We start from the raw sequence: 71,686 nt of genomic DNA, 5'->3' as shown, positions 1-71,686 counted from the left end.
AAATCAATTTAACGGCTACCAAAATCCCATTACGCTAATATTAATATACGACATTGTAGTTGTACCCTTGGACCTCACATCATCCCCTCTTTTCATAATAATAGAAGACCATCAGGGTTTTCTTGTAGATGGGCCGAGATTTAGAGGAACGTCAAGAGGAGGCATTAGTGGATTTATAAATGGTCTCAATTGTTTTTAATCCCTTTGTATGAAGCGTTTCAACCGTTGCACATACACAATTTCTAGAGGATCAGCTTGCTAGACATCATGCTGAACTTCATAAACTTGCGGTCCAACTTGCTGTAACACTTGATATAGTCCCTTCCACTGAGTAAGGAGCCCCTTAGATAAACCACGTATCATAAGATGGGGAAAATGGACTAACACCAAGTCATCCACTTTGTACATCGCAGGTGGTTAATGATGGGAGTTATAATGTGGCCTAAGTGTTCGGAAAACTCTGCTCAGACAAGTGGAAGAATGCTCATCAAAAACTGATCCCACGACCTAGCATTAGCAACTTGTGGCAATTGTGAAAGTAAACTCAGCTCCGTTGGTAATATTGGATCATGATCATATAGAAGTTTAGATGGTGAAACACTTATAGAACTCTATACCTCTGTGACATATGCATACCAAAGAGACGGCAAATATAGTGCACATGAATTTGGAGCTGAACTCCAAGCCTGTTATGCTATGAAACGAGGGTTCAATACAATCCCATGAGCACCAGCTCCCCATATCTAGCACCTGCATGCAAAATGGTGTCAAACAGAGTCTGGCACAATTTTGGCATACTGGTGGCCTAACGCGAGGAAAAAGGTACCCCACTGACTAGAGTAGTGTGGACCTTGGGTTTAAACCCAAGCCGGACGTAGAACAAAGAGCGACACAGCCCAGTGGGAGCCAAACTAATGTCTCAAGTGGTCGGACATGCATTTTAACCACATTTCAACCATTTCCCTACTATATATTTGGAACCCCCCACAGCTCCCTCCCCCCCCTTTTGAGGAACACATGTTTTAGGCTTTCACCCCAAGCCTCCCTTAGTACCAAAAGTTAGTCTCTGGGACAAGTTTGAAATTTACTAAATATAGAATGTCCCTAGATTGCGAATTTGGACATGAGATGCTTTCCATAAATAGCATTTAGGATCGAAATGAGACTAACACAAAGGGCATGATAATGAGAGTGTTTGGCAAACATGGTAAGCTATCATCTGGCGATATTGAGGGACTAGTCTCAATATGCGAGGGTTTTTGCCAAGTCAGTGCAAAACAGAGCAAAAGAGAACTAAGAGCCAGGCTGAGAATGCTCAGCTAGAAACATAGGAGTTCCTACCTTATATTCATTTGACTAAGTACAGATGCTAAGCCCAGTAAATTAACACTTGGACAAAAGGGGCTATTGAAGAGAACCAACAGTACTGATCTTCTACTGTCATGGCAGTAAGGAAAGAGTGCCCATAAGGATTGGCCAACAAGTATTTTTTGATACCCGAAGTCATATTCGCGATAGCAAATAACCATCCCAATTTGACTACTGAAAGATCACGTACTTCGCGATCATTCCTTTGAATGTTCGAACGAGCCATTCCACCAAACCATCTGACTGTGGATGATAAGCACTCGTGAAAGTGTGGTGTATCCCAACCGAGACATCAAAACATGAAATGCCTCAGCTATAAATGCGGGACCATTATCCGAAAGTATCCGCTTTGGACAAGAATGCTAAAACACCATTCGATTGAGGAGAAAGTATCCAACAGTAGTTGCAGAGGCGCTAGCAAGAGCACCAACTTCGACCTAACGAGTCAAATAGTCAAAAGGAATAATAATATATTCATTGCCAGCAATCGATCATGGAAAAGGTCCTATAAGATCAAACACCACCAACTCAAACGGACGGGAAATTACAATTAACTCTAACCCTCCTTCTGCGGCACGAGGGGGAGTATTGTGAGCTTGGCACCAAATGCAGCTATGCACATACTGGATAACATCACGTTGCATCTTCAGCCAATAAAAAGACCTATAGTTTCTCAATTACACAACAATGTCCCATATGTCTGCCTAAAATAAGAGAATTGTGGTAGGTATAGAGAAATTGTGGAATAAAAATGGAAGGCACCACCAGCCATAAAGGATCATTAAGATCCATCCCCACAAAATAAAGAAGGCCGTCTTCAAGGCAATATTGAGAATGTAAATGCCAAAATGGCAAGTCATCAATAAGGGATGCAAGATTCTCAAACCCATCTCAAAGCCTTCGAATCTATAGCTCAATCTTTTAAGCCTCACGAACCTCCTCAAGAGAAGGTAGATCTTGCTCTACATCTTGTAGACATTGAATATCAAGTACAATAACCACCGATGGCACAGAATCCTCATCTAGAAAATTCACAGACGCTGGAACAAAAGACTTGTAAAAAACATGAGAAGAGAGTGGAGAAGGAAGAGGAGTTTAATAAAGGGCATCAACATCAGCTATAGAACTCCCAAGGTGATGAACAACATCAAAATCATATATCTAAAGCTTCAAAGCCCACTGAGTAATACGACCAACTAAGTTCTTTCACTTCAATAATGAAATAATAACAGCATAATCACCTTCAAGTAATGTTCGAGAACCATGTAGATATGCATGCAGTTTCTTAAAACCCCAAACTACTGCTAACACTCCTTTTCTATTGTGGAAGTGTGCCTAGTCAACACCATCCCATTGCATATATAAACTGTACGTTACAACTAGCAGAAGTGAACTACTGCATCAACACACCTTCAAGACTAATATCAGAAGCATCCATGCGCAAAATAAAAGGTTGAGTGTAGTTAGGATATGCTAAAACTGGAGGAGTCATCAACAGTTCTTTGAGATCCACAAACACTCGCTCACAATCTGGAGACTAGATGAAAGATGACGTTGATGACTTCAGCAATGCTCGCAACGGTGCAATGCGATCAGAAAGATGATCCACAAAATAATCGAGATACTGCACTTTGCCCAAGAAGTGTTGCACATCATTCACACACTTCAGAGTACGGAACTTTAGAACAGCTACAAGTTTGTCAGGATCAACTTGCAAACCCTCACAAGAAATACAGTACCCAAGATAAATCACGTCCTTGGACCTAAACACACACTTTGACTGCTTCAGCTTTAAACTAACGTCTTATAACCAATCCAACACTTTACAAAACATCACGAATGTGCTCTTCTCACTTCCCCTTTGAGTGAATCAAGACGTCATCAATGAAGTCAATAGTCACTTCTAGCATATTGTCCATCATCTGCTAGAAAGTTGTTTAAGCATTGTTTAAATTGAATGGCATTACCAAGAACTCGTACAAACCAAATGGTGTAAGAAAAATAGTCTTAGAAATATCTTTTAAGGCCATCGGTACTTGTTAGTACCTAGAAGCAAAATCTAGCTTAGTGAACCAACGACTTCGCCCCAGACGATCCAAGAGATCAACAGTGTGAGGAAGAGGGTACACATCTGGAATTGTCACTTCGTTTAACAAATAATAGTTGATGCAGAAATGAATACTCCCATCAAGTTTTGTCATAAAATGAGGTTCATATGCTCAAGAACTCCGCGACTTTTGAATAACACCCTTTTCTAACATCTCCTTGACGTTTGCACGTAAAGTCTTGATCTCTTTGGGTGATCGACAATGAACAGGAACCTTGATTGGACGCGCATCCCCAGTTGGAATAGGATGACATATGGCAATCTTGGCCCGAGATGATATGTCAAATTCAAAGAGATTAGAATACTCTTTCATGAGCTGGTCAACTATTGCAACATAAAGATTGTCGAAGGGATCAGAAAAGGGAAGAGCAGAACAAGACAGAAACATAGAAGGAAAGAGTGGGGGACAAAAGTAATAGAAGTAGCCATAGAAGCAAAGAGATAAAGAGGTACTAAAGTGAGAGGAATAGATGAAATATAAGGAAGTATAAGACAAGGGGGAGAAGCTTTAAAGTCACACTTGGCATGATTGCACTGCAACCAATTTATACCAAGGATGAGGTCAAAAGCTTAACTCGACACCACCCGCAATGATTAACTAGGTTCACCTCATCCTGTGCACATGCATGTGTATAGTTGTTGCCATAAAGAATGAAAATTGGCTCCACTACATGACACAAGTATAAACAGCAATGTGTGGTAACATGTCGAGCAATAGAAGATAAACTCGAACTTGTATCAACCAACACAGAGAGAATAATAGGAGACCATTTATTATGTAAATGAGCTTGGAAAATAAACACTGGATGAATAAGTGATGAGTGAACCCCTTGATAATACTCCCGAAAGAAAAATGGAGTAGTTATGGACTTATTCACACAAGGTCCCTCTGTTACTCACATGACTCCTTGTTTCCCGGATGCATCTCGGTGTCCAGACCTTCCACTGCAACAACACCAATAGGACAACGTTGACACCAAGGTATCCACCCAGGAAATGGTGGCTGCCAATCTGGAAAATGTTGACAATGCCGATAAGTGTGACCAACTTCATCACATGCTCAGCAACGAACATCACGGCCACGACCACAGCCTCGCCCTGGTCTTTGAACTCGAGCAACAACAACATCAACTTCCATTGGAACAGGACCATCACCCATAGAAAGTGGAGCTAAAGGACGGGCAACAAGAAGTGGAAAAGGCGATGTCTCATAATGTTGTGCCAAGCAAAAAGTATCGTTAAGGGTTGCAAGAGCAAGTGCATGCACAACTCTGATAAGATCTTAACAAAGTGCTAGCCACAACATTCCTAGCTTGATCTGCTCCAACATATTTGGTTCTGCATGAAGCAAAAAACTTTGGAAACAAACACCAAATTGCATCACCGACTCAGATGGCCTTTGGTGAAGACGATGCAATTGTTAGAAGGCATCATCACAATCGTTGGCATGTTCGAATATGCATTTGAAAACGTCTGGAAGAACATTCTAATCCCCACGAGTGACTGTGCTCAAACTATTGTACCATTGCAATGCTATCCTATGGAGACATGTGGAATCTCACGTAAACATTGAGCATCATCCCAAAAATGATATGTGGCAATCACCATGAAGTGATTGAACCAATGGTACACATTATCCCTAGGATTCCCACGAAAGAACTCCGGCTAAACGCGAAGATTGGCACTAAGAGTAAGAGGAGTTGTACCATGTGCTGTGAATGCCACCATCAACTAAGTTTGGTTATTCAATTGCAAGCACATAACATCAAGCAATTGTACCAACTGCTACTCTAAAGTCAAAGGAGGAGATTGTTGATCTACCATAAAGATGAACGGAAAGAGCAAAAGAAGAGAAATGACAAAAAACTAGAAGGAAATGGAGATCTAGACAATGCAAAAAACTAGATTTAAACCAAAATCTTGAAAGGAAAGAACAAAAGAAAGGAAATGGAAAAAATTAAATCTAAACGATGCAAAAGCTAGATTTAAACCAAAATCCTAAATCTAGGCACTCTTTAAGGACAATTAAAAATGCCTCTCAACTCCACCAATATGCCAATCTGACGGGTACTAAAATCCCACTATATTAATATTAGTATATAACATCGTAACTATACACCTAGACCTCACACTAAGAATAATTATTACTCATTTTTATTAGCAAGACATTATTTAATTATGCTTTTTACTTAGAATATATAAAACAATAAGTTTACATTAATATATTACTACCTAGATCTAGTCAAGATAATAATTACTAACAAAATATTTTGTAAATATGTATGCTATAGAAATTGTAATTCCATAGTATTATGTACTAATAAACTATCTTTGCAGTTAGGAAAAAGAATTTAAAATATTACTGCTTAATCAAATATTGCATACATTATCTTAGTTTTTCTGATAATGAGTTAGATTGTAAATAGCTAAAGTTACATATAAAAATATAATATGTACTCCTATTGTTGAAATTGTTTAATTGTTTTATATTAACACTTGAAGCTTTGATCATGATCCTACACATTCATAAAACTAAGTCAACCCACATTTGATATACCATCATTTGGTGTTGGGTTTCATATGTTATAGTGATATTTAAATAGGCCATCCTAGCTTATAAAATAAGATTATTCTAGAATACAGTTTTCTTATTATATTTATAAATACTGTTAAATTAAACTATAAAATTTAATTGTGACTTAAAATATTCAAAGATTATAATAATTTATAAAACAGAATAATTTTAGGTAAAGTTGATTATTTTATTAGTAAAGCATTAAAAATTCACTTAAAAATAAATATTCACTCTCTTAACCTGTTAATAGAATTCAAATCTCTAGCAGTTTTGAATTTTGATCTAGTGATGCCACCAAAGACATACATAATTTATCACCTCATGGGTACAATTTGTCATTGGTTAGATTAGCAGGAGCACTATATATTGCCATCTAGATAATTTAAAATCTTTTGATACCACACTTCTATCACCATAGCAAAAGATAAAACCTATTGTCGAAGTTTAGCCACCACTCAACACCCAGTGTCTCAATCTCTACACCCATGAATTCACCTGGTAAAGAAAGTAAAAAAACTTACCATTTTGATGACCATGCGAATCTACCACAATGAGAAGCATGTAAGTTGCTCCTCTAATATAAGTGGCTGAGAAACTACATACCAAGTAATTCTTCAATGTGATGCTCAACATAATCCTCCCAATGGAAAGATCACAAAGAATGTCACTATCCAAGCATAAATCTCACTCCTTCACTTTTGCATTCTCTAGAGCTTGTGCCACCACCTAAAGAACATAAAAGAACTCTCAAAACTTCCATTGAAAGGAGAATAACTTACTGCGTTGATTGCTTGTTTGTGGTTTAGACATGTTGCTAGAAGCATCACACCTCCATATTGTCGAAGCAACTTTGCTTTGAATCCAAAGAAACAAAACAAAACAAAATAAAAATGAAGAAGAGAGAAAAAAAGCACTTGCAATCTCAGTGACTCTCCCTAATGACCTGATAAAAAGTTTGAGAAAATGCAATCTCACTACAAGAAAATCAACTTACAATAGCAGCTCTAGTGGTATCATAGCTCATCTCAATTCCCAAAACAGGCAACAAACCAGCAATTGCAGTGAGAAAAGAAGGGTGTTGTGTAGGAATTTGCACATTTGGGATGAATATGAGGTGCCATTGCTAGGGATTGGCAAGAGCATGTGCCATAGCTCACAAAACCCTAAATCAAGGGAAAGAGATTCAAATATAAACTTGAATCACAATTTGAAGGCACCAATAGTTAGGCATGTTGTCATGGCAAACACTCTCTACTAAACCTTAGAATTTACCCTCTCAATTTCAGAGTCTCAATTGCAAAAAATTGAATGTTAATGCCAGTTAATACTTTGTATGTGAGATGTTGCCCAGCAAATGCTAGATGAGTACAAAAATCAATCCTTCTGATATCTTTATATACACATATAATACTATACAACATAGACCATATATTTAGAATACTAATATATTCCCAAAGTGAGAAAAGAATTAATAAGTAAATATTAGTGATAAAGATAATATATGCAAAGTACTACTTAGGAATATGAATATATTTATAATATTAAAATTTTAAGAAACTTAATACCCAACCCAGAGTAAAGTAAAATAAAAATTGTTAAGAATAATTTTTATATAGTTATTAGATTATAAATATATTTAGTACACTCCCAATAAAAAGTAAATAAAGAATTACTAAATAATAATTTTCTTAATTAGATGTTACATGTAAAGTATGTTTTTACTTGGGATATAAACAAAATTAGAATCCTAAAATGGTTAAAAAAAACTAATATATTACAACCCAGACTCAAACAAAAGTGAAGAAGAATTATTAAGATTAATTATTAATGATTTAGGGAAGTATTATTTAATTATTATGTGTTTACCTGGAATATGAATAAATATATAACTAAGATGAAAAGCAAGCATTTAAAGTGTCAAATCAGCCTTAGAGGAGGAAGGAATATTCTGTTCCAGCTATTTTTCAAAGGGATACCATTTTATGCACTGAAATGGGATCTGAACCGTTGGCATAGAGAACAAGCGGTCAGGATGCACCGGCAGAAGTAGGAAAAGGATAAAGAGGAAAAAGCTAAGTCGGTCATTAGGGTTCAAAGAGCACAGCTAGTAGTTGCCCAAATCACTACTGTCTTCACCAAGTTGGAAGGTTTCAGCATGATGGGCACGATCAACATGAGCCAGTTTGACATCAGCCTGAAGAAGTAGGAGGTGAAATTCCAAAAGGGATTGGTGGACTACCAATGGTTCAACACTCGACAGTTTGAAGGTAATTTTCTACTTCTCAAGGATGCGCCACCAACAAAGGAGCACCTGTTCTACACATGGATGGTCCTTGCCATGGACGCCTACTGGAAATCCATCTAGCTAATGGGCTATGAGTTTCGACTCACAGCCAAACTCTTCAGCCAGGAGTTTAAGCTTCCGGAAGCAGACTTGTGGATGGAAAAGCCACCTAGGAAGATCACCAACTCCTCAAGATCAGCATGGAGGAGCACATGTGCAGGAGACTCAAGGCAAAGGGCTTGCAGTTGGCTGAGTTCAACGACAAAGTTTAGAGGGTCCTGACTTAAGCAATGCCGGGATAAGCTGAAGAGTGTGCACATTCCAATCATATGGGCATATCTCACAGCGGAAAAGGGGATTGGGGTGAACTAAGGAGAAATCCTCATATCATCTTTCTTCAGGATTGTCAAAACACTCCAGTGCGCAATCAAGATGGGCAAATCAGTGGGTACCATACTCTATCTGTACTTGCAGCAGCTCTGACCCCAGTTCGATCTCGACAGAGGAGTGCCGCAGAAGGATTGGAGGGCGAGCGAGAAGATGCGACGACTAATGAACAATGCCTCCAACAAATCCGACTGCATTCAGTTGATCACTGGAGAGACTGCCAAAGAGCTTCTCTCAGATGCCGAGGAGGATGAAGACGATGAAGAGGAGGAAACCGACAGTGAACAGTCACCAGGGGAGACGTTTGGAGCAGGTCACCACACCGTGCCAACCGAGAAGTAAGACCAAGGAGGTACGGAAGGGTACGGAAGCCACCTACAAAGGAGCCCAAGTCGTGAGTTAGACCAAGATGTACCAACCAACTTCACCCATACGCACCTCCAAGACTACAAGAGACAATGGAATTGATGGGGATCACCCACGTCAGTAAACCCACCAAGAAGACGCCATGCCCAAGACTCATCCACAGCCTACAAGTACCAATACCGTGCGGTGGGAGCCCCAGAAGGGCAAGGGTAAGGCGGCGCCCCAGACTGACATGGAGTACCACAGCAGTAACAGGAACAACAAAAGCAACAGCAACAGCCGCCAACACAGCAGCTGCAGCATCAAAGGGAGGGAGCAGCCTACTTTCCGTGGAAACAGCAGCAGCGACCGCCACTTTTGGGACGATCATGGTCACCAACCGGCCACAACAGCTGAGGGATCCAAGTCCCATGGTCGTCAGGGCCTATGCCACAGCTGAACAACAACTACCACCACCAACAGGGAGTGCAGGAGTGGGACCATCTACCATCCACCCACCCAACAACGCTCCAACACCGGTATGGGTCGGATGCCACTCAGCGCTCTGCCCGAGAGCAGAACCTTGACCATGGAGATCAACCGTACTACGGTACGGCACGGAGATTCCAAGCGGAAGTAGACTCGGGAGCAGTCACCACCAGCCGAGGGCCGAGGAGACAACGGTGACACCCGGGAGCTCCGACACTCGATGGGAAGCACGCTGAGTCATCCAGGAAGTGGTGCAATGTGGTGCTCTGCGAAGTGGCGAACTACCTCAACTCCATAGCCCAAGAGTAGGAGATGGAGCCAAAGCTTGAACATTGACTCAAGTTGATCAAGGAGCAGCAGCAGAAGATAGAGCACCGGATGAAGTCCCACGAAGCCAACACAACACAGGTGGTGCAGCAGTTGAACACCCTCATGACCCAGAACGACGAGTACCATCTCAAGGTGTTGGAGGGGATAGAAGCTCCACCGGAACCTGCAGCATACTGTTGTTGAAACACCGCCCAAAGTCCAGACTGAGCTGAACCGACTGAGAGAGGAGATCCAACAGTACCAGAACTACATCTGCAGCATTCAGAGTCAGCACCCACCTCTCCCAGCCAACTTCGCTCCATAGGATCGTTCTGTCCTTGGAAGCACTCAAGTTCTATCAGGTTCAAGTTTCTGCTCTAACAATAAGAACTAAGAAAATTTATCACTTGAGAAAATGAGCATCATATAAAAAATAAAAATTACAAATGGTAACAAGTCAGCACAGCAATCCAATAAACAAACAATTCAGACACTAGTGCAGTTTAAGTCTGGAAGTGTGTCATAAAGTAGGAAATTGCCCAAGTCAGAAGAATGGAATATTCACCTTGCCACATAGAATGTGCTAAGTACCAAAGGTTAGAATGGAGCTCCAACCACTAAATCTCCAACACAAAGAGGTCAGCAGTTCAAAACTCAATGACACCCAAGGATGAGCAGTAAAGGAGACTATAGGATCTAAACACACAACTTCAGCATACTATTGTGTGTTCAGCATACTGTCCAAAAGTGGTTGCCAACAGTTACATCAGTTGCCAAGTGTTGATATCTGTAAATAGACTTAATTCCAGAAGACCAAGAGGGCCAATATAGAAGGCAATTACACTAGAGTAGTATAAATAGAGCAATCGTAAAGTTGAGAAGTTATCCTGATCTTACTACTCAACATCATAGAAATCTTTATACTTGATTCTTTATCAAATTGTTTGTGAGATTTGTTGCCAACTCTCTATATTCCTAGGATCGACTTAGAGTATACATTTTTACTCACTTTATTTTTACCTTCCATTATTCTAGTTCTTAGACTTCTATTGGATCTTGATTGATTATGTGCCTTATGCCATCTTTACCCTCTTCTCACTTGTTGATGGCCAAATCTTACATGCAAGTGCTACCTAGAGTAGATTATCCAATTAACTCAGCTTATCACTCTTCATTGTTAGAGTTTGTCTCTGATTGGTGATCCAAGGCAACTCTGTTTTCCATCATTTTTTCACCATCATCTTTCTTATTCCTATACACCTCATTTTCAAGTTTACTAGAGGATGACAAATGAGATGATGAGGATGATGATGTGCAAAACGCACTTGAAACAAAAGGGATGGACAAACAAAATGATAAGGACAACTTGATAAAGGTTTTTAGTTAAAACTTTGATAAGAGACAATAAAATTTTTTTTTTCTAGGATGTGAAGGAGCTGACAAAAAACATATGAGAAAAAGTGGAAATATCAGACTTTACATTATTGGTTGGAGTTTCAAACAGATAATCTCAACTTTGAAATAATTTACCAAGTTTATCTTACATTTGTGATTTTTTGCAACAATGAAGCTACTCATTAATAATATTGATCTATAGTGCATGAATACCAATTGAATGATAAATGACATGGTTGTGAACTTCTTTATTGTGTAAAATATTTAATGTTTTTTTCCTTAACACATTTTTCTAGAACCTAAAGCTAAAACAAGGTTAATATGTCTTCAATAGCTTCTTCTATTCATATTTGTATCAAAAGGTAAGAGTTTTAAATTTTTAAATTTTTTCTTTATTAGTCAAAAGTATGAAAAAATAAGGAAATGGAGAATCAACCAAATATTTTTGAGAAAATGTATCTATTATTGCCCATATTTAAAGTATAAGTATTATTATTTTTAATTCTTTGGTTTTAAACTTAATATACACCAATTTTTAAATCCCACTAGAGTTTGGTTATCATTTCTCTCAAAGCAGACCAAACTTCAATCTTTCACCTAAATTCTATGTATGACATTGGACATAATAGTAGTAAAGCCTTCAAGATTATAAAAGAGTACCTGGAGCATGAGTGAAAGTATTACAATAGTGAAAATCCCATGATTAAAATTAGCATAAAAAATTGAAGGTATGTTTTATGTTGGTCTTTAGTTTATCAATTGACCTTATTCAATTTTCCAGGTTTTGTAATAGACTAATGCTATGGATTGTAGAGTTTACATGATGCACTTCATGGAGACATTTATAAAGAAATCTCCTAAAAATCTTACAATAAAGTTTGTAGATAAAATGGTATCTTACAGATGAAAATACAGGCAACAAAAAAAAAGTATAGTTTTATATTAAAGTAGTTACTCATCTTCAAACAAACTAAAGATTAACTACTATTTACTGATGACAAAATAAGGAAGGAAATTGTGCTTAAAAAATTCTTCTGAAGGCGTAAAAAACAAAATGTCAAGGGAAATGATAAGGAGGAGCAAGAAGTTGATGCTGCACATAAGCAGGAAGAGAATGATGAAAACTTGTAGTTGAAAAAGGAGGATGAAGATACAAGTGAAAAAGCAAATGACTTGATAGTTTTTAAGCCAAATGAAAACCTAAAAACTAATTGCTAAATGTAGGAAAACATAGAATGCAAAAGAGTAAATATAACTTAAATAAGTCAAGACATTTTAAGGCTCTATCCTTGTTTGGATTTTTCCATTTGGAAGGCATTTCTACAAAGTATGAAATCTTACAACAAGATTCATAGTAAGTTTTTTAAAGAAAAGTTTAGAAAAACTGACACGTGTAGAACTTTCATGCTATATAGAAGTGTTAGGATAGACCCTTAAAATATCCTGATTCATTTGATTTACATTTGTTTTTTTGCATTTTACATTTTCCTGCATTTAGCATTTAATCTTTAGCTTTTCATTTGGCTTAAAGACTACCTAGTCATTTACTTTTTCACCCATAGCTTCATCTTCCATTTTTAATTGCAAGTTTTATTTTTCTCCTCATGCTTATGTGTAGTAGCAACTTCTTGCTCCTCCTTGTCATTCCTTTTGACATTTTGTTTTTTACATCTTTGGAAGAATTTTTTTAACACAATGTCCTTCTTTATTATGTTGTTTTCCTTGACAGCTTTTTGCAAATAGTGGTTAGTTGGCTACTGGATGCTAATTTACACCTCTGACTCGACCACAGTAGCTTTGAGATATCCGGGCAGCTCGTCTCTATAGCACTCCAGCAGCCGATAATTGAACAAGGTCAACTGATAAACTAAAGACCAACATAAAACATACCTTCAGTTTTTTTATGCTAATTTTGATTATGGGATTTTCACCATTATAATACCTCCACTCATGCTCTAGGTACTCCCTAATAATCTTGAAGGCTTTGCTACTATCGTGTCCAATGTAATACATAGAATCTAGGTGAAAGATTGAAGTTTGGTTTAATTTTTTGGGTCTCTTTGGCATTGATATGGCTATATTTCATGTTTAGAAGGTTCAACTTCTAGTTCTTTAGTCTGCATGGTAGCATTTCATTGTGCACCTGATTTTCTAAAGTTTGTATATTAAAAATTTGCATAAAAATTTGAATGAGTTTTGAGGAATAAAAATTCTGTACTAAGAGGACTCTTGTTTACTCTTTCTCCTATATCCATTTCCAGATTTTAGCATTGTCAAGTGTAAAAAACAGTATTAGAAAAAAAGAAAATACAAAAAATTTATGATTTCATAGTTGTGAATTCAGATTCTATGCTGATTCAGAACTGTATTGTCAAAAAATTGCTTGTTACAAAATCCCTTTAGGGGGTGTGCAAGGACATTTTCGAGCTTGCACATGTATGGTTTGTTGTCTCCATCCTCAAAACATTGCCATTCATTTACATTGTTGAATTCGTCAATGTCTTCCTTAGCCAAGGTTGCTCTGTGCATTACTGAAAAATTGCCAAAGATGAGCAATTAAGTTTTAAACCAAAGACTAAATGAAAAAGAAGACCAAAGAAAAACCAAAAACCAAAAACCCTTTCAGTACTGTACATTTTTTAGAAAAATGTTTAGGGTTTAAGGTTTAGGGTTTTAGAGCAATGATGAGGGGCACTTGAGGTTCATCTTGATTGACAGCTCTATACATCTTTAAGTAAATGCCTAAATGAGCAGCCCATTAATAAAAAAAAGCTTAAAAAAGAACCAATGACTAAAAAACTTCATTAGACATCTTTTTTCACCATTGTGTCTTAAGATAAAAGTAGCCTTCCTATCTATACAATTGAGGATCTTACTCATCTAAGTTAGTGGCCAATCTCTAGCTCCCTTCCAACATTACCACCCCACCTTCCAACAAGCTTTATGAAATGCCCTCACCCTAAATCAAACTTATCTCCTTGTTTTAACTAAATTACATTCTTTTGAACATTTTCCTTGTTCGAAACAGACTTTAGACATTAATGTTGTAAAGGGATATTTTAACCTCAAAAGTTATACACAAGGTTATTTTTACTTATGACTATGTCAAAAACATTAAGTTTGTTTTGTGAAGACTTTTCAACATTGTTATTGTTCATAGTAATTGGCCATTTTCTACACCACCCAAAGGGATTTCCCAACTTAAAAGACACCAAAAACACAATTATACAGAAGTAGCTATATCTTTTTTGTTCTTAGTATTTGTTTTAACAAATAACCATTAAGCATGTCGAGGAAATTATGTTCTTTTGAATATTTTCCTTGTTCAAAACAGTCTTTAGATATTATCTACAGAACAAAAGGATATTTTAACTTCAAAAATTACACATGAAAGAGGTTATTCTTACCTATGACTATGTTAAGAATATCAAGTTTGTTTTGTAAAGGTTTTTCAACATCGTTTAATAAGCTAATGGTAAATAGTAAATGGTATTTAGGTATCTATAGTACATGTCTTTGGTCATACCAACAACTAAAACATCCTACTATTTCAACAAATTTTTAAGTTTTCCAAGTTTTCCTAGCCTTGCAAACCTCTTAGTGCTAGTAGGAGACTCATTATCTCCCAAAATTCCTCGTGTCATTGTTGACCACTGCAAGTGACTAGGCTTGTCATTGTCAGAGTCACTTAGAATCTATTCCAAAACTTGCTTCAATTGTTGCATATGCTTTTTCATAATCTAATTATTTTCATCCATGAAATCTATGGCATGCAACAGGTTATCTACAATGTTAGTTATACTAAGCAGTGTTAATGTTGATAAGAAGTCTTTAATAAGATTGAATGGCAAGTGATGCTTGACCACCTCAAAGTACAGGAGCATTCTCAAAACATCTGTAAAGCCAAAAACATTAAAACAAAGCCATTCTGAATACCATTAAAGTCTTTGTTTTCCCTTTCTCATAGTAACAATTTAATAATAACTTTATGTATTGTACAAGCCACAACCAAAAGTACTCCACTAATGTCATCTATATTGTTAAGATTTGATACTCCAAGAATAATTTCTTTGACCTTTTCTTTCTAGCATTTTATGATTGCATCACACAACATGCTTGAAATAACCATTTTCCTTAACATTTAATACCCTGGCTGAATGGTCTTGAAAGAATAATCTATATAACCCCTATAATTTTGGGGTGCAAACCCTAGGGTTTAGGGCAATTTCAAAGGTTGTATAAACACTAAACTATTTTTTCTAGGGGTTTTATTTTATTCCAATAGTTTTTAAAATAAGATTAATCATTCAAAACCTTAACCTTTAAACTATAAATCCTAAGGTTCCAGCCCTAGGTTTTAGGCCATTCACTCAAGGTATATAATTTCAAAATATCCCTAAATAAGTATATGTATACTGATGAAATATGAACTAGGTATAGTGAGTATTGAATATGGTGTTGTGAGTGGGTTGGTTGGCAGAAAATTAGTTTAAATTACTTAGATTGATCATGATAGTGATTGGAATGATGTGATATAGAAAACATTTAAAAACCATGGGATTAAAACTAAGAAATGTATGAGTTCTTAGGAGTTGGCACCACCTCAAGATGAAAATTTAATATATGACAAATACCTAAAGTTATTGCTAGTGTGTTGTGGGGGTAAAATTACTTGCATATGGTGCACAGAGAAATACATTAAGAAAGATTTTATTCTAGATGATAACTTTCATTTAAATCTATAAATCTAATTACTTCATTGCCTCAACACTCTCATAAATCAACTGTGGATGGAAGAAAACTATTGCAAATGCTCTAACAAAAGTTAAATGATACTTTATTTTATTAAAATACCTATTCAATAAAAGGATGTATCTTTTTGATACCAACATCCTAGAAAAAAAAAGTGAAAGAAAATAGAAAGAAAAAAAATGAAGAAAAAAACAAGAAAGTGAAAAGAGAAAAGTTTTACCATATGTAACGATAATAATGGAAAACATTATATCTGTTTAGTAAAGTAGTCTTAATTGTAAAAGATACTGCAGTCATTGGAAGTCACAAAGTTTTCACCATATATAACAATAATAATGAAAAACGTATTTATAAGGATTTGGTAGTTGAGTGAAATAGTTTTGACAATAAAAAATACTGTAGTCAATAGAAGTCACAATATAGTGATAAATTGATGGCTTTAATAAGTTCATGATAGTGCTCAAAACTAGAGAGGAAAGCCAACCTCAGTTTAGGGTTTAGCATTTAGGGTTTATTTTCATGAACAATGGTTGGTTCTTTATGGGTTAGAACTCACCCTCCACAAGCTTAAGAGCCACTACTTCTTCATAGAAACATATTTGGAAATGATCACAGGAATAAAATAAAGAACTTTTGGCCCAATTACGAGAAATGTTATCATAAGAAAGAAATGTGATCCAAGGTAGAGATATTTCAGCTATAATTTTCACCCTAAACCCTAAGACACCTCTCAAAAAATGTCAACAAAACTACTAGGAGCTCATTAGTGAAAGGAGATGACAAGGAAAAAGACAAGATCAAAAGACAAAGACAAAAGAAAAGTTGAAGGAAGAAAGAATTGTGTTGAACACTTTGAGTACAAAGTCCTAGAAACCCTACTTTTATAGGGTCCTTAGAACCTAATTTGGTCAACCCTTTTGCTAATCCAGGAAAGTAATTTAGGCATGCACATGCATGGTAGATCTTGGGTTCAAATCTCATCACTACAGGTCCAGGGTTCAAATCCCGTAAGGAGCAAATACAGTGAAAAATACCTTCAGTAAATACAGAGAGAGATGGCAAATATATGACATCATTCCCCCTCCTATTGCCAAGCACTAAGTGGCAACTGAAGTGGTGTAAGACCAAGTTTGAGAGGATAGCGACGATAAAAATCCGCAACTAAATCAGGAGCATGAGCAACAAAAGTAGCAGGTTCCCACATATGATTGCTAGGTGAATATTCAAGCCAATCGACAAGATAATAAAGCTTGTGATACCTGTACTTAGAATCAAGTATAGTAGCAACCTCAAACTTTGGTTCACCAGCAATAACTGTAGGAGGAGGAGGAGCTAGAGGAATATGAGCAGGATCCAAAGGAGCATGATAAGGTTCCAAAAGAGAAACGTGGAATACTGGATACAAACCCATGGATGTTGGAAGATCAAGCCGATAAGTTACCTCAAAAATGCGAGATAGAACTGGAAAAGGGCCCAAACATTGGTAGTCCAACTTGTTGCAAGGGCGAGTAGTCTTCCAATGACGCTGAAGAAGCCAAACCTTAGATCCAACAGAAAATGAAGGACTAGGTTAACATGAGTGATTAGCAACATGGTGATGAGCAGCTTGGGCATGAGCAAGGTGGTGATGAACATCCTCGTGAAGAGAATCCAAAGCAACAGCACGAGCAGCAATCGAAGCATTAGAAAATACCAGGAGTTATAGGTACAAATATGACCAATGGGGATGAAGGCCATAATTCACAAAAAATGAATGTGTTGAGGAGTGCTGAGAATTATTGTAGGCAAACTTAGCAGAGGGAAGAAGATCAACCTAATCATCCTGTTGATGGCAAATAAAGCATCGAAGGTATTGCTCTAGAGTTTGAATTGTATGCTCCCATTGCCCATTAGTCTGAGGATGGTGGGAAGTCGACAGCTAGCTCTTGACATGAAGGAAAGAAAGGAATTGTTGCCAAAAGCTAGAAACAAATTGAGGACCACGATCGCTGATGACATCATCTGTGGCAAGAAATGGGCCATCTTGGAAAAAAGCACCATGTCAAAACCTCGAGAAACTGGTTTAGGGTTTAGGGTTTAGGATTTAGGCATGTTTACAGTCAAAGACACTCTGCGGTGCTACAATCCAGTGAAATCATTGAATATGTATGTACATTCCCCATGTCCCAATAGGACTAATACAAAAACTGGGCATGCCACCCTCTCAATGAGCTACTCTATGTGATCCTCGTATGTCGCAATAGGACCTAGTCCTGGAGTAGAAGTGGACGTGGTCGTCTCGATCAAATCATGTCGATGTCCAAGTCTCCCCCACGAGCTGAACGTAGAACAAAGTCCGGGGGGCACCATTGCCAACAAATCTTGCCACTTACCATTCTGCCAAAGCATGGGAGCCACTTGGACCACCACTCCTCTAGTTGCCTCGGTTTCACCCGCTCCTTCAAGATGGTGTAATGAAGCCGCACCGCTGCAAGAGTGAGCCTCCACCACGATGCCACCACCACTGATATCTTTGCTTGTTGCCCATCAAAACGGCAATGGTTCCGTGCCTCCTAGAGTGCTTGCACTCTAGTCGCCCTCTAGATGGACCATCACTCATGGCCCATCGCCTCCCAAACTGACATCCTAACTTCAGCCCTTATCGCATCCCATCAGACTCGCATGTTCCATCCATGTCGTCCATAACAGCGAATACGCCTCCAAGCTGGACCAATGGCTGGACCTCTATCTCCCTCAAACCAATGGAGGATATCCCCGCTCTGAGCCTCGAACTTTGGAATGTCTCCTAGTTCCTGCATCGCCTTGAAGATCTGTCGCCATACCTCTCTCACCACGTCACATCTCCAAGCTATGTGTCGCGTTGTCTCTAGCTCACCACACTCATTGCATCATCGGCATGCTTCCTCCTAGAATCGTTGTCCTACTGGCAGCCGTTATTTGCCACCAACCAAGAAGTGGCCTTGACTTTCTCCTATATTGGTAGTTTCCAGAATGCTAGTGTGTTGTCCACCACCTGATTTGCTTCGACTCCTTGCTCAATCCATTTCTTCTAGAGCTTGGGGATCTCCCCTTGGGCCTCCTTCCTGCTGGTCAAGAGACCATCCCGTGCTTCCTTGACTTCAAATGAGAAGAAGCTCTTCGCTCCTCGTTTCCATGCTACTGGGTCCCAATCCAGATCCTCAATGAGTTGCTATCGCCACCATCTGAGAATGCCATCCCCCTCTAGTGTGGCCATTGATTGAACTACCACCACCTGCCTCAGAGCCTATCATACCACTTGAATCCTACCCTTGACTTCATCGTCCGTCACCATTGGCATGGCTTGTTCGTCTCCTATTGGTAGCAGCATATCACCTTAACCCGACGTTTTATTCGGGAGACACAACAAACCACACCTCCACATCGCCATCCTCCCAAGCTGGTGTAGGTGTCGTAAACACCCGTGTCTAGGCCCCCAATCTGACTCGTTCCCTACCTGGCTCCATGTCCCGTTGCAGAGCCACAAAGTCTCCAGGTTTGAGACAGCGCCTAGGCCAGAGCTTCCCCTTCTTCGCCTCACTCATCGCTCTGATGATGCAAAGAAGATTGAGGTGGACTTTCCTCCACCGTCCTAGGTTAAAGACCTGTATTCGCCTTGTAGTCTTCCTCCTATCCTTGTCCAGAACTCCCATTAGTTGCTTGAGAGTTCGAAAGCCTTCACTATGCAGCTTTCACTAGATTGTGTAGTGGTCTTCCCTACCCAACGTCCTGTCATCCACTTTGAAGAGGTCGTTGAAGAATAGGGGCTGGTTCAGCCAGTCCTCTGCTTGCCCCGGCATTTCCCTACTGACTAGAAACTCGCTCCATAACCTAAGGAACCCTTGAACCAGTGTGCCGCCCTTGACTACTTGCTTCGGCCCTTCAGCAAAAAGCCAACGTGGATCCTCCTCCTATGGTCTTGTAGTGTTGTGCCTAGGCCGGATTGCCAACAAGCTCTGCTTGAACATGAGTCTCTGAGGTTGGTTGCCTGGTTGAAGGCTGATGAGGAGGATTTTATACCGTAGCACCTTTGCCATGTCACTTGGATCGATAACTCCAAGTCCTCCCAAGACTCGCGGACGTGCTGTAGATTGCCACACGACCTTGGCCATACTCCTCCTTGTGACCAATGCGCCCTGCCACAAATATTGATGAACCATCATGCATACCTTTCTAAGAGTGTGTTCTGGGACAGGCCAGATTGAGAGGTGGTACCAAATGCTGGGCAGAATGATGCTCCTGGCTACTACCACTCTCGCTGGCAAACCGAGTTTCTAGGGAGCCCACTTCTAGATTGACGTTCGTACTCATCGGAGCAAGGTGTCATCCTGAAGTGTTGCACTGAACCGAGTACCAACCTGAATCCCCAAGTACTTGGTGTCTTCTCCTGGTTTGAGCCACTGGAAGCTGATGTCCTACCCCCAAGATTCAATGCCTGGCTGCCCCCAATTTATGCCCACTAATTTGTTCCAGTTAATTGTTGTGCCAGCCGTGAGGTTGAAAGTCTTCAACGCCTTCTTAGCTACATCCAAGTTCTCCTTAGTCACAAGTAGGAACAGGGTAGTGTCATCTACAAATGCTCCATCCAGGAGTTCCCGAGTCACCCTTGTGGTTCCCAAAAGTTGTTGTCTCGCCGCCGGTAGGGTGAGTCCTTTAATGCGCCTGCCTTCCGCTAGAAATGTGCCTAAGGCCTCAGCCACAATCAGAAATAGATAGGGTGCTAGTGGACACCCTTGGTGTACCAAGCGTCCTAGCTGAAAACTTGATCCCGTCTCGCTGTTGATTGTGATTCTGCTTACGGCTCCTCGGTGCAGTAATGAGATCCTAGCGACCAACTCTCTCGGGATGCCGATCGTATGCATACACTCCTCCAGAAACCTCCAGTCCACCCGATTGTAGGCCTTCTCGAAGTCCAATAGCCATGCTGTAGTTTGTTGGTCAAAGATCTCTGCCCATCTCTAAGCTAGAAGGTATGTCCAGATATTTTCTGCAATTTGCCGCCTTGGAATGAACCCTGTTTGCTGCTCTCAAATGATCAACGACATGATAGCTTGGAGCTTGAGGGTCATTGCTTTGGCATAGACCTTGTAGGACGTGTTGAGCATGATGATCAGCCTCTAGTTCCTCAACTCCTGCAAGTCCCCCCTCTTTGGGATAGGCACAATTTGGCCCTCGAGGATCTTGCGAGGCAAGGTCCCATCACGTTGAGCATCCCACCATGCTTGTAGCAATAGCAGGCCTATGGTCTCCCAATGCTCCTCAAAGAAAATGGGCAAGAGGCTGTCGATACTTGGCTGCTTGTCGTTGTTGAGCTTCCTGAGCACTTCCCGAAGCTCCACCAGTGTGAAGTCTGTCCTTAGTGAGTCATACCACTTGTGGGGGACACACCAGGGAAGGGATGCAAGAACTTCCACTGCTGCATTTTCTCTTTTTGGAGTCCACTCCTGGGCTGTGTATAGCGCTTGGTAGAACTCCTGGGCAAGCCGTGGCATTCCCAGTTGGTCCTTGACAACCCTCCCATCACTATGTTTTAGTCCTAGGATGGGAGGAGAGTCAGTCACTGGCCTAATTCCCTTAAAGAACACCTTGTTGAGAAGGCCTATCCATCTTCCATGGCCTGGAAACCCTTGGCCCATGCTACATGCTCCAGGTCAAGTAGCTCAACTTCCCATTCATCCAATACTACTTGCCACTTGTGCTCATTTTGCGTGTTCAGCAACATCCTATGTGCCGCTGCCACCTTTTGCCTGGCCAGTCTCAGGTCCTTCATCGCCACTTCTTTGAGATCCTTCTGGCGCACCCGGAGCTGCTGTGAGCAAGACAGGAGCACTGGGATCAGCCCCATCTTGTTCTGTGCAAGAGCGTCGCATATAAGCCCGATCGCCACCGAGTCTCGTATCATTGCTTTAGTGATTGATTGCTGGACTGCTATCCCTTTGTCCCTTTGGAGCTTGATCACGCATCGGAGGGGGTCATGATCTGAGAAGGAGGCAAAACTGAGCCATGTTTTAAGGCTTCCCCATATGCGAGATGAGGTGTAAATCCGGTCCAGTCTCGACTAGGAGGACACTGTCTGCCGCCTTGTAAAAGGGTGAGCGTGAGGTGCGAATCCCGCAGCATGTTGGAGGTCTATGAGCCCCAGTACATCCATGAGCTGACTCCACTGCTCCTACTCGAGTGGCTGAATTGTTTCCTGCATTCCCCTGTGATCACAGATGTCCTCGACCATGTTGAAGTCTCCCAGGACCAACCATTCATCTGCTTGCCCCTGGGCAGACTACAACACGCTTAGCCAGAATTTTGCACGTCTCCCTTTCTTCGTTGGTGCATAGACATTGATTATCCCCACCCGTCCAAGGTGGAGGTGAAGGACAAGCAACTGAGCCTTTCCCAAAACCAGGACAAGGTGGTTTCTTACCTGAGTAGACCATTTGGTTGAGACCACCACTACTGTGCCTCCTCCTAATCTAGCCATTGCTTATGTAGTTGGGTTCCACCAAAGCCATCCCCTCATGCCAAAGGTGTAGTATGGGGCCTCGGTTATTTTGTGCTCTTGTAGACACAAGATGTCAATACCTCCTTCTAAGCTGATCTCATGGATGTGGGACTTGAGCTGCGCTCTTTTGTTAAGTCGACTGCTGGTCCAGCTGAGTCCTCGACAGTTCCAAGTGACGATCGTGAGTGTTGTCATGGAGCCACATACTTCCAAGAGAGTGAGGTGTTGCAAGGTCTTGCCCTCCATTCTGTGAAGATGGTCCACACCGCAATCATCTTCCCCCTATGCTTTGTCCAAGAGAAGCCTCAAACATTGTATTTCACAAAGCCCGTCCACTCAGTGATGGCACTCTCCATCATACTTGCATTCGAACGGGTATGATTAATAAAAAACACCTTCGTGTATAATATGGTGTTTAAAACAGCATTTAAACACCAAGAATATTTTTAAAAAACCCTAAAGAATATGCTTTCTTTTACTTAGGATTAGGGTTCATGTAAAATCAGGGTTCGCGGGATCCGAAAGCGCTAAGGTAAGTCCGGGATGGGGGGAGGAAAGCAGCCATGCTGGAGCTAGGCTCATGTTCTGAAATTAAGGCCGACATCTGAGACAAGCCACGGCGTGAGTCCATGGAAGTGTAAGTATTGCTCGAATACTTACACTAGTGCAGCTGAACAAGTTTGCGCTCATCTTGGAGGTGTGAAAGGAAGGAATGTAGAGATTTGTACAGGACAGGTGCCATTAGAGGTGGTGAACAAGGCTTGGGCATCTTTTAATCGTGTGGAGCTCAAAAAGAGCTCCATGATTGCAACAAGTCCCCAAGAGAGACTTGCCTTAGCTCACGAGACTGAGGTCGGTGAGGTGAGCGGTGGTGCCAACTGCGGGGCAAGTGGTGGGGCTACTGGAGGGCTGGGCGAGGCGAGCAGTGGTGGCGTTCCACTTTCCGGGAGCAGCAATCTTAAACGAAGTGCTGCACCGGCACTGGATGGTGACATTCAAAAGATGATGAAGTCTGCAAAGGTTCAATGTCTAGATGATGCCGTGGCTGAGTTCTTCTATGTTGAAAATATCCCTTTCAACACCATTCAGAGGCCAAATCTGAGGAAGTTGCTTCAAGCTGCTATCGACTTCGGCCCTGGAGCTCTTGCACAGATGATGGGATATGAGAAGTTGCAGAGTACACAGCTGAAGAAGCTTTATGATAGTGTCAATGCTCAACTTGATCCAATCCATGAGGGGTGGAGAAGATATAGAGTTAGCATCGTCACTGATGGCCGGTCTGACAACCGTAGCCGATCCTTGATCAACTTCATGGCCTCCAACGTCCAAGGTTTGGTTTTCTGGAAGTCTGTAGATTCCAAGGGCAGGACAAAGACGGGAGAGTGGATTTGGGTCAAGCTGAAAAAAGTGATTCAAGAAGTTGGCGAAGAAAACGTTGTTCAGGTGATCATTGACAATGCATCAAACTATGTGCAGATGGGAGAACTCATGACGGCTGAGTATCCTCACATTCTCCACAGCCGGTGTGTGTGCCACGTCTTGGACCTTCTCTTCGAAGACATCGGGAGCTTGTCGTGGGTAAAACCACTGGTGAAAGGCTGCAACGAGGTGGTAACTTTTATCACCAAAAAACCTCGTGTTCTAGCTTTGTTTCGGAAGCTGAGCAATTGGGATCTCATCAAGCTGACAAGCACAAGGTTCGCTTACATGTTTTTAGTGATGTCTCAGCTCCTAAATCTGACGACCTTGGAGGCATTGAAGGAGATGGTTGTGAGCTCCGAGTGGCGGTGATTGGACGTCACGAAGACTGCCAAAGCCTAGCACATTTGAACTCAGATCTTAGAAGAGACTTCGAACTCTTTCTGGACTAGATGCCAGCACTTGTTGGTGCTGCTTGAACCGCTCCTCAAGGTCTTGAAGCTTGCGGACTGGGAGGGGGCAACTTCCGGTCTCATTTTTGAGGCTATGGACCGGATGAATGAGAAGCTTTCAGAGGCTGTTGAGACTGGGATTTTAGTTGAGGAAGAGGTCGAGGAGATCAACAGGTTCATGATGGAGGATCATGGCGAGGGAGGTCGGAAAGCAGCTCGTTGGTTCCAGATGCATTCGATCTTGCATGGAGCTACTTTTGTTCTGAACCTAGCTTTTCTTCATCTCCCTCTCGACCAGGAGGCTCAGGAAGATTTTGTGGAGTACCTAGAGTTGTATTACAAAGGAGATCGAGGACTTCAACACAAGCTATTGCACAAGTTTCAGAGTTTCCATCAACAACTTGGCCGTTTGTTCTCTTCGGAGGCAGCAAAGCAAGTGTGTATAAACTGTTTGTTTGTCAACTTTTGAGACTGATTCTCTTGTATAGATGGAGAACCGGAAACACCTGGTGAGTTGGTGGAGCAACTTTGGTGCAGGCATACCAGAACTTCAAAGGCTTGCTTTACAGATCTTGAGTCAGCCAGTTTGTGCTTCACCATGCAAGTGAAACTAGAGCTCATGGAGCATGATCCAGACGAAGAGGAGGTCTCAATTGCTCTCCAAAAACTCAGAGAAGCTGGTTTTTGTGCACACAAATATGCGTGTCGTACAGAAGATTGAGTCCGGGAGTTTGAGGCTTATCGAGCATGATCTTGATAACCTTGAGCTTGAGCCTCAGTGGCAAAGGATCCTTGCACTTCAGGAGGTTGTTGAAGAACTTCTTCAACAACCTGATGACGATGTTGCTAGTGGTGATGATGTTCTAGATTCGGAGGATGAAGATTAGATTAAACCTATATTATATTATGTTAAACTTTATTTAGTAACAGTTAATAATTTTTTAATTATATTAAAACTGAAAACCATTATACCCGTTCAAAAAAAAGCTAAACGGCTATTAAATGTTCGATACCCGTTCAAATCCGATTGTGTTCGAATGTTCAAATGCAAGTATGCTTCCCATGCATGTCTTGTAGTCACCAATGGTGACGCCCTCTGGGAAGGATGTGTTCCTGTGGCACATCAGCCAGTCTCCCACCTCTGTGGGACTTAATTCCAACTGCGGTGCTTTGTGATGAGCTCAGTGAGGCGCTCCTGGAGGATTTTGGATGGCACAGAGGGGACCTTCACATAAACGAGTGGGTTGTTCAGCTGGCGGAGAGCCTCCTTAGTCTACCAATTGCGATCCAGGATTACCGCTCCAAGATTTTTATCCGCGGGCTTGATGATGATGGATGTGTCTGTCGTGAGAGAGTGGAGAGCACACTTCTTCCAGCCATGAGTGAAGGAGCAAGGCTTGTGTGCTCCTTTGAGCTTGTGGAGTAGGTTGCCTCATATGTGCGCAAGGTGTCATTCCATAGGCTTTGCTGCTGGAGGCGGCTCGAAGCTTGGGTTCGGTTCTTGAAACTTTGGCAGGGCTGAGTCGTCGTCCTTGAAGAGGTGACAGAGTCAAACGGCTCGGCAGAGAGCATTAGAGCTTTCCACAATCTGTAGGGCTCTAAGCAGTGCTGGGTTCAGGATGTACCTTAAGCCAAGGGAGAGGAGACGGATCTTGGCAGCCGAGAGAGCCCTAGTTGAGAGGTTGTGTATGGCTCCGGTCTCCACTCGATTCTCAAACTTCGAGACTGGCTGTTGTCCCGCAATGTCAAGGATGGCCTTAGACAGACTGGTCAATGGTGACTAGTAGTCTTGAGGTCCTGCTCCTGTGGCTGGCAAGGGTCGGGCTTTGCCCAGGGCAAGGTGAAGGGCTGCGTGTGTGAGTTCCCTTGCTGCCTCTGGTCGGTGAAAGTCCTCGTGGTCGCTGGGGACCTGAGACGACCTGTGCCGTTGTGGTGGAGCATGGGCGCTACTGCGGGGAGCTGTTGCGCCGGAATGGCAAGGGCCATCATGTCCAGCGTTCTTTTCGTGGGAACCACTTTGAGTTGGAGATGTCTAGCATGGAGTCCCCCTTGAAGAAGAAGTCAAGGCAGCAAAATGGGTGGGAGGAGTCCCAGTAGCCTCGCTCCGCTGCTGTCTGTTTCCCTGATTGCTGCGAGCTGGTGTTGCAGACTAGGATTCAGCTTCATCAAAGTGAGCGGCAAAGGAGATGTGGTGTCTCTTGTTTGGGTCCTGTGCATGCTTACCCGGTGTGCCATCACATTACTCTCGCGTTTTCTTCTTCTCCTCTCACTTCCTCTTCTTTTTTCCTGCATTTGACAGCGTTGCATGTCGCTGGCTTTGGAAGGCCTTGGTGACTACGTTGTTCACGACCTCTGTGATGGTCTGCTCCTTGGGGAGGGTGTCTACAGAGGCGTTTGCCATATTGATGGCTTCCTCTAGACATTGCGTCGCCGTTGCCTGCATGTGGTGCTCAATTCCCTTGATGGCCATGAAGAATAATGTCTTAGTGTCAAACTTGAGAGCGCATCATTGTTTGTGTGCAAGCAGGTGGTGGTACACAGAGTCATGCTCCGTGGCGCCACAGTAGCTGAGTGTTGAAGTCACAAGATCCTTGAGTCGATTGCGAAAGAGATCCTTGAGGCCCAAGGAGACTAGCTTCTGGAGTGTCTCAATCTTGTCTTGGCAAGCCTTAATGAGAATGTCATGCAGCTCCGTGAGATAGTGCTCATGCACCTCAACAATTCTGCTCTTGAGGCCATCCTGAGCATGACGAGATACCTTGAGCTTTAGTGGGCATGCACAGAGCGACTGTGGGTGTTTCTTCTGCTCTTTCAGGTCCTTAAGCTCCTGGAGAGCTGATCTTGACAACACTAGAGTGTTGTACTCCTGCAAAAATTCTTGTAGGGAGCTTGCTAGGATGCTGTTGAAGGCTCCATCGATGTTCTTGAAGCCTCCAAGCATGTAGCCATCTTCTACTCCAATGGCCAGTGGCAGAGGTGGCGCAACTGGTGGCTCAGACGTACATCCTAGGGCTGGCTTTCCTGAGCGTTGCTTTGGCTAGAGAGGGATGGCCTCAGCATCTGTGCATGTCCTTTGTGCTACTAAGCAGTCTTGCAGTGGCGGAGCAACCAGAGGGTCCACTAGAGCAAGGGGAGGATGTCACTGCTCCTGTGACACTACACACTGAGAAGCATGCATCTATGTCGTATGTGTCGAGGGTGTCTGTTGTGCTGGTGAGGCCCATGGTGCCGGGGGTGGCAGTCCAGCCTCTGGGGAGCGAGGTGTGGATGGCCGTTCTAGCATCGAAGCGTGAGGAGATGCTCGTCGAGTCTGTGGCAAAGGTGTCAAGCGTGGAGGTGTAGACACCGGCTGCTCCTGTCGGTGGGACATGGTGGGCTAGACAAGCCATGAGGCAGAGCCATGCATCATAGGTGAGGAGGCTGTTGTAGTGAGCCAGGTCTTGGAAATCCTCTCTCCGATGGGGGTCACTGCTCTGCTCCCATGGTGGGTGGTGATGGTATGGGATTCAGCACCATAGGTGGTGGGAAAATCCGTCTCATCGCTGTAGCATCCAGCTTTGCGGTTGAAGGGCCAGGGTTGGCAAAGAGGACCCCATGCGGGTAGGCTTCATGGTCCCTTAGGAGGGACTCAAACACATCTTGGAATTGAGATCTGACGTAGCGATATGGAAAGTTATTGACATAGAAAGAGCAGGTCTCTCTGATGGCATGGGGCTCGAAGTGCATGTGGCAAGTTTGGCATGAGGAACTGGCATGTTGGCTGGACGTAGAGGTATTGCCAGCAGCATGTTCCACATGCTCCACGTCCTCAGTGCCCTCTGCCTGGGAAACCTCTTGCTCTGACATCAGGTTGCCATAGTTGGCCACAGGTGATGTTGTAGTGTTTGCCACATAGTGCTCTTGTTCAGTAGACTATGGAATATGTCACGTACTTTGCTGCAGCCTGCTCATGTCAGGGCTGCAAGCCATAGAGTCCGAGGAATTCTATGGTGTGGCCGTGTCAAAGGAGGTGGGGGGAAGTTGCTGCAATGCCGAATGCAACACCTCGTTGTAGAAGAAGTTGGCAACACTGAAGAGAGTGTCATCTTGCTCCAAGTTCTCCATGTGCATCTCGATGTGAGCCGTGATGACATGCATTGTGCGGAGCCACAACGCATGTCTAGTGTCTAGAACTTGCTTAAGGTACGGTGAGAGTGGTTGGTGCGACACATGTTCGTCGTAGATGGCCTCAGCAAAAAGCTGAGAATGCTCACGTGTCGAGGTTGTTTGTGACATGGTTCTGAACTCAAATACTAAGCAAGACATGCTTGCCGTGGGCATTGGAGCTGGTGGAGCTGGAGCAAGAACTGCTTCTACTGCAGTCATGGCGTGGCTAGAGCTCCCTGGTGCTACTGGCCTTGATGGCATGAGCAGTGAGGGGTCCATGTTGTCATGACTGTCTAGTATAGGCACTAGAACAGTAGGTGGCAAAGGTGGCAATGACCGGGCGTCACTTGTCACAGCTGCAATGCTAGGGACAACCACGGTGCTAAGGACGCTGCGTAGTGCTACGCAGCACTGGGCGGTACTGGGCAGTACAGGGTAGTATCGTGTGTCACTAGGTGGTGCTTGGCACGTGTGGGGCAGCCCTAGGCAATGTGCAGCAGTGTGTGGTGGCTTATGATGCTGCTTGGCGCTGCTAGGCAGGGCCAAGCCACGACGTGTTGGGCAGCGAGTCGTGGGTGGGTGTGGCAACTGCGGGCAGCTGGCCATGATGCGGCTGGTTGGCCGGCTGGAGCAGCCCGGCATTGGTAGGCTGCTGGCTGCTGTTGTAGCTAGCACTGCTGTGTTGACGGCTGCTGCTGTTGGTAGGGCCGAGCTGCTGTGGCAGCTTGGGGTTAGCCCCAGACAAGAAAATGAAAAAGCCCTTCCTCGATAGAAGAGGAGAGGGCAAGCCAAACCCTAAACCGTAGTCTAGCAAGCTCAAAACACAGTTGTCATGCTCACATGCTTTCTCCCATTGCTCCTTCCTCGATACTCACAAAAGACAAAAAATCTAAGTGTAGGGACTGAGAATTTTTTGCACTCAATGTTTGAGTGTTGTGGGCCACTAGATCAAGAGGATCTGACGGTGGAGGATAGGCAAGAGGGGAAAGAAAATACAAGTGTGAGTGGGCAGCATTTTTGTTCTCCAAGTTGCAGATTGGGTGGATTTTTGGCAATGTTGTGGCAATGTCTAAGCAGCTTAGGTGCTTTGAGTGGCAGAGAGTATTCCCATGGCATTTTTGGTGATAGTTTAGTGGTGCCAAGGCAACACACCAAAGGGGGGTAAAAAGCTTTTGTGAGGGATTTGCCATGCCAAACCCAAATTAGGGGAGTTGGGCTACATTAGACGCCAGAAAGACTGCTAAGTGGAGATTTCAAGCTAGCTCCTAAACTCTTAGTGGCAGTGAGCAGCTTTGGGTGGGGATTTTTGTGGCACTCTGGCGGCGGGACACAACACACACAGGCTAATACAAATGCCTAGCCTAGAGACTTGCTATGCCAGACCCATGCAAGGGGAGTGAGGGGCATTGTGGCTCATTTCTCCTGTTCCAAAGCCAATGTATGGAGTTGTCTTGGCCTGCCATTGGCAAAGAGGTTCGACTTTAGTAGATTCTTGTTTAAATTTACTAGATTCTTTTGGAGACAAAAGAAACAGTGTAAGAACTTAAGCTTACTTGGTGGATGTGCTTTTGCAACCAAGCAAAGCTGGTGAGGCTTGCTTGGATGCTTTTAAACCACATATAGTTTAGGACTTAGGCGCATTTAGGATTTCACGCGTTTGGGGTCAAAGACACCCCATGGTGCTACAATTCAGCGAGATTGTTAAATGTGTATGTAAATTCCCCATATCCCAATGGGACTAATAAAAAAATTGGGCGTGTTGCCCTCTTAATGAGCTACTCTACGTGATCCTCTAGTGTCGTAGCTGGACCTAGTCCTGGAGTAGAAGTGGACATGGTCATCTCAATCAAATCATGTTGATGTCCAAATCTCCCTGATGAGCTGAATGTAGAACAGAGTCTAGGAGGCACCATTGCTAGCAAATCTCACCACCTACCATTTTGCTGAAGCATGGGAGCCACCTAGACCTCCAATCCTCAAGTTGTCTTGGTTTCGCCCACTCTTTTAGGGTGGTGTAATGAAGACACACCACTACAAGAGTCAGTCTCCACCATGATGCCATCATTGTTGATATCCTCGCTTGTTGCCCATTGAAGTGACAATGGTTCTATGGCTCCCAAAGTGCTTGCACTCCAGTCGCCCTCCAAATGGACCATCGCTCATGGCCCATCGCCTCCCAGATTGACATCTTGACTTCAGCCCCTATTGCATCCCACCAGACTCGCATGTTCCATCTGTGTTGTCCGTGACAACAGATGTGCCTCCACGTTGGACCAATGGCTGGACCTCTAGCTCCCTCAAACTAGTGGCGTACTTTAACTTCACTGAAGATGAAAACTTGGAATTGAGTGATCGCGATGGAAGCTTGGTGTGGTCCACGGGAACGATTGGCTTTGGAGCACAGATCCTCGCACTGGAATTCCAGAATGTCTCCTAATTCTTGCGTCGCCTTGAAGATCTATCGCCATACCTCTCTTGCCATGTCACATTCCCAAAGTGCATATCACGCTATCTCTAGCTCGCCACACTCTTTGCATCGTCGGCATGCTTCCTCCCAGAATAGCTATTCTATTGGCAGCCCGTTATTTGCCACCAACCAAGAGGTGGCCTTGACTTTCTCTTGTACTGATAGTTTCCAGAACACAAACATGTTGTCCACCACCTAATTTGCTTCAACTCCTTGCTCGATCCATTTCTTCCAAAGCTTGGGGATCTCCCCTCAGGCCTCCTCCCTGCTGGTCAAGAGACCATCCCATGCTTCCATGACTTCAAACGAGAAGAAGCTCTTTGCTCCTCATTTCCGTGCTGTTGGGTCTCAATCCAAATCCTCAATAAGTTGCTATTGCCACCATTTGAGAATGCCATCCCACTCTAGTGTGCCCACCAATTGAACCACCACCAACTGCCTCAAAGCATGTTATACTACTCGAATCCTACCCTTGACTTCGTCATTCGTAACCATTGGCATGGCCTATTCATCTCCTACTAGTAGCAGCATGTCACCTCTCATAACCCAAAAAGGACGTCTGAGATTTTGTTCGAGAGACACAACAAACCACACCTCCACATTGCCATCCTCCCAAGCTGGTGTTAGGGCTGTAAACGCTCGTATCCAAGCCCCCAAGCTAACTCATTCCCTTCCTTGCTCCATGTCCTGTTGCAAAGCCACAAAGTCTCCAGGTTTGAGACAATGCCTAGGCTAGAGCTGCCCTTTCTTCGCCTCACTCACCGCTCTGATGATGCGAAGAAGATCAAGGTGGACTTTCCTCCACCGTCCTAGGTTAAAGACCTGCATTCGCCTCGTAGTCTTCCTCCGATCCTTGTCCAGAACTCCCATTAGTTGCTTGAGAGTTTAAAAGCCTTCGCCATGCAGCTTTCTCCAAATAGTGTAGTGGTACACTTTGAAGAGGTCATTGAAGAATAGAGGCTGGTTCAGCTAGTCCTCTGCTCGCCCCGGCATTACCCTATTGACTAGAAATGCGCTCTATAGCTTGAGAAACCCTTGAACCAGTGTGCCACCCTTAACTGCTTGCTTCGGCCCTTCAACAAAAAACTAATGTGGATCCTCCTCCCACACTCTTGGAGTGTTGTGCCTAGGCCAGATTGCCAACAAGCTCTGCCTGAACATGAGTCTCTAGGGTTGGTTACCTGGTTGGAGGCCCATAAGGAGGATTTTGTACTATAGCACCTTTGCCATGTTGCTCAGATCGATAACTCCAAGTCCTCTTAGAACTTGTGGATGTGCTGTTGATTGCTATGCAACCTTGGCCATGATCCTACCCATGACAAGCATGCCCCTCTACAGATACTTACAAACCATTGTGTATACCTTTCTGAGAGTGTGTTTGAGGACAGGCCAAATTGAGAGGTGGTACCAAATGCTAGGCAGGATGATGCTCCTAGCTACAACCACTCTCACTGGCAAACCACTCTCACTTTTCAAACAGTCTGCTGTAGTTGGCTGCTGTAATGCCAAGCATCTTCAAATACTTTTCACAGAAGTTGTAGACATCCATTGCCCTCTCCCATTTGTCAAAGCTTGTTATGAATCCAAGGGGCCCATTTGCAATTTTGGCCACACCAGACATGATATAACTATCCAGTTCTATCTGCAAGACACTGATGCTCGTCCCTGCAACACAGACCACTGTACCAAGCCTCCCGTCAAGCAGCACCTCCATAATTGTAGACTTAATGAGTTTTACCACAGCCACTGACCCCCATAAGCAGAATGCATCCAGATACCCCCGATTGTTTCACCCTCTCCACAAGTTTCCAAGCATCAAAAGTCTGATGAGATAATAGGAGGAAATCATACCTGAGGAAGAGGGTCTTTGAATCATGACATAATACATTGAGTCATTTGTGAGAGGTTCTTGGGTGAAAGGAAACCAGAAGAACTCTGGAGCGGCAGACCCAAATCGCAGCTCTTGCAAGCTAGAAAACTGGGATCCTTGTTGCACAAGACCTAGAGACAGAAGATGCTGCTGCAATGAAACATAGTCATTCACATCGTCCGGAAGAACACCAACTTGTCCTTGAGCTATCCTCGCCCACCTTGACCTCCACCTCTCATTCTGAAAGGTTGTTTAGAGTATGAACTAAGTTCACTCACATGCTTGAGGTCCCTGGTTCGAACCCTGGCTTAATCAGACTAGGTGAAATGTGTATATATTCATAGAAAAACAGGAGAACATTTCAAGCTGTTCTTCTACCACTCAAAGTCCATGGCAGCTTCCAATTCCAAGTGACACCGGAAGGTCTGACATTCCTGAAAGTCCTCATTACCAGCCACGTGCCAAGAAATTGTTGCTGCTTTTTTGCTGACCTGTGCTTGATCCTCTCCCATCAAGACGCGAGTGAAACCAAGAGATACGACCAAAAGCTGACAGCGGCTCTGATGTCGTTCAGCTGAGTCCTGCGGTGATATAAGACGTCAATTCTTTCTCTGTAGATTGTCCATAGAGTCAAGATCTGAATGACGTCCCAGAGTTCTGTGTTCAGGTTGGTGTTTGCAGCCACGAGCGGAAGACGTTGTTGCTGCCAAGTTTGATGATGAAGACGGAAGACAAAAGCATCTGCGGGCGGAAAGCTATGCTTGGTGCCATACTTGATTACTTCCCACGTAATATCAGCTGCACCCGGAACTACCAGAGGCTCAATCTCAAGAATGGGTGTGCAAGTCGATCTGGAGGTTGTAACCTAACAAAGTCCTAATCAGACTAGGTTTGATGTGGAAATCCTTTTTGTTGGTGTAGAGGCAAAATATTTGATGCAGCTTTAGAGGCAATTTTGTAGATGCATATTATTTGTGGCAAGCTTGAGACGAATTTGTAGCAAATTCATGAGTTTTAGCCTTACAATTTGCATTGCAGCATCTGCTGGGAGATTATCCGAAACAGCAACCGCAGCAGCTCTTCTGAGCCATTCGCGTACCCCTGCGAGCAAGAAGAACATTCCAGCCTCTTCCTCTGTCTTGGTCAAGTCAATTTCTTCGTCATCGGCGGCAGAAACAGTAGCAAATGCGCTTCAAGCTGAGGTTTCTTAGCCTCAGGCCCAGCTGTATCTCTGGATCAGCAATCTCCACGACCGGCTGGATCTCAGTATCAGCCATCTCCAAAGCAGCAGAATCAGCAGAGAAAGCAAAAGAAGCAGAATCAAAATTCAAAAATTGATTATAATGGGCATAATCCCTCGCGGCCAAGGTTGTGTTGGGCTTAACTCCCTTAACCTGACATGTTTATTCATCCAGCTGAGTGGCCAGTCTGCATTTAGTTTAAATGTTGGGTTTATGATTTTTTATTTGACACGTGTCATTCATCCAATTGCCGCAATTCGTCCGAAGTATGCAAGCGAGTGAAACGTGAAGAGCTTTGGAATGATGAAGAAGAAACGAGTATGCTGGCCTGGCTGTGTAATGGCTTTTAAATGGAATAATGTTCACTTCAGCCTGACTCTAGTTCTTAATCCTTAACTGAATCTCGCTATGAATATGCTGGCTAATCTGCCTCTGGAGATGGAAAGCAAGTGATGAAACAACAGCCTTCTTGGATCTCAGCTTCTGGAGCAAGTCCTGGATATTCTGGTATATTTTTAGAATGTTACACTTTGATACCATAAGATCGGTCTATGATCTTGCAGTTCAAAGGTGAATATTAAGGTACTCATACTCTTTTAACAGCTTCTTGTTATGTAGCTCTCAAACCTTCAACAAACAACTCCAGGTTTGCAGAAGACGAACCCCCTTGCACAACAACCCTCTTGGCATCCCTGGCCAAGCTCACCCACATTTCGTCGTATCTCCTTCCCTTCCTCCCCATTCATCAGAACTCTGACAGCCTCCTCGATCACTGCCTTGTCAATAACTCCGTCTTGTCTCCTTCGCAGGCTCAATGCGAGCTTTTTCTCCACCAGAAACGCACAGTTCAGATTCTGCTCTGCACACTCTCCAGTGTCAAGTTCCACCCACAGTGAGTGATGAATCCACCCACAGCAGGATGCCTCAAAACATGATCAAATTCATGATCACTAACAACATTTACTCAAGGCTCACGAATGTCACAAACTCGCTTCTGATCAACATTGCCTCACGGTTTCTGAGTTCAAGGTTGGTGATCAAATTTGGTTATTTCAGCATAACATTCAGACTACTTGTCTATTTGGTAAAATTGACTATCAATGCCTTGGTCCCTTTTGCATCTCTGATTGGCATATCAGTTGTATCTTCCTTCAACCATGCATTTTCATCCTGTCTTCCACGTTTCTCTGCTTGAACCATACATCGCTAACAACATCCCAGGTTGAGTCATCCCACTAGCTCCCGAAGTCCAGATTGATGGTCACTCTACGAAGTTGTTGGGATCCTAGATTCCAAGATCCTTCAACATTGACTGTACTACTTTGTTGACTGGGTTGGCTAATCGTCAAGTGATTGGACATGGGAACCTCAGAAAATTTAACAAATGTTTCAGGTAAACTATCTGACTTCCACATGCGGTACCCACTCAAACCAGGACCAATGATTTGTGGAACTTGTGGGGGATAATGTCACGGAACCAGTATATACGGGCACATTCTGTCTAACACTCTGGTACATTCTTTAAAAAAATTTCTCTATAAGATTCCTTGAATATTCCAGCATACTCTAGAAGCTTTTCAAGCAAGACTCCAAGAAGCTTCCTCAGCCACAATACATCATTACAAAAAGAAAAATGTATAAGAGGCTAAGTGGCACCTTTTGGCTCCTCTCCAATGGCCACACTCACCTCTGTTCTTGTTGGTAGAGGCACTATTACTGGGGCTTGGGAGTGGATCTAGAGCCCACAGCTCCAAATCTGCTGTTGGCTCCTGTTCCCAGTCTAGTCAACACATGTATGTACCACGTGTTGTAGCACCTTCTTCTCTTGCCCCATGCAGCTTGGTCACCTCCCATTTGCCGAGAGCAAACATTAGCATGATTATTTGCTAACACATGGTTAAAGAAATAACCCCTTTATAGTTCCATCAGATGGCTGCGATTGGCTGGATCCGACGGCCCAGAAAGTTCGGCACTCCCTCCTTATTATGATAGATATTCCACATGCTTTGCATTTTTGTATCGTGAAGTCTCAAACCAAGATCATTTGGCAAATATTCTTTACGGATATGAGACCACATCTTGGTCCAACTTCTAACCCAAGATTAATCAAAATGCCAAAAGCAGTAGCACCTCATTCTAACAACAACAATTAGCAAAGCAATGAAAGGAAAATATTTTAATCTGAATTCATAAAACTGTTAATATTGGTTGTTTGGAAATACTCTAGTAAAGTAAGAAAATCTTATAGAACTATCATATATATAGAGATTAAAACATGGTCATGGTATTGCCATTAAAATAAAACCTACAAAATAATTGTTTTAAATTAACTTTTCTGTATTTAAAACTATTTAAAATTAAAGTTATACTGTATTATATGATTTTATTTATTTCAATAAATTTATTAAATTGACAATTTCACCCATTCTTAAAATTTAAAATAACATTTATGAACAAACACAATATTGTTTTCTATTCAATGATTTATCATTAGAAAATATTTAATAAATATTTTTTAAGGTCTAAAAAAGCCTTCTGTTATTTAATCTCCTAAAGTACAAAATTTTTAATTATTAAAAACTGAAAAACATATAATGAATTTCTAGCATAATCATACAATCTATAAAATAATTGTTGTATATCAGAATTTAATGTGAATTTTCTGTTGCTTCATGTCTAAGCTTTCACTTAATTATAACATCAATTATCCACCATAGTACATAAGCATTTATCCATATCTTAGTCTAATTAAAATATTTGGTATATTTCTAGTTTCCCTTATACTTTAGTCAATAGGATTGGATATATATATATATGAATATAATATTAAATGAGAAAGTATAGGATTCCTTAATCTAAAACACATGATAATTTTTACTACATTTTTTTAAAAAAAATCTATGAGCATATGCCAAAATAACAAAAGCAAGAGGAAGATGATAAGGTGGCTAGGTGGCATGAGGTAGGGGATTTTCTATAATCAAACAATTGTGGTTAGGATTTGAGTAAATTGTCAAGTTGTGGAGGATGACAGTATAGTGTTAGTGTCCAGGAATTTATGAGGTAGGCTAGGCATTATTCCTGTGTTTCAAATTGTTTACTAACATTTAGTAATGATTTTTTAGAGTGTGATAGGAAAGTTCATGACCTCTTTTTGTGTGTTTCTAAGTGTGAAATTGAGTTGATCCTACACAAGCACTTTGTTCTTGTAGTTCTTGCAGATGACTCTAGTAGCCCCAAAAGCTCTATGGGTTTCTGAGCAAAGAGTTTCAATAATATGGAAAAAAGGAATAATTTGAGAGAAAGAGTTTATGAACAAGAAATCTACCCTTTTTTCAAATCGGTTAAAGGACTTCGGAAAATTGGCATAGCTCATATTAAGATTCACAATTTATTTGAATAGAGAGATAATTTTTTCTTCCTTTCTAATAAAAGGCTATGGAGCTTTGTAAATGGTGACGATAGAGACGAAGATCCAGAGAGCTAGAGACAGTGGTGGCAGCGTCTTCGACACCAATGGAGCGGAGTCTTACGTCTATGGCCAGCGTATTGGCCTGTGCCGGGGCCTCTCGATGCTCCGAGAGATCCACTCGTGCATCGCCAACCGTGTCCCGCTCGAGCGAGATGCCTTCGTCTCCAACAAGCTCGTAGAATCCTATGGCAAGTTTGGCAGCGTCGGGGAGGCGCGCCGCGTCTTTGACGCCATCGCCGACAAGAACGTCTTTTCCTGGGCTCTCATGCTCTCCGCGTACGCGCGGGCTGGGCAACTTGAGAGTGCCAAGGAGATCTTCGATGGGATGCCCGAGAGGAACCAGGTCTCTTGGACTGCCATGCTCGCTGCATACACGAAGAACGGGCATTTGGACGAGGCTAAGCGGCACTTTGATCGGATGCCCGAGTGGAACCTTGTGTCGTGGACTGCGATGCTATCAGCATTTGCCCATACCGGGAATTTGGAAGGAGCCAAAGAGCTCTTCGATTCCATGCGTGAGAAGAATATGGTCACCTGGACTGCTATTCTTTCGGCTTATGCGGATGCTAGACACTTGAAAGAGGCGGAGAGTATCTTCCAATCCATGCCGGAGTGGGATCTAATCTCCTGCACTACGATGCTTTCTGCGCATGCCCAGAACGGGCAAGTTGACGAAGCTAAGGGACTGTTTGATCGGATCCCAGAGCTAGATCTCGTCTCCTGGACTGCGATGCTATCGGCTTACGCCGACAATGCCAAGATCAAAGAAGCCTACGAAGTGTTTGAAACGATGCAGGAGAGGAGCATTGTTTCCTGGAACGCTATGCTTGCAGCGTATGCCCAAAACGGGCATCTGGAGGAAGCAAGGGTTTTGTTTGATAGAATGCGGAGCCACGATCTCGTGTCCTGCACCGCTATGCTATCTGCCTACGGAGAGTTTGGGCATTTGGAGGAGGCCAAGAACATCTACGACGAGATGCCGGAGCACAACATGGTCACCTGGGGAGCGATGCTCGCAGCATATGCCCAGAACGGGCATCTGCGAGACGCGAAGAAGATGTTTGATGCGAGCCCGGAACAGGATATGATCTGCTGGAACACGATGGTGGCGTCGTTCGCACACACGGGGCACCACGCCGAAGCCATGGAAATGTTCCTGCGGATGAAGCTCAGCGAATCCCCCGATGCCGTCTCGTTTGTCTGCGTGCTCCTGGCTTGTATCCACTCGGGGAAGCTCTACGAAGGCTGGGCCAAGTTCTGCTCGATGGTCACGGACTTCGCCCTCAAGCCAACGCCGCAGCACTACTGCTGCGTCGTGGAGATGCTCGGGAGAGCTGGGCATTTGCGGCATGCCGAGGATTTGCTTGCGGGGATGCCGTATTTGCCGAGGGCGTCGGCGTGGAGGAGCTTGCTCGGGGCTTGCCGGACTGGAAGAGATGTGGAGGGTGGCAGCCGGGCAACCGGGCAAGTGATCCATTTGGATCCAAGGAGTGCTTCCTCGTACGTAGTTCTCTCGAGCATCGTGGCCGAAATATAACCATTGCTCCAAAACAAAGATCAAACTATTTCTTCGACCATTGCTCCAAAACAAAGATCAAACTTTTTCTTCGAGCATCGTGGCCGAAATATAGCCATTGCTCCAAAAGATAGATCAAACGCTTTCTAAGATTTCTCGAGATATAACCATTGCTCCAAAACAAAAATGAAACTTTTTCTTCGAGCATCGTGGCCGAAATAAAACCATAAGAAATATGACCATTTGCTCCTTAGTTGAGTGGACTGTAAATATAAAGATCAAAACTTTCAAAGTAAAGCTAAGAGCTTTCGTCAACCTTTATTGCTATTCATCGACGAAGAAACGCTTGTCACTTATTCCGGAGGAAAAAAGCGAAGATCTGGAGGCGTCTAGAGGGTGTTTTGGAGCGCCTTGATCTTGATGATCTGGTTAGCAGGGCTCAATCCCTTGGGACAAGCGTTCTCACAGTTGCGAATGGTGTGGCAGCGCCCAACTTTGTAGTCTCCGGCGATGGCTTCCAGCCTCTCCCGCGTGTACTCATCTCGGCTATCGGCAATCCATCTGAGAAAGAGATCCCAAGTTCTGTAAGAACACGAACACACAAAAGCTCTACGACAAAAACACACCCAACACATCTAGAACACGCAAAGATCAAAGGACAAAAGAGCCATCCATACCTGTGAGCGTGAAGCAATGCCGCAGGACCCAAGAACTTCTCGGGATTCCACCAGTAGCTCGGGCAGGAAGAGGTACAGCACGCGCACAGGATACACTCATACATCCCATCCAGCTTCAGCCTCTCCTTCTTGCTCTGCAAGTGCTCCTTCTGGCCAGCCTCTAGCATAGTCTTGGTCTTGAGCCACGGCTCCACGCTCTTGTACTGCTGGTAGAAGTTCGTGAGGTCCACCACCAGGTCCTTGATCACGTACATGTGTGGCAGCGGAAGCACCGACGTCTGGGCAGCGTCCTTCTCGATCTTGGTCAGGCAGGCCAGCGCATTCTTCCCATTGATGTTCATCGCGCAGGAGCCGCAAATCCCCTCCCGGCACGATCGCCGGAAGGTGAGACCCTGATCCACCTCGTTCTTGATCTTGATGAGAGCATCCAGCACCATGGGACCGCAATCGTTGAGGTCGATCTTGTAGACCTGCTGCTGGGGATTGCTGCTGCCATCGGGATTCCAGCGGTAGATCGAAAACTCCTTGATGTTGGAGGATTTCTCCTGGCCGAGGGTGGAGTCCGAGGCGGTGGCGCTCGCCCTGATACTTACAGCGCTGGCAGCGGGCCTGCCGAGGCGCTTGGCGATCGCTCCAGCTGCCGTGAACATCGCTGCCTCGATATCGCGAAGATCTACCAGGAAGAGAGAAAATGGGACACTCAACCCTGACCTAAAGCTCGGCTAGTTTTATCTGGCCGTCGGATTTACTTTGATCCAGCGGTCTAGGTGAGTTAGGGTTCTTGAATTCGCGCTTCTTTCTTTTGGCGCTCCCACGCATTTTGGGGGCAATGGGGATCAAGGTACTGCGTCCTATCTCGTTTGGCTAGCGCTATAGCTTTGGATGCGCAGGGATTGACGAAGCTCTTGGCGGACAACGCGCCGGGCGCCATGAAGGAGCAGAAGTTTGAGAGCTACTTTGGGCGGAAAATCGCTGTGGATGCGAGTATGAGTATATATCAGTTCTTGGTGAGTTCTAGATATCTTTGCGTTGCGTCTCACACAAGAAGCCGTGCATTCTAGATTGTTGTGGGACGAACTGGCACTGAAATGCTCACGAATGAGGCTGGAGAAATTACAAGGTTTGTTTGAAAGGAAGAACAAATTCCTTTTTTTTCTTTCCTTGATACTTAGTTCTTTCGCTGACTCCAACGCAGTCATTTGCAGGGAATGTTTACTCGGACAGTTCGCTTGCTGGAGTCCGGGATGAAGCCTGTGTAAGAACATCGAGTTTGTGGCGATTTGTCTTACTGTATTGTTGTTTGTTTCTTACGAGTGGTCATTCACGTCAGGTATGTCTTTGATGGAAAACCTCCGGAGCTGAAGAAAGCTGAGCTTGTGAAAAGGTAGCTCTACTCTCATCTCGATAGCCAGTACAGTTTTTCTTCAAACTTTTGTTTATTTAATCAGAGGTGCGAGGCGTGAAGAGGCCACTGAAGGGCTTACGGAGGCGATCGAGGTGGCGTTACTGATATACTCGTGTAGTGTTTTTCTTTCTGATTATAGTCCTTGTCCTGCAGAAAGGTGAAGTTGCGGACATAGAGAAGTATAGCAAGAGAACAGTAAAGGTACGCCTCACTTCCATTTGATTCTTTCATTCGATCAACATGGTTCCTGTGAAGGTCACAAAGCAACACAATGAAGACTGTCAAAAGTTGCTACGGCTCATGGGAATTCCGGTCATCGAGGTACTCTTTTTTCTTTGGTGGATCTTTGCATCAGCAAAGATTTTCACTGCTTGTACTTTGTAACAGGCTCCCTGCGAGGCAGAAGCTGAATGTGCGGCCTTGTGCAAAGCAGACAAGGTAGTTCGATCTCTCTATCTCTCCAGTTTCGATCTTTCTCGTCTTTGAATCTACTGCGGTTTTGTTCCGCAGGTTTATGCCGTGGCTTCTGAAGACATGGATTCCCTTACCTTTGGAAGTCCGAGATTCTTACGGCACCTCATGGAGCCAGCTTCTCGTAAAATACCAGTTATGGAGTTCCAGATATCTACGGTGCGTGCGTTTAAGCTTTTTTTTGTTCTCACAATGAGTGTTGATTCTTGGCTATCTAGGCTCTTCAAGAGCTAAACCTTTCCATGGATCAGTTTATTGATCTTTGCATTCTTTGCGGGTGTGACTACTGCGACACGATTCGCGGTAAGTTTCCTTGCTTATCGTTAAAACAGTGGTTACCTGGTTTGTACCTTGTTAGGAATTGGGCCACAGACAGCTTTGAAACTTATTAGACAGCACAGTACTTTAGAAGCAGTATTGGAGAACTTGAACAAGGACAGGTGCGTTTTTCCATACGATATCTCTCGCTTTGACTTGCAATATCAAACCAGATACCAAATTCCAGAATCTTGGCCTTACCAAGAAGCCCGCCGGCTCTTTAAAGAGCCCATCGTGCTGCCAGATGAAGAGCTTCCGGAGCTCAAATGGAATGCACCCGATGAGGAGGTAAATAAATCCAAGTTTTCATTTATCTTCTTGCTAATCTCCTGCTGCAGGGATTGAAAAAGTTTCTGGTAGAAGAGAATGGATTCAATATCGATCGCGTGACAAAGGTAAAGCTGCGGCACCTCTTTGGGTATAGAAAACTAAAAGCGCAGGCTCCGTTCCCCAGGCAATCGAGAGGATCAAGAGCGCCAAGAATAAGTCCTCCCAGGGAAGGTCTGTCGTAGCTGTTTTAATTGTGCTTCGGATTTCTCAGGAGTTTTGGAGTGGAAATCTGTGCAGGATGGAGTCATTTTTCAAGCCCGTTGCGTCGTCCTCGCCAGCAGCCGCTGCTACAAAGAGAAAGGTGAGTGGAGTGATTGTGGCGTGGCGTGCGCAAGTTAAAAGCTCCGTATTGTAACTCATGAAACCTCATCTATAGGAAACACCCGAGACGACGAAAGGGAGCTCTGGGAAGAAATCAAAAGCCACGACCAAGGGCAGGAAGAAATGATCACTTATAGCTCCATTCCATGGAAGAAATGACCACTCAGTTCCAGCACTAGAACAGCGAGGCAAGAACAAAGTTTCCATCGCTAGAACAGAGGGAGGCGAGAAAAGGAAATGACCAATTAATGATCCATTGCTAGAAATTGATACAATCCCATCCAATTAACAAGGAATCATCCAAGAACTCTGCTTTCCATCAAAGCAAAGTTTCCATCACTAGAGCTGCGAGGCAAAAACAAATTTTGCATTGCTAGAACAGGGAGGCAAGAGAAGGAAATGACCACTGACTGATCCATTGCTAGAAACTGATTCAATCCAATCGAATTGACAATGAATTCCAATCCTCTGTTTTTAGGGTTCTTCCAAGAAAGTCCTTTTGCCTTTTAGGGTTCTTGAGTTATTGGCGTAATGAATTTTATCCACAAGAAATCATCCAATCCAAAATCCAGTAACAATCGATCGAGCGATCGATCGAGCGAATCGATCAGTCCCAATCCCCGTCTAGATCGTCGCACTGGAAGCCGGGGCGGCTGGGCTCCTTGCCGGTACTCGCCGGGCACGACGATTGCGCGGGCGGTTCCAAGCAATTGTACTGGATGCAAAACACCGAGCTCGCGGGCAAGAGCTGGGGCATCACCTCCATCGCCTGGATTGCCGAGAGGAAATTGTGCTGGAGGTAGAGGTTCTCCACGTCGCCGGCGGCCAATCCCTGGATGAGCTCCCGTGGGACTCCACCCGAGAGCTTGTTGTTGTTGAGGAGCAAGCTCTTGACGGTGGCCAGGAATGGCGATAGCGATCCAGTGAGCGCATTGTGGCTGAGATCCAGGCGCGTTATCCTCACGGGGCCCTGGGGATCCACGCTCCCGCCCAGGAGATTGCGCTGGAGGAGGAGCTCCGCGAGGTCGGGCAGCGTGAGCAGCGAGCTCGGGATGCCGCCCGAGAGGCGATTGGAGCTGAGGTCCAGGAAGGCGATCTGGCCCAGCAGCGCCGTGGAGGCGATGGATCCCTCGAGCGCGTTCCAGGAGAGATCGAGGTGGGCGAGAGTGGCGGCGGGCAGCGCCGAGGGTAGGGTTCCAGAGATCCGGTTGCGGTCGGCGCTCAATCGCTGGAGCGGCGCGGCGATGGCGCCCGGGAGGGAGCCCGAGAGATCGTTGGAGGAGAGGATGAGCGTGGCCAGCGATGGCAGCGCGAAGATGGAGGCCGGGATGGATCCGGTGAGCTTGTTGTTGCTGAGATCCAGCCCCTGGAGCGATGCCAGGCTCTTGAAGCTCTCTGGGATGGATCCGGAGAGGCCGTTCTTGGAGATCCCTAGGAATTCCAGGCGAGAGAGGGCGCCAATCTGGGGTGGGATGGAACCACGGACGCTGCCCGGGACGAGCGTGAGGATCCGGAGGTATGGGAGGCTGCCCAGCGCCGGGCTGAGGTGGCCGGAGAGACCTGGAGAGCCCGCGAAGCCACTGCCCATGCTGAGCATCACGACGTGCTGAGTGGAATCGCCAGCGTGATCCCCGGAAGAACACACGACCCCGCGAAACGAGGAGCAAGGATCTAGCGTGAAATCCCAGGTCGCGAAGAATGTGGAGCCCGGGAGATCGTCCAGGGCGTTTCGGATCACGCGCAGCGCCGCGTACTCGGTGGTGTCGATCTGGGCGCTCGCGATTGGGAGAAGCTCCGGGAGGAGGAGAAATTGGAGGAAGAGAAGAGCTAGTGGAAGAACTTTGGTAACCCACATTGCTTGATCTATCGCGAGAGGAGATAAGCTGCGAGAAAGATCTTCTTCGGATTCAATCCTTTCTCCTTGGATTTCGATCGAGCTGAGAGATTTCTTTCTCCTTCCTTCTCGGATTGCTATCCTCCTTGCTCCGCTATGAGAAATTCGCGAGAATTCTTCCTTCTTTCTCTTGGAACTCTCGGTGGAGATTGGAGATTCGTGCGCGGCTTACAGTGCTCTGGTCATAGTCGATCGATCTGGAAAGAAAACAACAAGGAGCGCTCCACCTCAATCCAGGACGAGTCGAATTGTAGCGTAGCAAGGATGGGACAAAACCTAGAGGTGGCGAGCAATGATCCACTGCCAAATTCCTCTCCTCCTGCGCGACGATTCCCTCTCACTCTCACATTCTCGCAAGCTTCCATGCTTTGCTCCTCTTTCCCGTGACCCAATTGGAGCTCTAGAACTCTCTATGCGAAGAGGGAGAAGGAGAGCTTTCATTGCGAGGCAGGAGAGAAAAGGAAGCTCTCTTTTTGCAAAGGGGGAGAGCTCTCCATCTCTCCAGCGCTACAAATCGACACGATAGTAGAAGCTTGGCTTGCAATGCAAGTCCCCACCCCTCTGGCATTTCAGCTCTTCCAGGCTTTCCCTTACAAACAACGACCAGGTTTTAAAAGCCAAAGCGTGCGCTTCACAGATCAATCCTTGTTCTTTCTCGCTTTAAGTGTTGGAAAAAAACAAAAGGAAAACATGAAAAAGAAAAATGTATCAAAATCAGTGTGAGAAAAATTCTCGTTTCATTCCTTCTTAAATGAGGTGATGTTTGCGTCCTATCCGCCACCACCACCACCACCACCACCACCACCGCGCCACCACTCCACCACCACCTTTCTCGTTCTCTAACTATAATTTTCTCAGTCCGTATATCGCACCGTCTTTACATTCATCGCCATCAATACTCCAAAACTGTACAAATACTGTACGCTTACCGATGAAATATCAGGTCGCTCTCAAAAGGTCTTCCAAAACCATAGCTTGATCACAGCTTGCAAGGCACGGAGTTTTTGGACAAGGACAAAAGAACCACAACATGGTATTAATATATATATGTTGCAAACATATAAAGTGAAGATCACAAAGTTCTTCCCTGGCTTCCTTTGTCTCCGGTTGGGCACTGTTAAAGACTAAGTCTTAGTCTATACTTTTTCATACAATCAATGTACTTTTGCCGAAAACAATGATATATATAATTTTTATTTTTATTTTTCTTAAGGTAAAATTTCAGGAAATAAGTTGGTGTGGCTACTCAGCAGGGGCATTTTGAGTTGCTGTTGCTGTATGGCGTCTTGTAGCATTATAAGCAGCCTCTGCCTGGCTGGTTGCTCTGTCTGGATCCCATCTGCTGGCATGTGATGTGATCCACCTATAAGCTGGATGAGATTTACTTTCTTTTTCATTTCAGTTTTAATCTAAAAAGTAAGTTTAATACTAAAAAATTGAACTACTTATTAGACTATTTATATCCATAAAGTTATGTTCGGAATTTTCAATTTTTTAATCATTAGTAATGTGAAGTCAGGTATTATAAACCTTCAGATTCTGTACCAGTTTTACTAATAAACTCTCTGCCAAAATCTCAAGGCAATTAGACTATAACAATTAGCATTTTAATAGCACTTTCTATCTAAACTTGTTTCTTTCATGTTTAATTTTACTTGAAAATTTCTTAAAAAATATATTTTAACCATATAAATTCTAATACAAGCTCATCTGTATTTTATATGTAATTTGCTATACTAAAAACTACTATATTAAATACCTATGAGCTAAGATCCTGCTGTAATACTAAAAATACATTTATTTAAGCCAAAAGGTTCCTTGTTAGAGAAATTAACATAATCTATTATAACAATCCACCACAAATAATAATCTATCATCCATATTTTCCACTCGAATTGTCCTCATAGCTAGATCTATAACTAGAAATAAATCAATTGTATATAACTAAAATCATTTAGAATATACATTATAAAATTATAAAGTATTTTATAAATTTCTTTAAAAATGATAAATTAAACTAATCAATATTTTATATATAGACTAAAGAAGTTAAAACTTATCCAAAAATCTTTCTTAAAATATTATAACTTCAATGTTAAAGACATAGATGAATAGTTTTAAAAATAATGTATTAAAAATTTTATCAATAAAAAATGTAGTGTTAATAAAGAAAACATTATAAATTAAAAATAAATCCTTTGAAAATATAATAAAATGATATTGTAATAGTTGAATAAAATGGTTATATTCATTTCATTAAGTTTAGATTTTAAAACAACCTAGTGAAAGGAATAAAATAACTTTAAAAATTCAATTCTCACTTTAGCAATAAAATCACATAATTAAATCCATTTAAATTTTAAATAAAAACTATTAACAAAAATTAATAAATTAATATAAAGTGAAATACAGCTTTATGTGTATGGAAGCTCAGAGGAATTAGGTTTCTAAGCTATGATCCATAATGCACATTGGATATAAATTGGTATACCCATGCCAAACATTCTAGGTGATATCATTCATAGATACATATATGAAAGTTGGGTTTAAATCTTAACTTTCTAGTGTTTGGGTTTGAGTCCTAACCTACTAGGGCATAGTGATGGCTTGGAATATAAAGACATTTATTTTTCAATGATCATGGATTCTTAGTAAAGAGGCTAGCTTGGGCATATTATCAAACAAGGATGCCCTAGAATCGTGATGCATGGTTAAAGTGTTTAGTGTGAAAGTTTGGCATATCTAACTTGAACACTCTAATACAAGTGGCACCAAAGATGTGGTGAATGAGATAGGAGCACTTAATCTCAATTATTATAGACCCTTGGCCAAAAGGGCTAGTTTAGGGGCACTGCCAAGTGTGAAGGATGCCCCTGGGGTTATAATTAACAACTTAAAGGTTGGATAAATCTAATATCTATAAGTAGACATGTTAATAAATCAATGTGAGATAACTAAGTGATCTATAACTAAACAAAGATAAGCTTATTATTAGGTTAAAGAATGAGTTTTTTAGTTCAAAATGTTGATTTGAACTATTGATAATTGTGTGACTTGGTCAAGGTGAATAAGTGATGAAATACAATGGTATTATGAGTCTAAGAAAGTAGTCTCTAAGGAAAGGCCTAGAGGAGATTGGGCCAAAAATAGAGTCCACAATAGAAAATGTTAAAGAAACTTACTAGGGATGAATGATAAAACAAAGCTTTTGTTATAAAACCAAAAGGATACCTCAAGGATGAAAGTAATGATTTTATGTTGTTTCACTTTTATCATATCAGAGCATTTGGGAAATCCATCCTTGAAAACATATTTCCTTTTCTACAATCCATTGATATCTACCACATTGTGGTTCCTTGCCTAATATATAATTTGGATTCCTTTTAATAATTTTTAAGGTCTATTTTTGGCCACTAGTTTTTTGCTTCTATCCTTTAATTATTGCACCAAAAGCTCCAAGAAATGAAATGGCGAGGTAGCTAAATAATAGCACCATGGACAACCCTAAAATAAATTATGGATAAGTGGAATTTAGTGTCTAAGGTGGTACAGAATAAAAGAAAGGATGATGGTGCCTTCAAATGAAGAACTTTCTAGGATGGGGAAGTGGAGTTTACATAATATATGCAATGCAAGATGTCAAAGACATTAAGGAAATTGACTTGGGAAATCAATATCAAATTTCTAAAGTATGATAGTTATGTTGATAGAGGTGGAGACTACTCTAGAATGAATAGTAAAATTGAGATAAAGGTGTCTTTAATGAGTTTAGCACGAGTTAAACAAAAAAACAAAAAAAATGATCTTATAAGTCTCTAAGATGGAGAAACTATACTGTTTAGAAGACGGGCAAGGCATAGTGAGCCTTTAATAGTGAACTCTTGACAAATATTAACTTGATGCCAACAATAAAAATGGTAATCCATGATGGGGTTACTTTGTCAAGACCCCCAACAAGATCAAAACTGGAAAATGCTAAAGACAAAGAGAAAAAGCTAGTGAAAACAAAGAAGAAGCCTTAGACTGGTGTTGATTCAGATTGTGGAGAAATGGAACAAGGCTAACCTATATATACTATAGGTTGATGAAGCTCCACCACTCTTGGATCGAGGACGGCCTAAATATAGCTGAGGTCGAGGAGGCGCCACATCATCATCAGGAATGTGGCTCAAGACTCAAGAATCGGGAAGTGTCTCGAGAGTCAGGAATAGGGAAGTGTCTCGAGAGTCAGGAATAGGGAAGTGTCTCGAGAGTCAGGAATGTGGTCTGCAGGTCAGGAATCCGGCGAGAGTCAGGAATGTGGCAAGAATTGGGGGATTCCTGACAGCACCCCCTCCTCAAGAACGAGTGGAACAAGGATGTGAACGAGAACGAAGAGGAGGATGAGATGAGCGGCAAGGGATGGGAGATGGAGAAAAAGAATGAGGACTGGGACGAGAAGGATAGCAGCGGTGGAAGTCCTGAACAAGGTTAGGAGAATGAATCAGGTTGTCCGCAGGTTCCCAAGTGCGTTCCTCAGGTCCGTAACCCTTCCAGTCCACCAGATAGTAGAGTTTAGACCGTGAAATCTTGGAATCAAGGATGTCCTGAACCTCGTACTCAGACCCATCCTCGAGCTGCACTGGTGGAGGCGGAGGAATGACCCGATTTGGAATAGGACTGGGAATATAAGGCTCAAGGAGAGAGGAGTGAAAAACGGGGTGAATTTGATATGAGGAGGGAAGTGCAAGGCGATAAGTGACAGGATTAATGATGGCAGTGATAGGGAAAGGACCAAGGCGTTTGAAATCGAGTTTTGGACAGGGCCTGGTGGTGGAGATATTTCGCCTGAGGAGCCAGACTTTATCCCCGATATTGTAAGGGGGACAATCCTGACGATGGACATTGGCAAATGTTTTATGAGATTCCTGAGCACGATGGAGGTGGAAGGAGATGGAGTTGTGGATTTCCTGGAGGTTGGAGATAAATGCCTCAGAGCGGGGATTTGAATGAGAGGATTCAGATGGAGAAGGAAGTGAGAGATTGAATCGGGGATTTCGGCCAGAGTTTGCAAAGAAGGGGGAAACTCGAAGAGAGGAGTGAACAAAGTTGTTATAGGAGAACTCAGCAAGGGGAAGGATATCGAACCAGTTATCCTGATGATAGTTGATGAAGCACCTCAAGAATTGTTCCAACGTCTGAATCGTTCGCTCGGACTGCCCATCAGTTTGAGGATGATATGCCGAAGAGAGGTTGGCCTTCACTCCAAGCAGCTGCAAAAACCGTTGCCAGAAATGAGAGATGAACTGAGGCCCCCGATCCGAAACCACATCTGTAGGAATCCCATGAAGTCGGAAAATTTCCCTGAATACCAGTTTTGCCATGTCCTCGCCCGAAAACTCCTTGGTACATGGCAAGAAGTGTGCCATCTTTGTGAAGCGATCCACCACAACTAAAATGCTGTTGAAGCCTCCAGAACTCGGAAGATCACTCAAGAAATCCATGGAGATGGATTCCCAAGGACCTGAAGGGACCGGAAGGGAACGAAGCAAACCTGAAGGAAGGTGGCGAGGTACCTTATTCCGGGCACAAGTGTCACAGGAGGTAACAAAAGCTTTGATGTAATCGTCCATGTGAGGCCACCAAAAGTCCCGTGCAACTAGCTCATAGGTTTTTGCAATGCTGAAGTGACCAGCAGTCGGGCTATCGTGGCATGCCATCAGGACCAACCTTCGAGCATCACCTTCAGGAACGTAAAGCTGCTCCCCACGGTACAATAAGCCATCTAAGAACTCGAACTCGTCAAATCGCCGGTAGTCGGGAGTCACTGGGTGTCCAGCCTGAAGATGGGGGAAAATGTCGCTAGCGAGATCATCGGATTGAAGATCGTTTCTGATTGCATCCATCAAGGAGGAGTCCTGAGGGGCCAGGGAAATTGCCATAACTTGAAGCCGATCAGGACCGAGGATAACTTGATCCTGTTGATCGAAGGCAGGATTACCAGGCCTGAGACTGAGATAGGAGCGCCTTGAAAGAGCATCAGGAAGGCCTTGAAACTTTCCAGGTCTGTACTTGATAACAAAGTCAAACCGACTCAGGAATTGTGCCCACCTTGCTTGACGACGGCTTAAAACTCGGGAAGTGGCAAAGTACTCGAGATTTTTGTGATCCATCCAGACAGTTGTTTGATGGCTCGCCCCCTCCAAGAAACGGCGCCACTCTCCAAAGGAATCCACGATGGCAAGGAGCTCCTTGTCGTGGATTTCGTAATTGATCTCCGCAGGCTGGAATTTTCGAGAATGGAAAGCGACCGGATGAAGTTCGTGATCCGCTCCGAGTTGAGACAGCACAGCACCAATGGCAAAGTCGGAGGCGTCAGCCTCGATGAAGAAAGGTTGTGAGGAATCAGCATGGATCAAGACAGGAGCAGAACTGAAGGCCGCCTTGAGTGTGTCGAAGGCCTGCTGGGCAGCAGCAGACCAAGAGAAGGGAACATCCTTGCGAGTGAGATGTGTGAAAGGAAGGACAATGTCAGAGTAGTGATCAATGAATTTGCGGTAGAAGTTGGCGAAGCCAAGGAAAACCTGAACGTCCGACATTGATTGTGGAGGCTCCCATTCGAGAATAGTCTTGACTTTGGCAGGATCCATCGTGATACCCTCAGGAGTGACAATGTACCCAAGGAACTCCACAGACTGCTGATCAAAGGAACATTTCTCAAGCTTTGCGTATAGGCCGTGTAAGCTCTATTTCGTTAAAGTGGGAATTGTCATTATCCCACTTGTAAAATAAGGTTTCCAAACCTTTATATAGTATATAAATATAACAAAATTCAACTGCATTGAGGCACATGCCATTTTATTTTAAACAAGGAAATGTCTACTCAATCACTTCTCACTGCTTCACCTCTCTCTTCTCCTTGTCATCGTCGTCCAATTTCTTTCCATCCTTTTAATATTGGCTCAGTTGCTCCGAGTCTAGGTGGAGCCCAAGTCCCCATTCAATCTTTACTTTCCCCTTATTAATAAAACAACTTCGTAGACTTCCAATAACATGCTGTAACACTTCTAGTATAATGCAAATCCTCTCAAAGAATTGTCTTTTAATATTAATACAATGGCATGGAACCCCATGCCATAATAAGTTACATTTTTAAATAAATACATGCCATCTCAGACTGTTATTTTTTGCCTCCAACGCCTATACAATAATCTTGGAATTTCATCACTCTCCACACTATCAGGATTTAAACCCAATAGTAATGCCATCTCTTCTCTAATACGTCCACGCTCATGTTCAGTGGTCGAAGAACCCATCCGGTTGAGCAGATTATGGAGATGCGGATAGTGCTTGGCTAGACAATATACATGCCATAAATGATGACTGGTGTCTGTCCGATCAAATGGCTTCTGATATACCGTTCCATCTGCCATTTGGTTGATTTCTGCAGCCACCTCCTGGACTGGCCGGTTCTCTATCACCATCGCTTCAAGCCGTTTTGCAAGGTCCCCCAGAACATACGGTTTCTTCTCCCTAGTTTCCATACTGCAAGAGATGGGGTGCACTGCATATGTGTGCGTGTTCGCTGCAGTTTTAATCGGCGAGTCATCGATGATGAGGATTTCACTTGACCTAGCAGTCCGGTTCATCACTACAGCCTCTGCCTTGACGAAGATGGGCTTGCTACCCCTCACATGGACCATAGTCAAGCAATCCTCCTGCGTTAGGAGAAAGTCAAATGGTAATATTACTCGCGTCTGATCGTGCATCATCTGTAGCAACGTTAATGCATTGTGGCGCATCATGGATGTCCAAACTCCCAATTGCAAATTGAACCCAGCCCTCTGTTTTAAGTGTCGCATGGTCATTATTAGATCCCGCAGTTTCTCCCGTGTGATTAATGTGAATCTGTCTCTTTTGACCAACTTGCGACCGCAGGCTTTGGAGGGTGCAGTGACATTCGAGGACGAGCCACGCTCATGGGAGAAAAGGACACCGTTCAGATCAAAAACGATACAGTACTTTCGCCGTGACTCTGAAATGAAATGCGTTAGCATAAAAAATGGTACAAGTCAATTTTACCATCTACAATATTAGCGAATGGTGCTCCCGATGGTCGTTGAGAGGGTTTTGGTCGAGGAAACGTGAAGGGCAGAAATACTCTCCTCTGCAATGTGGGGTCAATCGCATCCGATGGCGTGTGGGCACATGCCATTTCAGCTGTAGACTCTGGTACAACTGGCTCAACAGTGGCATGGGGTGGTTCCGATGGCGTGTGATCACACGCCATTTCAGCTGGTGCCTCCGTTGGCAAAGTGGACATGACCGAACAGGCAGCAGGGGCGGTGTAGGGAGGTTCCAATGGCGCGTAGTCAGACGATTGGGCACACGTTGGAAATGAGGATACGACCGGCTCGGCGGCTGGGGCGGCCTCATGCGGGTCCAATGGCGCCTGGTCACCGTCAGTTGGATACATGGACAAGATTGACTCAGTGGTATGGGCAGCATCAAGTGGAGCGTGGTCAGCTTGCTTGGCGTTGATATGGATAGTAGCCTCCACCAGCTCTGATGACTCTTGCAGGCAAGTAGAGTCCACTGGCGGATCCATATGCATGTCCAAATATCTCCCTTCGATTGAGATGGTATCCTCCCGTGCTACTAAAAACAAACTCATTAACACATTGAATCGACTATACTGTATTTACCATCAACTGCTATTGAGGAACTAGGACCGATATCACTTGGGTGCACTGCTGATTCTGAAGGATTGGACATACGTTTCGACCCTTGCTTGGCACTATCCTTCCTCGACACTAAAGGCTAGAGTTTGTATCTTAATTCAACTGAATAATCTCTACTTACCATTTCTTCTGCGACCTACATGGACAATGTTAGAAATGGTAAAAGGTTAGGAATGGATGTACTATTATTTACCTGATGGTTTGTCTTGTATGACCTTCCTCCGCTGCTCTTTGGCCACCTCAGGCTGGCCATCATCGTCATCATCGTCATCGTCGTTATTGTGATCGTCACCATTGTGAGGACCATCCAAGTCCTCTTCGTCCTCCTCTTCTTCGTCCTCCTCTTCTTCGTCCTCCTCTTCTTTGTCCTCCTCTTCGTCCTTCTGCTCTTCCTGCTCATTATCTTTCTCTGGCTCCTCATCCCCCTCTTGCATTTCTTCCATAGGCTGCTCAGGCTGGATTGCTTGTTTTTCCAGGACCATCTTGGAAAAATCATCTGGCCGAGTCTCCATCTCAAAATACAAGACATCCATAGCCTGTTTTAGTGCGTGACCTAGGACCGTATCCTCACCCGACTGTCTTAACATGGTTTCTGCACGTTCTTGCACCCTTCGAAGACGACGAGATGAGAAAAACGTGGCCCTGACTTGAAAAGCATTCCTCATCCATTGTACCTCTCCATTGAGATTGGGGAAGGGAAGTCCGCCATAGGAATCTGAGTCAGAAGGTGGTGACTGGCTCCTTTCACTCAGCCCTTGATCTGCAATGAATGGCATGAGCACACACGCCATAACCGCGAGGCATTACCTATCATCTTTTCGTTGCCCTTCTTCCTTTTCGAATCAAACGCCTCTGATCCTGACGACTGTCCAACGTGCTTTCGCTTTTTATGACCACTGTCAGTTTGAGCTTGGCTGGTGCTTGCCTGTTTTGCCTTTGAAGAAGTGTCTCCTGCAAGGAATGGCATGAGACCACACGCCATTGCAAATATAATTTGTACCTCCTTTTTTCCTATTGCTTGTCTGTTTGTCCTTCTTCGACGCGCCACCAGTGCGCTTTTCAGTCCTCGTGTCTGAATATTCACAACGATCTATAATCAAAATGGCGTGAGGCCTCACGTGACCTTACCTTGTGCAGGTTGTGACCTCGGCCTAACATCAGTAGCTGTTAACGCCGTTTCAACATCTGGGGGTGGCCACGCTCCTGCATACAGAGCTTGTGAGATAACATTTAAACTTAAAGTGTGTACTCACCAGGTTCGTAGAGAAGATACTGTTTTTCTTTGGCAACTGTAATTATATGCTCCATTGAAGTCACCTCTTCAATGGAGTTTGTCACCGCAACACACGGGACACCCTTGAGTAGTGCGGCTCGAAAGAATAGTCCGCCGCAGTTGTACTCGACAACGCATTTGCCCTTGGAGTCACCCGCTATTGCGTTGAAGACCCAGCTGAGCATTTCCCATGCTGCACCTGGAGCTTTCTTTGGATTCGAAAGCTCCATAGCCGTCTTCAGTTCCTCAGGCACGGGTAAATTGACCTCCCTCAGATCAATTCGATCGGCTTTGTTGAACAAAGCTGGGAAGTCACTCCAGTCCCACTCTGCTGCAGGACCAATAACAAGGGCGACTGTGAAGATGCGGACATTCGTCGGTATCTTCTTCTTAGCCATTATCCCATGGATCTCCCGCATCTCCTTACCTTTCAACCGAGCCTTCACCTCGTTCAAGGCCTTCCAGAACTTGTGATAGGATTCGGAGTCGTAGATCATATAGTGGACTGAAGATTCCACCTCCGCAAGTCCCACCATTAAGTCAATGATGGAGCTGACTTCGTCTGCATGAGTGATCTCCTCGTTTGTGAAGTCCATCACACAAAAGATGTTCTTGACCTGCTCATCTCCGCGGGAAACGATGCTCCTCCACCTTTGATCCTCATCCGAATTCACGTATACCCGGTAAGGTTCTCGATAGGCCTCTGCTGCGGGGTCGAGCTGTTTCTGAAGCCGGCAGTCGACATCCCTCTTAATGAAATTTGGATACTGATCCAACTTCTCAGCTTTACTTTTCGTGGCATCCCGCAGCAGATCGATGAACTTGGGGGCCCCCTTCACGTACTCGTCGATGTCTTCATTTGACAAGTCCAGCTCTTCCATCATCTCTTGCGTGGTGTCGATGCTCACCCTCGCCACGGCCACTTGCTCGAAGATCCAATCCTTCAATAGCGCACGAGCTCTCAGAGTCGTGCATAAGTCCTCGTATGTCACAATATGGCCGGGAGTCATTTTGGTCTTGTTGAAGACTACCTCACCACGTAGAAGAGCATTAGCCACTGTCAGAAGGTCGTCGTCGTCTAGAGACCGCGAGAAACGCAAGGCGTTGAGCTTCAAATCATTGGGCTTCCGGCCGTCCTCCACACCCATTGAGTTTAGCAACTCCCCGTCATGGTACCTCCTTAGCACATCTACCCATTTGTCAAAAACAACTTTTGTCGCGAGTAGAATGTTATGGATGCTGAGTGTGTCATTGACCCCCAGTGTTTTCGAGAGAAGACTCGAGAATTCCTGCAATGGAAATGGCGTGAGGCCACATGCTATGCCACATGCAACGAGGCTTACCTGCCAGGCGCTAGTTGCTAGTGCACGTCCTTGTCCTGGTTTTTGTGGCTTCTTCAGTTGAACCCAGAGCTTCCGTGTTCGTGCCAATGTCTCGTGCAGACCCGATTTGTAGCACGTTTCTTGCTTGACATTCTGCGCGTGGGAGATGTATATGATAGATCGGAGGGGCGAGTTGCCTTTTATCAGGCGGACAACTCTTGTCTTGAAGACTTTCTTCACCTCCTCGCCCACATTAATATCCACAACTATCTCTTGCATCGCCAAGCTAGAATGCTGCCCGGAGACGGCATAGAACCGGATGTTCTGATCGTCCAACACCTTCCTATTGATCAAGTCTGGAAACCTCGTCTCGCCCTTCATTGTTCGGTAGTAGGGGATCACGTCTGCGATGTCGGGTGTTACTGGACTTGCCAGCATCTTCTGCTTCAGTTTCTCCACCCACTCATCAGATACTAGCCTGTGGTTGTATTTGCTTTGGATCTCGATACGGCTCACGTCGATTGTATATACTTTGTTGGAATAGTAACAAGTACTATTATCTGCGACGATTTTTGCTGCCTCTTCTTGCTCTTTCTGCTCTTTGCGGCTCTTCTTTTTGGTGGGTGTAGTGTTCGAACCCGAGGCAATGGCATCACCGAGTAGCTTCTTTTTTGGAGCAGCAGAGTCGGACGTCGGCTTGAGCTTGACCACCCTTTTCTGCTTCGGGGTAGTTTCCAGATCAACCCCCTTCCCCTTCGCTTCGCAAACTGGAGGCACTCTCAACGGCTCAATGTTGGAATATAGTTTTTGAACATCGCTGTAGGTGAGGTCCGTGGATTCCATGTGATCTTCATAGACCCGCAGCGTCTTTGAAATTGTGGGCCTCCTGGACAACCTCTCCCTAGCTCCCTCTAGGAATTCCTCATAGCCGCTGCCCCCCTCCGGGAAGCCGCTAGGATGTGCAAGGTGGATCTTGAAGGCGGACGCTGTCTCTACCACAAGTGCCAGTCCATATTCTTGCATGGAACTACATGGAGTGTCTGTCACTTGGATGAGGATCCCCATGCATTCTTTTCTCCCACCATCTGTGTTGTACAGCATCAGATCCTCGCCTTCCATCCCGAAAGTCCAACTGGTGAGCTCCTCCCCCTTCTCTGCATCCACATTGACAGTGGCTGGAAGAAGAACGCAGTTCCTCGCCTGTTCAAAAATGCACAACAATTAGAGCTGACAGATGAAAAGCTAGCAGCTGGAAATAACGTGAGGCCACACGCCATTCACCACTGCATCAGATGTCTTGAGGCTGCATCCTAAGATGGCGTGAGGCTACACGCCATCTGTAACCGGACTGCACTCGAGAGCCCAATCGGTGCATGCCAATGTTGCTACTGAATGGCATGTGGCCTCATGCCATTTTCTACTTGGCCTAAAAGACTTACCATTTGAAGCCGAATGGAGGCCGTGACAATCGAGGCCGGACTCGCTGGCGAATGTGCACTGTGTGTGCAGCGGATCGTAGCAGCAAGGCTACTCTGCCACTTACAGTTGGAGAGTGGTGCTGAAATCTCCTAGGACGCCAAGTGGGCTGCGTGTGGGTGGCGGAGTGGGCGGCGGAGTTGGCGGCGAAGTTACAAATTGGGTGTGTCTTGAAGTGGACGCCGATGCACACGAGCGCGATGCGAGCGCGAGTGTGATGCAAGCGCGAGTGGACGCCGATGCACACGAGAAACCTGTAGAGAAGTGAGCGTGATCGCGAGTGGGAGCGCGATGCGAGCGGGAGCGCGAGTGTGATGCGAGCGCGAGCGCGAGTGTGCGAGCGCGAGTACAAAGCAAAATGCAAAACCTAACCTCACACGCGCGAAATGTCACAACGGTTGGTAATCCCGCCACGTCATCATTCCTCGGACTTGGGTGCCACCATTAATTTCTGGATTGCCGCGCGCATGCAAGCACGCAAAATCCAAAAGAAATCCGCAACGTCATCATTCCTCGGACTGCATGCACGCGAAATCCAAAAGAAAGATCATGATTGGGATATCATTTAATACCCTCGCTATATTTATACCATGCATGATTGGATATTCCAAAGCATCTTGTATTTCCAAAAATGGCAGATGTTCAGCTAAATAAAGAAATTCTATCTATTTCTATTTTTCTCTCAAATCAATATTATAGCGTGTGGGCTCATGCAATTTTGAACCAAAGAAACCCAAAAAACGTTGGACCCAAAATATTTTGAAAAAACCCAAAAAACCCTAAACATTTTAAACCCAAAAATCCAGGCGTCCTGTGGCGTTATTCCTTGAATGGCGTGTGGGCGCATGCCATTTTCAGGGCCAAATGCTGAATGGAGAAAAATTCCCTTTCAGTGCAAATGCTGCAAGAGGCAGATGCCGAGCACAAAGGACTGTAACTACCTCACATGACACAGATAAACTTTTCTCTATTTGGCAAAGATAAACTTTATAGCGTGTGGGCTCATGCAATTTTGAACCCAAAAAATGCACCAAAAAATTCTCGGCGTCATCTGGCATTATCTCTTGAATGGCGTGGGGCCGCATGCCATTTTCAGGGGCACATAGGAGTATATTCCTAGGATATTCTGACACGCGCGAGATTTTTTTGAGTTTTCTGGAGATCCAACCGTTAGATCGCAACTAGATTTTACAGAATGGTATACAATGTCTTTCTTGATGACCCTGCAAAGAAGCATCTCGATCGGACACCACATGAGACCACACGAGCCTTACAATGTTTCAGGGGCATTTGCCATAGATCCGACCGTTATTTTGCTCCAAGATTTTACAGTTTGGTGTGCATTGACCTTTCCATCGAAACTGCAAAGGGACATCACAATCAGATGCGGGATCACAAAAAACTAACTTCACTAACTCTGGTTTCACCAAGATCTACGTAAGGAGTTATGAAATGAAAGGACCCTCTCTATTGAAATGTGTTTATGGTCCTAGGGGCATTGTGACATATCAAAGGATTTTGCATCAAGTTCTGTATTTGCATGTTTATCAAGCTACTGAATTGCTAAACCCTAAACCCTAAACCCTAAACCCTAAACATGTGGCAAATGCTGCGTGAAGAAAGATGCCCTTTCTGGGCAAATGCTGTAAGAGGCAGATGCCGAGCAGATGTATCTCAGGCTAGCGAAGGGGACGAACGAAAGCTAGCTATAAACATGACGGGATGCAAATAGATTACTAGGCTGGTCCTACGAAAATCAAAAACCATAATTGAAAACATTGAAAATGCAAAAAGAAAGGTTTATAATATTTTTGAATTTTAAGCAACCAAAGGAATGTAAGTAGGGCATGTGTTTGTAAGTTTAAAAATGCCTCAACCACTTAAATTCCCAAGTAAATAAAGCTGTTTCTATTTTTGGTACAGGTAAACTTTATAGCGTGTGGGCTCATGCAATTTTGAACCCAAAAATGCACCAAAAAATGCTCGACTAGCATTATTCTTTGAATGGCGTGTGGCCTTATGTCGAGCATTATTCTTTGAATGGCGTGTGGCCTTATATTGCCATAAATGGACGTACACACACAGCGTAATTATTCCTTTACACGGCGAATAATCTTGGCGCAGATCGCTGACATAGCATGGCAAAGTTCGAATCACTGACATGGCACAGCTGGATCGAGGCAAGGACATGATGTGACAAAGTTCAACCTCCGACAGCAAAGTCTAGAAGCTACTCAGTTTGAAATTTGTCAGAGGAATCATAAGATCTGGTTTGTCAGAGGATTTGATGTGACGTTCAAGCGTGTGTTATTTTTGAATTCTCGAATTCATTCCTAGGTCTATCATTTTTGTGCGCCGTGTTCTTGGTTCCGCTGAGCGCAGTGAGCGCTGCTTGTGTAAGCGGTGTTGTGGGCTGTGGTTTATGCGTCTACGAGCGGTTGCGGCATTGCGAGCGCCATTGCGAGCGGCAGTTTATGCGAGTGGCAGTTTGTGCGAGCGGCGCTACGAGCAGTTGCGGTGTTGCGAGCGGCGCTACGAGTAGTTGCGGTATTGCGAGCGGCACTGTCTTTGGTGTGGCTACCGCTTCCTCTTGATATTCGGCACTTGTGCTTCCTGGTATGTTCACCATGGAATGGCTTAGGACCACATTTAGAAATGGCATGAGGCCACATGCCATCTTGGGCCCTTGCAATTTCATGGCTAGCGTATTGTCATGTATGTTTTTACTTGCCTGCAGCTGTGTGTATATCAAGATGGCATGAGGCCTCATGCCAATTTTGTGAATGCGAAATTTCACGTGGGTGTCAATAGCATGTTTGAATAATGGCATGTGGCCTCATGCTATTGAGGTTGTTTGGTATGTTATGATTTAGGCCATTCTCCAATCATTTTTTGTATGGTCTTAACTTCTTTTCTGCACTTTCAGAATGGCCTTCAGGGTTGGGGAAAAGGTTTACATTTTGAATGGTGGGAAGAGAGTTGCAAAAGGGACCCTTGTGTCTATGGATCGGAACTTTGTTATACACTGTGAAAGGCTTGGGGAAGGCAATGCTGCTGTATCAGTAGAGACTGTCTTCGATGGGAATGTGGTCGCTATTGAACGAGGAGAGATGGTCGTCGGGGTAAATGTTGTTGTTGCCTTGAAAAATCTTCAGAAGAAAGCAGATGTTGGGGACAGCGCAAGTGCGATGCATGTTCCCTCCGTGGATCTTAAGAACCGTGCTACATGGATTCAGGCAAAAGTGTTTCTAAACAACCCCGAGGGGGAGGTGGTAGCTGAGGGCTTAGCCACAGTTGTCGATCCAAGAGATGCGGTTGCTAATCAAGAATTGGGCTGGGATGATATTGGAGTTGCGATTTTAGAGGTTGTTGACACAGAAGAAAACAGTCTGACTATTGGAAGCATTGTGCGGTGGAAATTGAGGCACTTAGTGTTTGAGAATGTGAAGGATTCACAATCAAACACCACTACAACTGATGACAGAACATCTCTTCATGGGAAAAGAAAGTACACCTTCCTAAAGCGCAGCCAAAGGGATCTGAGCAACGAACCGAAAAGGCAGAAAATGGCGATGGAGGTTCGAATGGTCTCGACAGTTGCTTGTTGCAAGAGGAGGTGCTGTCAACATGCTGATTGGGATGCTATTGAAGAGGAGAGAGCAAGATACAAGACATTGTCCTGGAAGGCAGCTCGCAATTTTGTGTATGAGGCATTACGGTCATCTGTTGATGCTTCAGAACATCAGGTGGGGGGCATGGTCTTCCAGAGGGGTTTGGTCTGCATGAAGGCATGGAGAATCATTTATGGAGTCCCTCGAACCACATTCTACAGAATCAAAACTGAGTTCGAGGAACAAAGGGTTCAACAGGCAGTCCATGGGAACGACGGTACGCACAAAACCAGGGGTCATGTTGTATATGGAGAGGCAATCTTCAAGAGGTTTGTCGAGACATGTAGCGAGCAGCAACCACATAAAACCCGCCTCTTGGAAGATGGAACACGAGACACCCAACGAGTTCTCCCTTCCATGTATACCAAGGGGGCCATATTGGAAGATGTGAATCGGGAACTCCAGAGTAATGGCTACAAGAAGCTGAGCCAATCTAGATTTAGTAGATTGTGGAGCAACAGGTTCAGGGATGTGAGTATAGGAAAGTACTCCAGCTTTTCAAAGTGTGACGAGTGCACTGCTATCAAAATGGCTTTGTCGAAGAATTCTTGCAGCGCTCAAGAGCGAGAGACGTTGGTTAGAAGGCGGCTCGACCACAACATCGAGCAGAGAAGCTGCAGGACTGCATATTATCATAACAGGATTCTCTCCATGGAGAGACCTGACTCTTACCTCTGCATCATCCACGACAAAATGGACCAGAAAAAGACGTGCTTACCTCGACTCAATCCTGCCCCCAAGGCAATCTCTTCATCCATGCAGCTGCCTGTGTCTCTGTTTGGCATAATCGCTCATGGGCATGGTGCCCAGAACTATGGGAACTTCTTTGTACCTCTATGGGGTGGCGGGGGTGCAAACATGATGATTGCGTCCCTAGCAAAACACTTAAGGTCTCTGCAAAGTGCGCAGACTGAGCTGAACGGCCAACCCTTGCATAAGGCCCTTGTCGATCGAACCCCATACAGGGTTCAGCTGGAGGAGGAGCAAAGGCTTGCAGTATCGCGTGGGGCCCCATGCCATCCCAGTGAATATGTTGGCCGTCAGATTGTAGGGTTATCACGTGAGGCCTCATGCCATTCCGACGAGGCTGGTCGCCCGGTGAATGCACAGCCTCATCCAAACGAAGCAGAATCTCAAGGAAGTTCTTGCGGCCGATGTGGCCTTCCACCCCATCTTCTGCTCCAAACAGACAATGCTGGCAGTGAGAACAAAAACATGTACGTCTTCGCGTACTTGGCGATGCTTGTTGCCAAAGGCATATTTGAAACGGTTACACTTGGCTTTCTCATGGTTGGGCACACTCATGAAGACGTCGATGCCATGTTCAGTCACCTGGCAGAGTCCCTCCGGCGATCCAATGTCCTCACCCTCCCACAACTCTACGATGAATTCCAAAATTGCATCAAAGGCACTGTTGAAGCTGCACTTCTGACAGAGGTTCCAGACTTTAAGGGGTTTGTAAGAGGCTACATCAGGGATGGATCCGAAACGCTGATTGGCCACTCCAAGCCTCTTCAGTTTCATTTCAGCATGTGTGACGGTGCTCTAGTGATGAGGTACAAGATGAGAGAATGGGACACAGTGTGGCTGCCAGTGGACGGCATTGAACTCTTCAAGAGAGATCCCATAACTGGGGAACCTATGATTCCTTAGGGTTCCCCACGGCCGATGCACCCGGATGGACTCAAAGACCAGGAAAGTATAGTGGCCGGGATTAGACAGCATATTGCCTTCTGGAAGAGGGGGTTGGTGTTTGGTGGAGAATCCTATTTTCAGAGGTGCAAGCCTTTGCTCGAATACTGGGAGAAGATTATATCTGCTATCCAAAATGGGCCGGTTGTATATGAAGAATTGGAAGAGTCCTTTTGGCCAGAACCCAGAGCACCAGATAGTAGCGGAACAATGTCGTCTGGAAATGCAGTGACAGATAACGATGTTGAGGATCACTATTATGGGCCGAGGAACAAGAAGCCGGATTCAGCATTCAATCCAGTACAGGTCTGCAAAGGAATGGTCGTGCTTGTCAGACCCAGTAATAAAAAACAAATGATATGGGTGGGGCGCTGCATCACTGATGCAGAGGAGGACGCGGAAACTAACTCCTTCAATGTAACTGTGGAGTGGTTCAAGCCAAGTTCCGGATATACGAAGGATTGCCTAGAAAAGAGATGGGTGCTGAATCCAAGGGATCCCAGCATGAGCATATCGGTGGATAATGTTGTGCATGGTTGGATGCGGAAGCAGAGTGCCACCATCACCTTGCCAGACCATGCAAGAGATGCAGCAAGAGCATTCATAACTCGGGTTCAAGGTAAGATTCATTAATATTCCTTTACTAAGTTTCTAATGTATTTTATTTCAAGGTGAACAATCCGAATCTGAATCAGAGGAGGCTTGATATAGTGTGTGAGGTAAAACAAAGATGATGTGACATATGCATTTACCAATCACACGTGCATAAATCTAATAATATGGCGTGTGGCCCATATTAATGGCACATAAACCCATATTGTGGGCTTACGTGCTTTATGTACCATCATTCCCTTGCAGCGTGTGTGTTGGTTTCCTTTTATAACACAACGAACTCCATATTTTAGGGTGAAGAGCGTTCTCATGGCAAGCACAAAATCTGTAAGTGAGGCAGAAAAGGAGACGGAGAAGGAGATAGGTGAAGATGTAGAATATATAAGTCTTCCAAACTCCCCGTACTATACTCCAGGTGATCATTTTTCTGAACAAACGGCAACATTAACAACTATCGAGAACGCCCCAGTAACGTTAGAGACAACAATCCAAAGCAAAACAACTGACCCGGAGAAGGATGATAGTACCGCTGAGAGTACCAAAAAGGAGGTGTCCACTAGCGCTTAGGCTTATAATGGCATGTGCCCTCATGCCATTTACTTGATCACCAAATACCTTTTTCCCTTTGCACTAGTATATCTTAATACCGGTCTGAGAAATAGAATGGCATGTGCCCTCAGGCCTTTTACTAAATCACCTTTGAAAGAAATGCAAGCCTCTATGTCGTAAAAAAAAGGTACTAGAGAAATTCCTTAATAATATGAATGTTATTTAGTTTCATGAAAATACACTAAGGGTCAAATGAGTTAAATGACTTCTCCAGACTAGCAATGCCTCTTGCTACACCTTCACAATTAGATTCGTTAGAAAAAGATAACATTGAATAATATCTAAATGTTCTCACCATTAAGTTATATGTCTGGCTAATAGGAATGATGTTCATCTTGGAAAGCTCACCACACGCTCAATGAACAAACAAATAGTGTGTGCGCGCATGCCATCGCTCTTCTTTAGCTTCAGATTCGGCTTGTTCGCCTTGACAATGAGATTTATTATACAACTAGATGGACTCAGTCTGGACATAAGGTCACCGCGCTAGTCACCATGCCCCAGATATGTCTAGCCCCTAGACAAAAAACATATAATTTCACGTCATTTTCAAATACTTGAAAATTTGTACTTAGTCCCATTTTACTGAATAAATCCCACTTTAACGAAATAGAGCTTGTGTTCTCGCAACTTCGCTAGCACCTTGCGTACATGTCCGTCATGCTCCTCCTGAGTTTTTGAGTAGACGAGGATATCATCGAGGTAGACGATCACCATCTGATCAAGAAACTCCCGAAAGACGTCGTTCGCCATGTGTTGGAAAACTGCTGGAGCATTTGTCAAGCCAAATGGCATGACAGTGTACTCGAAGTGGCCATAGCGGGTTCGGAATGCAGTCTTCCATTCATCACCAGGCCGGATCCGGATCAGGTTGTATGCTCCACGGAGGTCGATCTTGGTGAAGAAGCGGGCACCGCCGAGGCATTCCAACAGGTCCGAGATCAGGGGCAGCAGATAACGTTTCCGAACAGTCACCTTGTTCAAACCTCGGTAGTCGATGACTAGCCGCAAGCTCCCATCCTTCTTCTTGACAAAGAAGACAGGCGCTCCAGCCGGGGACTGCGAATGCTGAATGTAGCCCGAGGCAAGGTTCTCATCCACGTACTCTTTGAGGGCCTTAAGCTCAGACGGGGATAACCCGTAGATAGGCCCCCACGGAGGTGACGCTCCTTCCTGTAAATCAATGGGACAATCATAAGGCCGATGAACAGGCAGTACACTAGCTTTTTTCTTGTCAAACACATCCCCAAAATCATGATACTTCTCAGGAAGACTGACAGGAGAAACATGCAAAGCAAAAAGAAAAAGAGGTTCTTCATGAAGGAGTTCTTTCATAGTGATTGTGGAGATAGGAGGAGGCGTACGACTAAATGGAATGATGAGACGAGGATACGGTCCAGTGTAAGATGGAAGAGAGGAAAAAGAAGAGGGTGAAAACTTTATAGAGTCAGGAATAGAACCCCGATTTGAGTTTAGGGAACTTTTCCTGATTCGGACTCGATGAACAGCAGGGGAAGCCGTGGGAGAGATGAGCTGTAATTCCTTCCAACAGATCTGAGGCTGATGTAGTTGGAACCATGGAAGACCGAGCACCACAGAGGAGGACTTGCTGTTGATGATGTTGAAGGCGATATCGGTGACGGTGGACCCGATGTGTACTCGAACTGGCAACGTTTCCCTAAGTCCAGAAGATGGAGACACAAAATGCCCGCCGATGCCTTCAACCCTCAAATCCCGTATGGTAAGAGAAAGAGGAACGTGATGTCGGGCAGCAAAGTCCGTGTCCATGAAGCAGGAAGTTGCACCTGAGTCCAGTAACGCCAGAGCCTTGAGTCCTGATTGTCCGGTGAAAGAAAGGAGACATGGGACGCGGAAGTTGCGGGAATTGGTGGTGGCTTTGATGAAAGGTGGTGAGGAGCTTGATAAAGAAGAAAAGTGATTTTTATTCGGGGAGTCCAAACAGACAGCTCCTACTCTGTTTGGACAGGGTCGTTTCCCGACTGCAATAGAGGTGGACTTTGAGGCAGAGTGAACTCGAGCAGTCGAGGAGGCTTCTTGGGACATACAGCTGCTTTGTGATTAGGATCAGCACAATAGAGGCAAAGATTATGAGATATTCGACGTTGCTTCTCAGCAGGACTCAACTTCCCTCTAATGAGTCGGGGAGTACCAGAAATATCCATCGGAACCGGAGTAGTAGGTTCAGGAGTATGCCCCGAAAACTCAAGCTGGGATTCCTGAGTCTGGGACGGAAAAATAGCGGCGCGGCGACTTTCCTGACGACGTTCAAAGAGACGATTGTCACATCGAACAGCTTTGTTGATGGCATCCGACAGGTCCTTGGGATCCTCCATGGTGAGCAACAAATCCTTGACACCGTTGTTGAGGCCGAAACGAAATTGGTCAATCAGGGCTCGCTCATCCCACTGAGTGTCCAAGGCAAGGAGTTGGAACTTTGCAGCGTAGATTGAGGCAGGACGAGACCCTTGAGAGAGCCGTCTCATCTTTGTGGTAGCAGCCCGAACCCGATCCGTCTCGCCAAAACATGCTTCGAGCTTCTCTTTGAACAATTGAAGATCCATCAGCTCCGGAACCACGACCCCTTTCATGCTCTTCTCCAGAAGAGGAGAAAACCATGACAAAGCTGCACCCTCGAGCAATGTCCCAATCGCGCCGATTTGAGACTCGGGAGTGGGGTACCGCCGATGTTGAAGTGCAAAGATCAGCTCCATTTGGTTCAAAAATCCACAAAGCTCCGAACGCTTGCCTGAAAATTTCACCGGGAAACTCACCTTCGGTTCAAGAACTTTGCTGGATCCTTGAGCCGAAAGTGAAGCAAGCTCCTGCTGCATGCGAAGAAGGGTCGCCTTCAGCTCGGTATTCTCAGACTGGATTTTTGCAAGGACTTCGGCAAAGAAATCAGGATGGCTTGGAGACTCCATTGGCAAGAAGAAAGAAAAGAAAGGGGGAAAAAGACAAAGGCAATCAAATAATCAAAACAAGCTAAAAGAAAAGCAAAATCCACAATCTGAATCAAACTGTCAAGACCCTCAACAAGATCAAGACTGGAAAATGCTAAAGACAAAGAGAAAAAGCTAGTGAAAACAAAGAAGAAGCCTTAGACTGGTGTTGATTCAGATTGTGGAGAAATGGAACAAGGCTAACCTATATATACTATAGGTTGATGAAGCTCCACCACTCTTGGATCGAGGACGGCCTAAATATAGCTGAGGTCGAGGAGGCGCCACATCATCATCAGGAATGTGGCTCGAGACTCAGGAATCGGGAAGTGTCTCGAGAGTCAGGAATAGAGAAGTGTCTCGAGAGTCAGGAATGTGGTCTGCAGGTCAGGAATCCGGCGAGAGTCAGGAATGTGGCAAGAATTGGGGGATTCCTGACATACTTCATAAAATGCTTTATCATTTGATAAGAACATTAAACTTTATTTATGGGTGGTAGAGTTGTGAGACATGAATCCCTAAGCCCCAAAGTGGAGCTATAAGCGTGCCTCATGGTAGTGGTCGAAACAAAAGTTCAATAAGCATAATACGTTTGGATTAAAAACTTTAACTCGACAAATCAAGAATAGGAGTGAAACTTCAAATAAAGTGATTAAGGATATGAGCATGAAGCAATTGGTGAATATGTCTCTAGAAAGGGATATAAGAAGGATTGACACATGGCAAGTATTGGGACCGAGTTTAAAATGGAGTCCAAGATGGAATCCGAGAAAGAGTCCGAAATGGAGTCTGAGAAAGAGTTCGAAATGGAATCTAAGAAGGAGTCTAAGCAAGAATCCGAGATCGAGATTGAGATGGAGTTTGAGAAGGTGTTTGAGTCCAAACACTCTTACATATTTGGTTTTGCACGAAAAAAGAGGCTTCAAAAGTGAGTACCAAGTTGCATAATTAACTTAGATGGCTTCTGATGCAGATGATGCAATTGTTGAAAGGCATTATCACAATCGTCAATATATTTATATGCACATTTGAAAATGCCTAATGCTCTAATTTACATAAGTGGTTATGCTTAAACTATTGTACCATTGCAATGCTTTTCTTTAGAGACATATAAGAAACTTGTGTAAATGCTAGGCATCATCACAAAAATGATATATGACAATCACTATAAAGTGATTAAACAAATGGTATATAACATTTTTAAGATTCCCATAAAATAACTTTGGCAGAACACAAAGATTAGTGTAAGTGACTAAATTTTTCATTCTACTTTAGTTACTTAATCACATTTTTTACCACTTAGAGGAATCTCACTCACAACCTCTATAAGTCTTATTTCTAACTTGGGACAACTAGCCCTATGAATGGCATCTATGCCACTTTAGTCTAAGTGCTTCATATGTCCAATCCCATAGCAAACACCCCAAAGGTACCACTAACATATCAGCCCGTTATGCTAAAGCCATGACTAGTTACCCTTGTTTCATTAGTAGTCTAAGACTATATGTGCTATAGTCCCATCTTTCAAAGATTATGCCTTTTGTCTATGAGTGGTCAACCTAAAACCACACCTTAGCATCTTTAGGATAGGGAACACCCTTCCTCAATGTCTTTTTTTCAGTCCTTACTAAATCCCTCTCTATCTATAGTTGTGCTCACCAACACTATTATTGGGTTAGGGCATAAAGATTCGATTACTAAGTTCCATTAACCTTTGAGACTTTTCTAAGCTCCTGAGTTTGGGCTTCTCAAGAGGTCACTTAGCCCAGTATTATTCAAACCAAAGGACACTTAACCTTAAGTATCTCAAGACCCTTAATTAATTGAAAAAGAGGGTGCAACTCTTATTCATGGGCCTTTTTTTTCTATATTTGAACCCCATGGATCGTCTCTCAAGTCATTCTCTTTGGTTGCTTACAATCTCTTCACCACGTGACTATAGTGTAAGCCATAAATTTTTCCTTTTCAATTTGCTAGTTTACCTCATCTATTTGACCACCACGGCCTTAACCTTAGTTAAATTCCCTTGCCAAGGTTCCTGCCTATTGTACTAGTTTTTACTTGATCCTACTTAGTTTTAGCAACTCACTACATAAGCAACAGAGTGTTAGCCATCCATCCATGAATTCCCAAATTCTCTCCCAATCCCCCTCTCCAAGTTAAACTACACTTAATGTTCGGTTACACTCCTCATAAGCACAAACAGCCAAGCACACTAAGCTTCTAGGTTCCTAACATCCCTTAATACAATAAAATTTGATCATAAGACCCTCTAAATCCTAAGCCTTAGGTGCAACACTTGCTTCAGGACACTAGGGTACACACCATAGCCTAATGGCTTGGTATAAGTACCCCTACTCCCCCACTTTCATCCCGAAGGGCAGGCCCAAGCCCCTAAGGGCAGGCCCAAGCCCCTAAGAAGGGCAAGGACCAATGAGCTATAAGGTACTCAAGTGGGGCACCACTCCATATGAGCCGGAAGCACTGGAGTCGATTTCTCTTTTAGGAGTGGGAGTTGCTCTAGAGCACTTCTTTGGGTGGCCCCTTTAACACCACCTGAGTCCATGCTCACTCCCACCCAAGGCCCCTAAGCCCCAATCTCAACCTCAAGTCAGTTTTGAGGCACCACTAAAGAGTTCCTTCAAGACTGGTTCCTAGACCTCACTATCCTTATTATACTTTTGGAACCCTTTACAGCCCTTTATAGCCCCCCCCCCCCCCCTCTAAGTGAGACACATACTTTGGCTTTCACCCTATGACCTGTATTAATATTTGGACTCAATCTCGGACTTGATCTCGGACTTGACCTCAGACTTTGTCTAGTACTCAAACCTAATCTCAGCTCTCAGATTCAGTCTTAGAGTTGGTCTCAAATTCGGTCTCGGAGTTAGTCTTGGAATCAATCTTGGACTCGGTCTCAAACTTGGTCTCAAAATCGGTGTCGGACTTGGTCTCATCTGATGAACTCTTTAATATTTAAGTTGTGCTTTCAGGGATCCTTTAGCCTATGACATTTTGGGGAGTTGCCTTTTATATACCTTTAGTCACTATATAATAGGACTATTCCTCTTCATTTCCATAGTTTGGGACTTTGGGATAACTTTTCGAAACATCGTAACTCTACACAAGTCTTATGGATACTCTCCCCACCTTTCACATTTTGGTGCCTTAGATATACGTCTAAAGCAAAATTCTGATGAGCCATGCCAGGTATCCAAGTAGTTAGTGCCATCCACACTTGAATTAGGAGCATTGACCATTTGATCTCCTAAGGGAGTTAAAGTTGGTTTTTGAACAATTCACTAAGTTACCCCATTTGTCCATCCGTATTCACTCTAGCCTTGGACTTGTCAGTTGTTATATTATCACCCATCACGTGGGTATAACCTTTCTTAGTCACACTGGCCTTTTCTTGGCTAAACTAATTCCACTGGAGTCCTCCTTCTACTATCCTTTTGGAGCTCACAAAACCCTTTAAGGTCTGGGAGACAATTGTTTTGTGCTTTCACCCTATCTCAGACCCTATCTAAGACTCCTTCTCGAACTCCATCTCAAATTCCTTTTCAAACTCTATCTTGGACTCGTTTTTGGAATCCATCTAGGATTCCTACTCAAACTCCATCTCGAACTCCTTCTCAGACTCTATCTCAAACTCTATCATAAACTCCTTCTCAGACTCCATCTTGGACTCCTTCTTGGACTCTCTCTTAGATTCCTAGATCGTTAGGAATGTTGTGGCTAACACTCTATTAAGATCTTTTGAGTTATGCATATACTTGCCCTATCCACCCTACTATCATTTTGGAGCTCACAAAACCCCTTAATGTCTGGGAGACAATTGTTTTGAGCTTTCACCCTTAAACTTGGACTTAGACTTGAACTTAGACTCAAACTTGGACTCGGTTTTGATCTCGGTCTTGGTCCCAGTCCCAGTCTCGGTCTCTGTCTTGGTCTTGGTCTCAATCCCAATCTTAGTCTTAGTCTCGGTCCCTATCTCGGATTTTATCTAGAACTTCTTCTCGGACTCCATCTCAAACTCCTTTTCAAACTCTATCTTGGATTCATTTTTGGACTCCATCTAGGATTCCTGCTCAGACTCCATCTCGAACTCTTTCTCAAACTCCATCTCAAACTCTATCATAAATTCCTTCTCGGACTCCATCTTGGACTCTTTCTTGGACTCCATCTTAGATTCTTAAATCGTTAGAAATGTTGTGGCTAACACTCTATTAAGATCTTTTGAGAGTTGTGCATATACTTGCCCCATCCACCTTTAATGACGCTCTTTAATTGATATGATTTTATGAGACATCACCTCTCTTATTTGTCGCTACATTTATCATATGAAGTGGAGCTGAAGTACATGTTCCGATGGAGGTTAATGCTATTGCTGCCCATGTTTAAAGACTGGCAAAAACATGGTTGTGGCTATGATATTCGTTGCTAGGTTATTCGTTGTTGTGATGAAGATGGCCATACATATAAGTGTTATCAGCATTTTTTAGATTGGCATCCTCCATTTCCTAGGTAGAGGCTTTAGTGTCAATAATATCATATTAATACTGATGTGGTGAAAAGTCATAATATTGAAATTCTTTTAAAAAAAAAAGAGTCATATAAGTAGTGGAGGGACCTTGCATGAATTAGTTAATGACCCCTTCATCCTTCTTTTGGGAATACCATTAAAAGGGTTTAGTTGCCACTAGATCATCTAGTGTTTACTTTCTAAGCTTGTTTTTATAACAAAAGGTCCCTTTCCATGTTAGTTAAGATGGATTTAAATTTATTTTCTATTACTAAACCTATTGCTACATATTACCATCTATA

The 71,686-nt window shown here is 44.0% G+C and overlaps 3 protein-coding genes across 5 annotated transcripts; 2 read left to right on the top strand and 1 right to left on the bottom strand.

The window, feature by feature from the left end:
* Positions 1 to 37,572: 37,572 nt before the first annotated feature.
* Positions 37,573 to 39,129, top strand: LOC9637093 (pentatricopeptide repeat-containing protein At4g02750). Its single transcript, XM_024662195.1, has one exon. The coding sequence runs from the start codon at positions 37,573 to 37,575 to the stop codon at positions 39,127 to 39,129; it is 1,557 nt and encodes a 518-aa protein (XP_024517963.1).
* A 163-nt stretch (positions 39,130 to 39,292) lies between these two features.
* Positions 39,293 to 40,512, bottom strand: LOC9637580 (succinate dehydrogenase [ubiquinone] iron-sulfur subunit 1, mitochondrial). Of its 2 annotated transcripts, XR_002990634.1 has the most exons (3): positions 39,786 to 40,512; positions 39,425 to 39,669; positions 39,293 to 39,371 (listed from the first exon to the last, which is right to left on the bottom strand). XR_002990634.1 is itself a non-coding variant. In XM_002988339.2 (2 exons), exons 1-2 carry the CDS (start codon positions 40,433 to 40,435, stop codon positions 39,498 to 39,500), a joined length of 822 nt encoding a protein of 273 aa, XP_002988385.2. In that variant the 5' UTR covers positions 40,436 to 40,512; the 3' UTR covers positions 39,394 to 39,497. The 2 variants fall into 2 exon arrangements, 1 of the variants encoding a protein (XP_002988385.2); XM_002988339.2 differs by lacking the exon at positions 39,293 to 39,371 and having other exon boundaries at positions 39,394 to 39,669.
* A 42-nt stretch (positions 40,513 to 40,554) lies between these two features.
* LOC9637092 (flap endonuclease 1) lies at positions 40,555 to 42,969 on the top strand. Of its 2 annotated transcripts, XM_024662174.1 has the most exons (17): positions 40,555 to 40,626; positions 40,676 to 40,792; positions 40,847 to 40,905; positions 40,981 to 41,040; positions 41,116 to 41,169; positions 41,234 to 41,282; positions 41,344 to 41,391; positions 41,446 to 41,511; positions 41,578 to 41,628; positions 41,701 to 41,820; positions 41,880 to 41,964; positions 42,020 to 42,101; positions 42,153 to 42,267; positions 42,318 to 42,374; positions 42,434 to 42,480; positions 42,547 to 42,610; positions 42,686 to 42,969. In XM_024662174.1, the coding sequence occupies exons 1-17, from the start codon at positions 40,615 to 40,617 to the stop codon at positions 42,755 to 42,757; spliced, it is 1,158 nt and encodes a 385-aa protein (XP_024517942.1). In that variant the 5' UTR covers positions 40,555 to 40,614; the 3' UTR covers positions 42,758 to 42,969. The 2 variants fall into 2 exon arrangements, with proteins under 2 accessions (XP_024517942.1, XP_024517943.1); XM_024662175.1 differs by lacking the exon at positions 40,555 to 40,626 and having other exon boundaries at positions 40,765 to 40,792; positions 40,991 to 41,040.
* The last annotated feature ends 28,717 nt before the right edge of the window (positions 42,970 to 71,686 follow it).

Source organism: Selaginella moellendorffii, unplaced genomic scaffold (genome assembly GCF_000143415.4).
Source record: "Selaginella moellendorffii unplaced genomic scaffold, v1.0 SELMOscaffold_88, whole genome shotgun sequence".
NCBI classification, from domain to species: Eukaryota; Viridiplantae; Streptophyta; class Lycopodiopsida; order Selaginellales; family Selaginellaceae; genus Selaginella; species Selaginella moellendorffii.
Note: the sequence above shows the minus strand (reverse complement) of the source record. Positions and strands in the feature narration are given on the sequence as shown.

What these genes read in the sequence shown, in the direction of transcription:
- LOC9637092 (XM_024662174.1), top strand. An exon ending in ATATCGATCGCGTGACAAAG is followed by an intron (nt 42,375 to 42,433) that starts GTAAAGCTGCGG and finishes TCCGTTCCCCAG; the next exon opens with GCAATCGAGAGGATCAAGAG. An exon ending in AATAAGTCCTCCCAGGGAAG is followed by an intron (nt 42,481 to 42,546) that starts GTCTGTCGTAGC and finishes AAATCTGTGCAG; the next exon opens with GATGGAGTCATTTTTCAAGC.
- LOC9637093 (XM_024662195.1), top strand. Translation starts at nt 37,573, where the DNA reads ATGGTGACGATAGAGACGAAGATCCAGAGAGCTAGAGACAGTGGTGGC.
- LOC9637580 (XM_002988339.2), bottom strand. Translation starts at nt 40,435, where the DNA reads ATGTTCACGGCAGCTGGAGCGATCGCCAAGCGCCTCGGCAGGCCCGCT. An exon ending in GCATTGCTTCACGCTCACAG is followed by an intron (nt 39,670 to 39,785) that starts GTATGGATGGCT and finishes TCTCTTTCTCAG; the next exon opens with ATGGATTGCCGATAGCCGAG.